The sequence below is a fragment of the Camelus bactrianus genome, chromosome 2, assembly GCF_048773025.1.
Source record: "Camelus bactrianus isolate YW-2024 breed Bactrian camel chromosome 2, ASM4877302v1, whole genome shotgun sequence".
In the NCBI taxonomy this organism is placed as follows: Eukaryota; Metazoa; Chordata; class Mammalia; order Artiodactyla; family Camelidae; genus Camelus; species Camelus bactrianus.
In genome coordinates this window covers 57,915,781-57,987,869 of record NC_133540.1, presented here as the reverse complement: position 1 = coordinate 57,987,869, position 72,089 = coordinate 57,915,781, and the positions used below count along the sequence as shown (strand labels likewise).

The following is a 72,089-nucleotide window of genomic DNA, read 5'->3' as shown; positions in this document are numbered from 1 at the left end:
TAGGATCTCCAGTTCTTGGCTAAGGTTGCCCCATCTCTCTTCTATAAATTCTCACCTATGTGGAGTCATAGTGACAGGCTGTCCATGCCCGTGTCAAGGTGGAAGATGAGCTGCACTGGCCTGCGAAGCTTATTATTGTTATTAATTACTATTATTATTTTGTTTCAGAGCCTTTTTTTTTTGACATGGTCTGAATTCCCAAGGGTAACATGTAGACATTTCAGGATTTCACTCTATTCTTTTTCTCTCCCTGTTCCCAGAACCTTCTTAGAAAAGTGAACTAAATACAATGCAGGGAACACAATACAGAAAATGTTTAGCATTTCAGTGATTGTGGAAATGATGCTAACTTTCCCATTTAAAATATGTTTGTTGAAGAGAGAATCTTGTTTCAGTGTGGCCCTGTCCACTTGGTGAGAGCATAGTCCTTTTTCCATGGCATGCTTGTGTGATACCGAAAAGTCACAACTTGCCCTAAGCTGCGTTTAGGCTTTCAAATTCTCTTTTAAAACTCTGTTTATTTTCATTAAGCCTCTTCTTTTTAACTCAGGTGACGTATTTGTGTTTAGAAATGTATAACTTTGGCTTCCTTGGCTATTTTCTTCTCATGCGGATTTTCTGCTGATAAATGTGCACTAAAGGGCATTTGTATAATTACTTGTTTAATCTGAAAGCGTCGTGCACTTTGTATGCTCCTCAGCACAGTTCCCAGCTCAGGTATTAATAGTGTTTTTTAATGAGTTGATGAGGTTGATATTGATGGCGATGAAAAGAAAATGAGAATAAAATTAGTACAGTGAGATTTAGGAACAGAGTAGAAGGATGTTTTTATCTTTACATAAAGTGCTTTGCAGGAAAAGATAAGTTTCAAGCTTTTACCAAAATAGAATATCTGTGGATTTATGGTGTAAATATACTCATGACTACTAGCTTGTTGACTTGAAACAGGCATAGACTTGATTATAGATGCTGGTTTTGTAGCTATTTGTTCTTATAAGACTTGAGAGAAAATCAGCTTGTCTGTATCATTTGGTAATCTAAGAATAAAATAATTATTTCTTATAATTCAGAGTTTATAGGGGACCCCTAGAGATTATTTAGTTCTGTTTTTAGATGGACTAGTCGATATATTCCAAACAGAAGAAAATATATTTTTGTCTTCTAAAAAGTGTAAATGTTACCAAATAAATTTCTTGATTTTACTCTTTTGGGTATTTGCATAGAAATTATATTTGTGGAGATCTTTGTCTCTATATGTTCCTTAAATATATCATAATATGTTTACATTATAATATTGTTCCTGTCCCCAAGCATGCAGTGAAAACTTTTGTTATTGCTATATATTGTAGGTTAGTTTTATTTTTTCTGAACCTGCCATGATTACTGGTCTATTGGCCTTGTTACTTGGGTCTGCAGTATCTACATTTTTTTCCCTTCTATTTTTCCATAAGGTGATCTAGAACCTAGCCTAGGACCTCAAAAGCTAAGCTGAATATCTGGATGAATTGATCTGGTTTTCTTGCCACATTTTTCTGTTCTTTGTTAGAAGATTTTGCTCAAAAGTGGGACATCTACACTTGAATCACATGGCATGACTGTGAAAAGTGAATGTATCAGGGCTCTGCCATAGGTTTGTTGGAATCAGAATGTGTGGTGGTGGGATCAGGGAATATGCATTTTAACAAACTCCCTAGGGGATTCGTGCATGTTCACGTGAAGGACGGCTGGATGACAGGTAATCCCTTGTCCTGCTTTTACAGTCTTTAATTCCGGCCACAAAAGTATAGTTGATTATTAATACAGCCTCTTAGACTCCAGCCAATCCATAGAGATGAAATCTTGAATAGAAATATTGCACTAGATTGAGCTGGGGTTTGCTCATCTGTCTTGAAGTTCATATTAAATGACATCTGAGGCCTCTGTAGGGTGAGCGGGGCTGGAGCTAGCGGGACAGCCTTTCCGTCACAGTTACTTTGTCCCAACCTCCAACTAGATGTACTTTGGCTTATTCCTAACTTATTCTTTCTAGCTCAGTTGGGAAGCCATCAGAACGTTCTGGGTCTGCTCACTATCAACCTTGGAATGGAATGTGGCACTTTCTCTGAGAAATGACTGTGAATACATTAGGGCAGTGGTACCATAGGGAACATATTAGTTCTTCAACTTCCTCCCAGCCAAGCTAGACATTTACATGTACATACATTTACTCTTTCCAAATTTTCCCCTTCCCTTAAAATGGAAAAAGTGATGTTACCCATGTCCTCTTAACTAGGGCTCTTCCCTCCCTCATGCCCTAAATCCCATTTTTCCCACTTCCTGGGTGAATTTGATTTATCGATTATCTCCATTTCTTCTTATGGGCTTCTCCTTCTCAGATTTTTTACCATGCCCAAATCTTCCTCATCTTCTCTGAAGCCCCCTATTTCTCCCTTCTGCTAATGGTCCAACTCAATGAAAACATTATCTATGCTCTCACCTCACTTCCACATTCTCCACTTTTCCCCTTGGTCCACTATAGTTTGATTTTAAGGCCATCATGAAAGCTGTTTTGCCAGTTACCAAAGGTCTTTTTATGCTAAACCGGATAGACACTGCTCAGTCTGCTTCTTATTTGTTATCTTGGCAGCACGTGATGCCACTGACTATTTCCTCTGTCCTGAAATACTGCCTTCTTACCAAAGGGGCACCATTAGCCCTCCCCTCCCTCATCTGCCACTCTGCTTCTCATCCTGGCCCCACCACACATTATTTCAGCTCTTTGAGTAACACAGACTCTCACCTGAACCTTCTCGTTTGCCCTTTCGTCTACCTAGAACTGTTTCTTTCCTCTTACTTTGATGTCTTCGACCTATCCTTGAATTCCCCTTCCATGTCATGTTCTCTATTTCTTCACATCTGGATAAGTTGCTCCTTCTATTTTCTCTCATGAGATTCCTTACATGGCAGTTTTTTCCACTGAAATTGAATTACTCATTTGTCTACATTCCTCATTAGGCATAAACAATCTTAGGCTAAAGATTGTCAAGTGTTTCAGTGGCTTTTCTCCAGTGCCTTGTAACCTATGATAGTGACAAGCATGGGGGTCAAACAGGGGCATAAACAATATACACTGGATAAATAGAAATACATATACACATGCACATACACTTGCGCGCGCGCGCACACACACACACACACACACACACATCTATGGTCCTATGGATATTGTGGGAAACCTAATTGAATATGTGACAACATTTCATCTCTAGGCTATAGTTCTTAATTGGGACGATATGTTCACAAAGATTGCAATAAGTGACAGTAAATGCCTGGAGAAAAATGGATGATAAAAATATACATTTTAAGAAAAGGGCAATTGCACAAGCAGCTGAGGTGAGCAGTGTACAGAGGAAAAAATTTGCTTTAAACTTAACCTTAAAGGGTCATATGATTTTTGATAGAGAAATATGGGAAGAAGGCATTTCCTTAGAAAGGAACCAGTGGGAGAGAAAAAGGAACAAAATTGAGAGAGAGTGACAAGCCAGGTATTCAGCTGGAGCCGACAGGTCTGGGCAAGAATAAAAGAAAATACTGGGAAAGTTGGCAGGTTATAGACATTTGTAAAAGGATAAAAAATAAAGGGTTTAAATTTTAGTAAGTGGGAAACCACTAAAAAATTGAACTTCATATTTTCCCCACACACTAACATAAAATATAAAATTATTGATCATATTTGCTTTTTCCCTTAAACATGTAGTCATTAATGCAACCGACTTCAGCTAGTATCTGAGCATCAACTCTAACAGAAATCACGTATCTCAGAGTTCTCTTTCTATGTAAATTATCACATGCTGCTTCTGTAAATGAAATGATTGTCCTGGACAATTTATTGTTTTGCTGTTTAAAAATTTCAATTAAAAATTTTTAAAAACTTACCATGATGTCTAACCACTGCAGGTATTCTTGCAATAGTGTCTCTGTTTTAACTGACAATTACATAGTATGATCAGAGAATTGAATTAACATGAAACACAGCATTTCAGATAATTAGGGAATTGTTGAATGAATAGAGATCTAATTTGGATTCCTGCAACACGTACATTCTCCTTTGGAACATTGCACTAAATCATAAATTTTTGCGGTCCCTCCACAGGTTTCATGTTTAAGCCTATTTGAATTCACTTTGTATTATTATTTATATGTCAGCTGGGTGGTTTACTAAACTTAGTTATACCCTTAAACACTAACTATCTTCTCATAATTGATTTAAATGTAATGTTAAAACACAAGTTTAGTTACTTTGCATATTTTTATTTTATATTTAGAGGTGTTGATAGTCTGTTGATAAGGAATAGCCTCAGATGCAGCTTGACTGAGTAATTTTATTCTTTTAATGTTGGTCTAGTCGAATTCCAAGAGTAGTTGATTCAAACCATTTCCTTAGTCTTTGTGCTCTCAACCCCACAATCACTTCTCTGCCCCCCTGAAAGATGCCCTTCTCTGTTCCTGAGAAATTCAGCACAAATATTTTCCTGGATCCTCCCAAGGAAACCCACTTATGGTGCTTCTTGAAAGACCAGCTTTTGGATGCCTGCTATGGTAGTGCTGTCCAATATTAGCCATGAAAGGCTACAAAATGCACCAACTCAATGAAAATGCATTTCCTCCCCTTTCTTAAAAACCCACCTCCCACCCCAAGCCCTGGAACACTCGGAGGTGGGAAGGAGAGAAGGCAAGGGAACGCAGAAGGGCAGCTACCATTATCTTTTCCCAGAGACGCTGCTCAGGCTGGAGCTGGGGTGAGGAGGGATGATTTGGAATGGAACTTAAAGTTTTAAATTAAATTCATTTAAAGCTTAAAAAGTCTAAAGTGAATCTTAATTGCCCAAATGATTATCGTTTTAGCTGAAAATGCCTGGATAGCTACTGGCATATACTAAAAACATGAGATTTGGAAGAGCATCTTCCAAATGTTTTCTGTTTGTATCCCATCCAGTTCAGTCCATTTAATTTGTCTATAATGATACAATGCTTGGTACATGAGAGTTATTTCGTAATTACATAACTGAAAAAAAAAATCAACTTCCAAATCACCTTAATTCTTCCCACTCTCTTCTAGTTCCTCCCTGTTTTCCTTCCTCTTCCCTTCCTTCTTCCCTCCCTTTTTTTCCTTCCTTCTTTACTTTTTCTTTCCATCCTTCCAAAAATATGGAGACCATGCTTTCTTTCAGGCACTGTACTGTCAGGAATACACAAAGGAAAAAGACAGAAACAATCTTTGCCCTCATTGAGTTTATATTCTAGTATCAAAAAATAAACAGTTACTAATGGCTTTGAGCTGACATTGAATGAATTGAGGGGGCATGCCATTAGAATATTTAGTAAAGAATACTTCATGCAGAGGGAAAAATAAATATAAAGACACTTCAGCAAGAGTGTGATCACCATCCTTGAGGAAGAGCAAAAGCCCAAAGAGATATGGGAAAAGTGATAGGAGAAAAAATTAGGAATGTGAGGCTAGAGGGGTAGATGTTGTAGAACCTTGGGTCTTTAGGTCTTATTCTAAGTGTGATAGAAAGCCATTGGATGGTTCCAATTAGTGATACAATTTGATTTGGGTTCTAAGTATAAATAGATCCTGGGGAGACAAAAGTGGAAGCCAGATGAAGAGATTGGAAGCTCTATTAGTAGTTCAGGCAAGAGATGCTAAATCTTGTTGAGATATGATGAGAATTTATTGGATTCTGGTTATGCTTTGAAGATGGAGCTGACAGAATTTGCTGATGGGCTAGATGCAAGATACGCAAAATAGAAGTCAAGGATAATTCTCAAGATTGTCTGTTTATGTACTCGTTTGTTTTCAAGAGTAATTGGCAGAATCTTGGTGTCACTTACTGTAATACAAAAGATCTCAGAAAGAGCAGATTTGGGGGAAAAATCAAGAGTTCAGTTTGTGTTATGTTAAATTTGAGATGCCTATTAAACATGCTACTTGAGGTATAGGGGTCTGGAGTTAAGAGGAGAGTTAGAATATAAGATATAAATATGGGAGTTGCTAGTTTATGGTTGGTATTTAAAGCCAAATGATTGCAGTTGACCACCTAGGGATCAAGGAGATAGAAAAGAGGGTAAAGAAGCATGCTTGGCTAATTTCAGCAGTTAGAGAAGGGAAAGGTGACACATCTATCAATGGAAGTTGAGAAAGTGTGCCCAGTGATTTCCTAAAAGCCAAGTAAAGGAAATGTCTCAAAAAAGGTGAATGTAATCAATTGTTAAAGTCCACTAAGAGATTGTTGGATGAAGATTAACTGAGTGCTATTGGATTTATAAACATGGACATCATTGGTGACTTTGATGAAAGGGGTTTCAGAGTTGGTAGAGTTGAAATCTTGACTAAGGTCAGTTCAGTGGGGAATGGGAAGATTGGAAGTAGGGAAGCCAATGGACAATCCTCACAGGTAGACTAAGGAGAGACTGGAATGAGTTGCAGAGAAGTGAAGTGGAAGCTGCAGCTGATGAGGGAATCAAAAAAAGACTTGTTTTTAAATGAGTAATATTACAAAATGTTTGCATGCTGGTGGGAATCATGATGTGGGAGAGGAAGGGACAATTACAGAAACAAAATAGGTAAAAGGGTAAAAGGGAGATGAAATACAATGAGTAGTATGGTCTTTGATGTGAACAATGACATCAGTTGTGTCCTGCATAAACCAGAATAATACAGATGCTGTATACATGCTGTTAAGAGTATCAGGTCATGCAGACCATGGGAAAGCCCTTTGCCAATGGAAAACTACTTATGAATGTAAAGGCTTGGATTTAGTTGAGTCATATTTATTGATCACATCATCATGTCACCTATCCCTGAAAGATTCATTGGAATATGGATCTGCTGGGAGAAAGTAGCAGAAGCCTATATTCTTACATTTTTATTTGAATACATAGCTTTTAGATAATTAGATCAGTAACATGTACTGGAGCATCTCTGATGTACCAGTGACTGATTCTGGACCTGGGGATACAGAGACAAAAAAGACAAAGTCACTGCCCAGAAGGATCTTCCATTCTACAACAGGGAGACCATGGATAGACATATGAATAAATAAATAAGTTATTTTCTGGTGACACTCGTTAAAAATGTAATAGGGAGACACCAACCTCATTCCTCTGAGATTAAAGTTGTTATATATGGGGCCCATGTACTCCAGAAAGACAGAAAATATTCTCATCACAGTGAGAGTAATTATCCCTCATTCTCACAAACTTGTGAGACAGGTGAATCGAGACAGAAATAATTCCCACTTTTCAGATGAGGAAGTGCCATTTCAGGGAATTAGGTACAAGCTGTAAAGGGAGGGCTCAAATACAGATATTTTGGCTTCAAGCTTATTGCTCTCTTAATGATGAATGTTTGTATAATAAATTAAATATGCTTATTATCCACTTCAAGATCATCATATATATTAAAAAACAAACAGAATTATAAGCATACAAGGATTAACATCTTTCAGATTTCAATAAGATCTAGGAAGTTTAGGTCTGTACTTCTCAAGAAAAATGCAAAACTTTGTACTATTGATCAATCTTCTGTAATGACACCCTTTTAGGTTGTGTGAAATTTGTTTTTTTACATCATGTTTTAAATGATTTCCTTTTACTACCTTTATTCTTTATTATGTAGCTTAAACATTAACATGTGCTGAGGGAAAAGTCATTTATAAAGTCTTTTTTTCCCCCCAGACTATAGAGAAAGATTTTCCTAAAAAAAGAGATAAATATTTTAAACTAATACCTTATAAAATTTCACTTTGGAAACATGAAACCATTTGGGGCATATAAATGTGCCTTACAAGCCTGTTGGCTAAGCAACTCCAAAGCCACAGATTCCTTGTTAACTAAATGCTAAAGCAATGGATAAAAAAAAGTATGATTGCTTTAATGCCTTCTTTTTCCTTGTACTTCAACTAGGCAACAATTTGGATCTGAAAGACAATTTTATCTTTTAAGCTCCTGAAAATTTTGAGTCATTGGTACTTGTGCCGCCAATTAGATGCAATAGAATTTTGAAATTTATTTTCCAAACCTGATTGTGGTAAAATTAAATAAAGCCTTAACTATTAAAAATGTGATTTTTCTAAAAAGGACTCTGTGTAACATTCTAGGCTGCCTTTCTTTCTCCCCGTTTTGCAGATGTAAGCTCCGGGTTTTTAAATGCTTTGACAGATGTGAAAATGTACAGTGTTTATGATGATGATGGAGAGGAATATAGTCACTTCAGGAATATGAAGCAACTGAGAATCAAATGGCTTAATACTGACTTTTTTTAGGGGATTCCAGACTTTTGGTAATCTTCTGCATAAACTTCAGGGACGTCAAGTATCACAAGGAGTGTCTAAAATCTTCGTCTGAAAGTCTTTTTGTTCTTAACTGTCAGAGAATATAAAAAATCAGCTGTGGTATTTTCAGAACGATCCAATTTCAAATGCCCTTTTATTCAGGGCTTTTATGACCAGTTGCTTGACAACATATAGTAGACATGGTTACTTAGAGTGAATATTCCTGTGCTATTGGTGTCGGCCTGTTCGTCTGGACTTACGCTGATACACGGTCGTTCCCAACCTACAGATCTTAAACTGACTGTACTCTTTTGCATTTTCACCAATATTAGAGATTTTTGTAACTGAAAAAAAAATTCTGTTACACACTCTTTGAAATGTATTTTGAGACAAGTGTTAGTTCCTAGAGGTGTACTGTGTGGGGTGTGCTTTAACAGAGATTTGCTATTTTTTAGCCATTAAACACTCTATATGCAAACTTAAGCTTAGAAAAAAAATCTCCTCTGTTCCTGTATTAATCTGAATATTTGATTATTTTTATTAACAACAATAATTTTTGTTGTTATAAATAAGCCGAAGTTTTCAAAATATAAGCATTATAAAATAGATCATTTAAAATATCATGAATAATTATTGCATAATTTCAAATTTATTCAATACTAACCATGATCTTTTACCTCCTTGTTTGGCTTTTATATCTGTTTTGTTAGCTCAGGCAGTGTTAGGGATATACATATATACATACACACATTTTGGCTTCTCTACATGTATAAATTTCTATAGGATATTTTGTACACATAGGTATATAAAATAACATATGCTTATAGTATGGTCACATAATATGTCTAATATCTGGAGCACATTGGAGAAAGTTACCCATATAAATATTTTTCACTAATTTTGCTTAGTATGCCATCTTAATCATTGTTCTAGGAGAGAATAGATTAATAATACAATAGATCAAGAGTAGAAGAAAAATGTAAGATTCTCTCAACATAAAAATTTATGCAAATAATTAAATATAAAACAACCACTTACTAGATCTTCTAGTTTAGCAAACACCTTAAAGCCAAATGTTTAGACTCTAAACTTGGCGGAGAGAGTGATTTAGAAGATGGTTCCAGGTTAAAACAGTTGTATGTTTGAACTAAAAATAATGTGCATGGGGGTCCTAAGCAATTGTAAAGGATTATTTTTTCCTTTTAAGAAAAACACCACCTTGTGGATCACCAAGTCTAGATTTGTACAAAGAAAAACTAGTTCAGGGCTGAGACCGAGAGCTGATACATTTCAAGGAGGACCGGCCGGCTGCACTTGTGAGCGGTGACAGATCTCTGTGAAATATAATCCTGATTAAAAATGCATGTGTGAAACCTCTTCGAATAAAGCGCTATGTCCAACAGCGTTTTCTGAGCTCCCGCATGTAAGAAGGGAAGACTAACGTAGCTCCTCTTGCTCTATTTACCCCATCATTTGCTGGCTACTTTACGTTTTTAAATTGTCTCTATCTATGATTTAGAACTAGGTAGAGCTGTATTTTTCTGTAAAAAAATATAATAATTGATGCTAGTGAATTTAGAAATTCAGAAATTCAAGGCACATGCATCCATACACAGACTTTTTATAAATACGTCCATATCAAAGTAATGCACTAAGTGATGGAAAATAGTGATTTGGATGAACATCAATGACTGTGATATTTCGGACTCCACTATTGCTAAGTCATGTCGAAGAAAAAGAAGCATATGTGTGCAACTACTTCACACAGATTAGCAACTCTATTGTTGCAAGTCTATTACTCTTGCAGAGCCAAAGCTTTAATCAACTACTGAACAATTTTGAGTGTGTGTATAAACCAATTTTCTTCATTTGGGTCCAGATTTGAGAGAATTCAGGTACAAAGCTTGAGAGGCTTCTAAAACAGAGATGAGGTACATCTGTCTAGTCAAAAATAAAAACAACTACTGCAACGGGGGAGGTGCCTAGTAAAATCTAAGCACGCCAAGTTGCCTCTGTGCCCATGTGCTCGTTACAACTCTGTGTGATTTTGATCCTGCGATTATGGCTTTGAATGCCTAATTATGGCCATGTCTTTTGTTGGGACCTAGAAGATGGGCATAAACCAGGCAGATCTTCCTTTCTTTAAAACCTCAGGAAATAAAGCATTGGGGAGAAAAATCTATAAAATGACCCAGTGGAGTAACATCGAGTGTGATCAATGTTTGGACTCACACTTCTCTAGCTAGTTGTGTAACTGTAACACACACAGACAGACATGCACACACACACAGACAAAAAATATATATATATATATATATATGAAACAAATATATCAGAAATAAATATTTATTGATCTTCTTTTATGGGCTCTGTAGCTTTATGATAGGAACAGCTTTCTAGACTCCCCTAAATATTTATTTTTAATGGCTATTTTAAAAGACAGAGGGTTTTATTTTATATCATTTATTTAAAAATGGTGATCTGAAGCTTCCTGTGTAATAGCTTCCCACTGAGAACATTTTAATGTAATTTCTCAAAAGAAAGGATCATCTTCTGAATCTGCATTTTGTGGAACGTGTGCAGAAGTCGTGGCCTGTGTGAGTGTCTTTGTCTTGCCTCCTCTTGCAGGCCTCAGCCTGGTACGCTGTTCCCATCGCGTAATCTACCGTTCTTCACAGGGGAAAATGAAAACTAACTCACAAAGGCAGTGCATTTAACATATTGGTACTGAGTTTCTTCTTAATCGTATAGTCATCAAACTATTCAAGACTTTAAGAGTCTTGATTTTAGAAAACCAAACGAATAAGTGAGAGGAACATATTTGCCTCTTCATAGGCCTCTGAGCTGAGAATATTAAGTCCCCAGCTACCTTTTCTTTTCTCACTCCCCAAATACATATTGAATACCTATTGGGAACACAATTGTGTTTGCAGATACTCAGTTTTAATTGGAATATTAAAATGAGTATAGTTTGAGGGATGAGTAACAGCACTTACACGCTTTAAATTTGAGATTTAAATGTATTATTTCTTAAACTTTACCTCTTTCCCAAATATTTGTTTATATTTTCAATAATGCCTATTGCTTACGGGACTAATCCTATCAAAAGACTTCCTTAAAGTGCATCTATTTAATTATGTATATTATATATTTACTATAGGTAGTCACCTTCCTAAAATAAATGTAGTTACTTTTGGAGGGGTGTAGAATATCCAGTTTCATGTCAATCTATACAACATGAAATAGTGGATGAAATTGTACAACAAAATATGTTGCAAGTACAAACCAATGAATAAAAATTACCGTCATTGAGAATGGCAACAACAACAAAAAGCTTTCTAAAACCTTTAAGACCTTGAATATTTGTTCTAATCCCCTGGTGCCTTTTAACAAGTGAAACTATTTTTTTTATAAAATTGTCAATGGCTTTTCTTTAGATTTATTGGAGGCTCTACTTAAATGGAATATCTGTCCTTTGTGTTTCAACAATATACGAAGCTTTCTCGTGTATTATTTTCCCGGTACACGTGCACACACATGAAAATGCTTACAGAGAAGTTCATCAGAGTGAAAGCCTGATCACCTTCAAGTAAAAACGTGATCCTCTACGTCTGGTGCAAATATAAAATGAGTAAAGCATACGTGCATTTTTTCCCTTTGCTGACATCCTCTGAGTAGTGAATGCTTAGATATTAGAAGTGAAATGTAATTCATCTTTATCACTCTGTATATTTTGCTTTATTTGCAATTAATTCTCCTGCTATATTACCTCTATGTTAATAAATGTTTTCTTAGAAATTCTAAGGAGAGTACTGCCTCTAATTTATTTCCCATCTTGCAGTTGATTTAAGCAGGATTTAATACCAATGAGCTCCTTTCTTAGTTACAAATATACACAGTGAGTGTTCTGAGATTTATGTGTGAACCTAGAATTCAGAAATGGGTTTTTATTACTCCTTTTGATTTAAAATGAATTACCAATTATTAATTAAAAATTCACAATGAGAATTAGTAGTCTCAGGTTGCTATTTATTTAGTTCATTCCTGTAATTTAAAAACTAAGTTGCTATTGATATTAATATCAATGTTTTTGAGCAACCATTTCTAGTATCAAAAGGTTATCTAATATTCATAGTTGGTCTGAAATCACTGTGTGTGCATAGGTATATGAATAATTTTTTAATTTCTTTTTTTGATGTAGAGAAAATAAAGAAAAAATTATAGTATAATGTTGATTAAAAAATTTGTTTTTCATGATTTCAATTCCAGAATTCTAGAAAGACAATTACATTAACTTTTATACATATTAAATTGCAGTGACTTTTAATTACAGTTTCAAAAATAAAAATTATTAGGCTAAAATCACTTAATGGAGTCACTGATAAAAATTGTCATTAAATGTTATTAAATGTCTGATATTTCAAATGTCACTTTTCATCCCCTTGAGAAAGACAATCTGTAAAACAGATGTGTTTAGGAAACAAAAAAACCATAACTTTTAAGCCAATTCTAGCTCAACAAAATAAAAATCTGTCATAATTACAAAATAGCTATGGGGGTGATAGGGAGATAGAAGCGATAAAAAGAAAAGAAAATGTTTCAAACATTGAAAAATGTTTTATTTCAGTGCTTATGCTCATATATGTTGACTATTTTATTTTGAAGAACAATTTAGAATCATGCTTGTTATGACAGTTAGGGGTGAAACCTCCCTCACTTCTGTGGCTCTGGACATAGAATGCATGGTCTGCCCTAACTACAGTTTTTCTACGATGTATGAAACTACAGAACTCTCCCAGAAAGATTCTGAGGTTTCCTTGTTAAATCCTTTCCCAGTGACATTTGACTTACCATACAGTACAGAAGCATGTAGTGTCTTCAGCAAGTGGAATGTGAAATATTCAAGAAGCCCTACATGTAAGAATGCGAATGCTGACCCTTGTTTCTGATTGACCTGGTTGATATATGTTCCAGATAAGCAGCTGTGAGCCTTGAAAGGTTTTTAGGGGCTGTTATTTGAATAGCAAATTCAGAATCGCCAAAATATGTCTCTTCTTAACATTAACACACAGGTATGGCAATGGTAACTCCCCTCCTGGCCCAGAGTCTTTAGTTAAATCATCAGTTTGTTAACTGCTGTTTGCAAGGTAAACCCTCCCTCTGGAATGAACTTCTTTAAAGCAAAATGAAATAAAATAAAGGTAAGTAAAAGTAAATAGATTTTCCTATTGAAAGTTATTACTTCAGGAATGAAGAAGATGGGTATTGATCGGCACCATCCTTTGCCATTACTGTCAGATCCACGTAGATGGCTAAGACACTTTATTCTAAGCAAACAGCCATTTTCTCTTCTGACATGGGATTCCAGTGAGAATTGAAAAAAGTAAAAGGTTTGTAAAAACATTTTTCTGTCCTTCTTACAGGGACAATTTATGTTGAAGTAACAGTTTCTGAGATACTTGCACCTGTTATTGATTTATTTCTTCTTTGTCGTGGACAATCTCCTGTTTTATAATACAGTTACCCTTGTATACTGCTCGGAGGCGGTAATTTAGAAATCATTTTCATTGTATCAAGGTCCCGAGGGGCTTGAAATATAGGAAGCACATGAATTAAAAAACTAAACATGTGTATACATTTTCTAGATGTTCTCTGGTACAAAGTGATAGTTGTGATATTTCTTTTTAGCACTAATCACTGCAGGATACCACGATGAGCTATTGTCATAACATTGCAAATAGAATTCTAAATCCATGAAGTCCCCATGGTTTCTGGACAAATAACCCTTCCACATGACCTTGTGAATCCATGGAGTGGAAAACAGAAGAGTGTGAATAACGTAAACGTAAGGTAATCGAGGTTATAATTTATTATCATCAGAGATGGGCTAAGTCTCTTTCTATAAGAAAGCAAATCTGAGTAAAAATCCAGTAAATCTGAAGAAAAAACTTTTGTTTAAATCACTGAGCACCTTTGATATGCAACTATAAATTTGCACACCAGTACATGTATAAGGCATCCACTTTATCCATGTGTCCACCAATGCAGTGCACAATTGTTTCCTCCTAAAAAATCAATATGGCTGTGATTTCTGTATGGTTCATTCACTGTTTATGGATAGGGATTAATGTTTGACCTTCCCTTGCCTTCTTGACTTGAACCAATTACTTTAGAATAATTTTTCTGGTTTAACTTTTTATCACATCTTCTGACATTTTAGTGAATAATATTTGACAGCTATGAACATCTGCAGAAGTTATTGTTATCATAACTTGAGCTCAATGGAGCTACCGTCACTGATGCTCTGAAGATCATATTGCACTATAGAGGAGGAACACACTTACATTAAAAAAAAAAAAAAAGGTTTGATTTCTTAGTAGGAAGCTTTGCTTAGTTTGCTTTAACAAATGCAGATTGTTTCCAAAATATATATATATATATATACACACACACATATATGACACCTGGAGGTAGAAAGCACATTTGCATTCTATACAAGGGAAGCCGCAAATATTTATTTTTCATTTTGGAATTTTATGCATTATTGTCATGTAGGAAACAGCTCTTAATCTTCTCTCTAAATATATATTTTTCTTAAATATATAAAACAAAAAAATCTTTGGAAATGCTTAGTACTGCAAAGCAGCTTTATGCCTCATAGGTTTGCAAGGAATTTCTGATAAAATTATTTCATTTCGGTGTCCTGATTTCTTATTCAGTATGCACCCAGGGAAACGGGTACATTGCATTCTCCTTGAAGAAAGCAATAGAGAGAGAAAAGGCAGTTAGTCATTTATGTGCATATAACAATATAAATCACAAAGATTAAGGGAAATCATTTTGGGAAGAGCCACAATTTCACAACCAAAGGCACTTAAATAATTACCTTTTTAAGCAACTTTTATTGACTATGCAGAAGGATAAAAAGTAATCTTACTTGTTTTAAATGGCATAAAGCAACCAAATGCCATTAACAGAGTGTTACATTTCTTATTTCGCTAAGATCGTTGAAGCTTACCAGAAAGAGATAAAAAATGTATAAATTCAGGAACACTGGCTAGTCATATCCCAAAACATTGTCAGTGGACTCCTACTTTCTCCTGCCAAAATATGTGGAAGCATGCATGGATTGTACTAGATTAGTAAGAGGGGCTCGTTTCCGTGGCATTAGCCAGGTATCTTAGCAACAAGACCATACCAGATTCTAGCAGTGCTCTGTGGTGGTGCATGTAATATCCTGGACATAATCTGTCTTTTAATTTTCTTTGGATTGTAGTGATATTACAGATACATGTGTTCAGTTATAGATCTTTATTTAATAAGAAGAATGCCTTAGCTGAAGATTTGTACTGTGCCAGGAGTGGGCAACTCACAATAATGTTGCTGGCGGTTTAGCCCAGGTACTGCCTTGTCTCACATTTCAGATTGACAGGAAAACTTACTCCCTTCATTAAGATGTGCCTCATAGTTCATATCTTTATGCTGTGGAGATGAGGATGCTGCTGGAATTCATAATACTAAGAACGTTATTTAATGTCAGATAGAATGCAAATTGCTCGTACAATTGAAATGTCATCTAAAACATGCCACCGTATGCAACACCACTTTATTATAAGTCACTGAGAGCAGTATCTTAAATTTGGAATTGCACTAATCCTTCATCTGCTTTGTTTACCTTTCATCTATAATAGAGATGTCGAATTTCCTCCAAACTGGATTTGCATGTTTTAACTGCTTGTTCACACAGCTCAAGATGTGTGGGAGAACTATATAGGGGTACTTCCTTTGATTTTCTTGTCTTTTTGTTGTTTGTTTAATGCAAATTAACAGCAAAAGATAGCTTTCAAATACAAGACAAAATGCCATGTCAACCCTTTGGGGGAAATAAGCTAAAGCTTATGAAAGAACATTTGATTATTTAAAGGACAAATTATAATACAAATATGCTGTCGGTTTATTGGTAATTGATTTTCTTGGTAATTTAGTTTCATGCACTATTTTCTTGCATTTAATTGAAACAATAATAATTTTGTAAGATTAATATTATTCACAGTAAAATTACACATAAACTATTTAAGACTTTTGTCATGCTTGCTTAGAGAAAGTGCCCTGAACAATTGTCTTCCAAAATAACGATACCTGACAAAATTATTGTTTGTATGTTAGAGTTCTTAAAAATTGCTTTCTAAATATTCATCCTTGACAGATGGCTTATCTGTTATACATCAGTTTTCAGCCCTAAAGAAGGCCCTGGACACCTCTTAGTACGTTGTAAAGTTTTCCATAAAGAATTACATTTTTTTTTAACAGAGTGATGGGAAGGAAAATGGGAAAAAAGAAGAGAGTTCTTAAAACCACACTCCTTGCTTCTTTCCTCTCCAACTCAATATCCCCTGTCCCCCAACACAGCTTTTCTCAAAGAATTTCAGCTCTGAAGTAGTGTTTAGTATCTTTGGATGGGCAGCTCTGGAGATTCTGTTTTGCTTGGTTTGATATTATACAGTATTTTTGTTGTTCATAACAGAGCACTGCTCAGCAAACACTACTAGAACTGAAGAACTCTACCACAAAAGGTTATTTCTTCATGGCTATTATTGATATGAAACCTAGGTAAGAGTGCAAGGAGTCTCAACGTTAGAGCACTCTGAGTTGGATCTGTATCTCTGTATTATTTGGTAGAAAAATCTGTATGAGACTTTTACAACATTTATTTGTATTTACAAAGATATGCTTTGGCTCCTTCTAAAGTAACCATTCATGTGAATAATGCCGTGTAGTTACATCACTCCCTCTGGTTTTTGCAGATCTCTAGAATCATTTAGGACAGCCTCTCAAACAGATGTCTGAAGATTGCATGCTTTAGAATTACTTGGTATATTTGTGGAAAATTCAGACTCCTGGGTGTTTGCCCAGACTCATTGTATAAGGCTTTTTAAGGATTTAGAAATATCTCTACTTTTTCTCTGGCACATTAGCGTTTGAGAACCACCGATTTAAAATAATGAAGGACAATGAAGAGAAAGTGTGATTTGCAAAATAAGAGTTAGTTTTAGCAAATGAGACTATAAATATTTATATTTACATACATTTTATATATATAAATAACCTGAGATTTTACTAAAAAATAACTTCAAACAAAGGGCTTGAAATTTTGTGAAGCTAATTGAAATTATGCAGTTTGTCATTGTTGGCCATTTTGCCGTGGTCTTTTAAATGAGCATATCAACCTGAAGTCCCAGCACTTCTTTTACAAGCATGTGGGAAGAGGACATATTTTTTCATAGCTGGAAAATTTATTTGAATATTTCTCTTAAAATAGGAAAACTCAAAATCTGTTTTTATAAATACATAATATAGAAATGTGATTTGCTGCATCCCTTGATATAAATATTGAGAATCAAGTCAAAATCAAGAGCTAATGCCTTTCAATTTAATGGTAGTTCCCTCCCACACCAGTTCTCTGAATTTTTCATTCTATCTTTGGTCTGAGTACTAGCTTTGAAGTCAAGTTACACCATTCTTGGTGACCAAAAATGATCTTGCATTTACCAGCATCTTTGGTTCAGAAGCTTCTCTGAGTTTTGTATAAACTAAATAGACATCATTTTAGCCAGTTGTGAAGTATGATCATTTCTTGGGTGTAAAATGACATCTGGTTAATGGCCAGCTGCATTAGATAGTGGCACTGAAGGGAAAGTGAGACATAGGAAGTCAAATTAAAGAGCAGTTCAGAGTCTGCATGGATGCAATGGACTTCCAAGGCTTATGATACATGACTGATTCCAACCCAGACTATCAGCAAATGGTTTGTAATAGATGTGCACGGTTCCAGACACTGACAAGTTTGAAGCTGGTCTCATGGCCAGAACCGTAGGAGAAATTATTCTACAATACCTCTTTGTGCCTCTTTGTACACGTGATGTAACAAAATAGACTCAAATAAGGAAATATTTCTAACCCTCATCTCAGAATGATAAACATCACTTAGAATGATGTATCTGACATATAATTTGGTAGTCTATCATGAAACCTCTTTTTTAGAATTACAGCAATTACTATTTCATGACTCCCAACTATTCGTTTACAACGTTGACTTTTTTTCTACACAATCATTGCATCGCTAACTTCCTATCATTAGATACTCTGCCATCATCTCAAATTCAGCCTTTCTAAAATCAAAATGAATATTTTCCTCTGAACACAATGTATTCTTGATTTCTCAGTTTCTGTTGGATGTACCACCATTTCCCATATTACTTGTATTCAAAGCCTTTCAGTAGTCCATCCCAGGTTCTGTGTCTACATTAAGATTTCTAGTCAGTTTTGCATCTTTCTAGTTGGTTTTGTTATCAATGTCCTCTTTGATAGCATTTTACCCACATAAAACTTCTTTCAAAATTGGAATCAGTCCTCTCAAGCTCTGCTGCTGCTTTATCAATTAAATTTATAAAATAGTCTAAATCCTTTGCAGTCATTACAATAATCTTCACAGCATCTTCACCAGGAGTAGAGTCCATCTCAAGAAAGCACTTTCTTTTCTCATCCGTAAGAAGCAACTCCTCATCTGTTATAGTTTTATCATGAGATGCAGCAATTCAGTCACATCTTTAGCCACTTCTAATTCTGGTTCTCCTACTATTTCCACCACACCTGCAGTGACTTCCTCTGCTTAAGTCTTGAAACTTAAAGTTATCCATGAAGGTAGGAATCAACTTCTTCCAAATCCTGTTAATGCAGATATTTTGACCTCTTCCTGTGAATCACAAATGTCCTTAATGGCATCTAGAATGATGAATCCTTTCCAGAAGCTTTCCAACTGACTTTCCCAGCTCCATCAGTGGAATCACTATCTATGACAGCTAGAGCCTTATGAAATGTATTTATTAAATAATAAGACTCGAAATTTGAACTTAATCCTGGCTCTATGGGCTGTAGAATGGATGTTGTATTAGCAGACATGAAAACAACATTAATCTAATTATACATCTCCGTCAGAGCTATTGGGTGACCAGGTGCACTGCCAATGAGTAGTCGTATTTTGAAAAGAATCTTTTTTTTTTTTTCCTGAGCAGTGGGTCTCAACAGTTGTCTTAAAATATTCAGTAAACCATGATGTAAACAGATGTACTGTCATCCAGGCTTTGTTGTTCCATTTATAGAGCACAGACAGAATAGATTTAGCATAACTGGAAAGGGCCCTCGGAGTGGTAAATGAGCATTGGCTTCAACTTATAGTCACCAGCTGCATTAGTCCCTAACAAGAGAATCAGCCTGTCCTTTCAAGCTTTGAAGCCAGATACTGACTTCTCCTCTCTAACTATGAAAGTCCTAGGTGACATCTTTTTTCAATAGAGGGCTGTTTCATCTATGTTGAAAAACCTATGGTTTAATGTGGCCACCTGCATAAACGATCTTAGCTAGATTTTTTTGGATAACTTGCTGCGGCTTCTACATCAGCACTTGGTGCATCATGTTGCACTTTTAGCTTCTTCCCATAAACCTCATGAACTAATCTTCAGACTGTTCTTCTGCAACTTTATCAGCTTTCTCAGCCTTCATAGAATTGAGGAGAGGTAAGTTCTTGCTCTGGATTAGGCTCTGGCTTAAGGAAAAGTTGTGGCTAGTTTTGTTTTCTAACCAGACTGCTAAAACTTTGTCCATATCAGCATTAAGTTTATTTGGCTTTCTTATCATTTCTGTGTTCACTGGAGTAGCACTTTAAATTTCCTTCAAGAACCTTTTCTTTGCATACACAACTTTGCTATTCATTTGGTGCAAGAGGGCCTACCTTTTGACCTATCTTGGCTTTCAATATGTCTTCTTCACTGGGCTGAGTCAGTCCTAGCTTTTGATTTAAAGTGAGTTGTGTGGTTCTTTCTTTCACTTGGACACTTAGAGGCCATCGTAGGGTTACTAATTGGCCTAATTTCAAAATTGTTGTGTCTCAGGGTAAAGGGAGGCCAGAGGAGAAGGAAAAAGATAGAGAATGGCTGACATTGGGGCAGCCAGTGGGACAGCCAAAGACAGTGGGGCAGTCAGAACACACAATTTATCAGCTAATTTTGCTGTCTTCTGTGGGTGCAGTCTGTGGCACCCTGAAACAATCATAATTATAACATCAAAGATCACTGATCACAGATCACCGTAACAGATATAACGTTTGAAATATTTCAAGAATTACCCCAGTGTGGCACAGAGATATGAAGTGAGCAAATGATGTTGGGGAAATGGTGCCAATAGACTTGCTCAACACAGGGTTGCTAGGAACCTTCAATTTGTAAAAACAACAACAACAACAACAACAACAACAACAACAAAACATTATCTGCAAAGTTCAATAAATCGAAGCACAATAAAATGAGATATGCCTGACTTTGCAGAGTAGTCAGTCCTTTCTAGCTTAATATCCCTCCTGTATGTGAGGGGAGAGGGAGAGGGAGAGTTAGAGATAGTTAGAAAATTAGTGAGAGTCCTGCTACAAGGGAATTCATCATAGTCCTTCTACTAGAGAAGTGAGAAACCCCCCAAACCAGCCCCTGCAAACTACCAGTGGATCCTGAGTACTGTCTGCTTGCCTTGGAGTTTGCCAGGGATTTGACACGAATTTTGTCTTTCAATCTTTGTCACAACCCTATTAGTTGTAGACGGTTATTATCTCATTTGTGGATGAAGAAATAGATTTGATGAGGTTAAACAACTTTGATGAAAGTCAGTCATCTATTAATAATCATGATAATAATAATACTTACAATGATAAAGCAAACAATTGCATAGCACTTATTGTAAGCCTGGTACTAAGTGCTTAACATATATCAACAAATTCAAACCCCAAACAATCCTATGAGGTAGGTACTGTAATTGTTCTCTCTCTTTTTAAAATAGATAATGAAATCATGATCCAGAAGTATTAAGTTACTCTCCCAAATTACGTATCTAGTTAAGTGACAGAACCAGGCTTTAAACCCAGGCATTCTGTTCTCAAAATCTGTGCTGGTGACTACTAAGCTAGTCTAAAACATTACAGAGCCAAGATTTGAACCCTGGCTTCCAAAATCTGAGCTTTTAATCAGTATCTAAGTGTCACCCTTGAAACATAGCTATTGATATGAATATATTACAGTTTTACCTTTTTGCAATTTTTACATATGAATTTAGAGACTGGATATATTCCATTGATGTGATAAATATTTTTTTCAACAGCAGAGGATTGTAATTAAAGCAACGGAAAATAAGAACAAAAATATCTGTTTATCTAAATAAACAATGTGAAATGTTCATCTCTTCATAATTTTGAACTTTCAGGTGAACTTTATTGAAATGTGTTTGCAGATCAGTAAATTAAGTGAACTATGGAAAATTACACTGTTGGCATCTTTTTCTGCTTGTGCCGCTTAACAAGTAAGTTATCTCAAAGAAAAGCAGCCCTGTATCAAAGCATAGATTATTAAGTGAATTCATGTATATTTACTACTAGTGGGCAGTAATGAATATTCTGCTAATCTTTAGAAATCACTTGTACCTTATTCCAATCAGTACTCAGCAAAATACCACAGACTTCCTTCGTAATTTAATCTTTACTTTTAATCAGAAATTAATTTGACATTTATAATCATTGGTCTACTATGTGGGTTTTTGGTTTTTGGTTTTTTTGCCTTTAGTAGCTACGCAAACAATAGCTGGAGATTAGAAGACATTTTAGTCTTATTATTTTGATGGTTATTGAATGGTAAAAATATGTCACTACTTTTATGATGTCATTTTTAACTCACATAAGTTTAGACCCCTCATTGAAAAACCCTGAGTAATTTTAAACTGATGTTGACATGAAAAAGGATTGCCTGTAATGATAGTGTCTTGTAGCTTTAAGTAGCAGTCTGAAGTAAACATCTTGATCACTTGCCTTTTCCTGTTTGTTAACCTCGAACAGAAACATATTGTTAGAGTCATCTTTAATTCATATGAAAAATTAATCCCCTTTCCCCTCCATTTCATCCCTGAAAACAAGGTTGGAGATGGTAAGCTCAATGCTTGAACTTTTTTTCCTGGCGGGATTCCTACATGGAAAAGTGAAACAACACTCTGAAGAGCTAAGCACCTTGATCACATATCACTTTAGTACCTTCTGTCACCGTCCCTGCAGGAAGGAGCCCCAACACGCAGGACCAGTGTTATCCCAGGACTGCTAGAACCAGCGAGGGGCTGAGACGTCAGGACCAGCCCATCTGAAAAGAAGATAACTAAAGACGAAAACTCCCCAGCTAACCTGAATTGCTGATTCCTGGAGGGTCCTCCAAGGCAGGGTGGAAAAGATTATGTGAAATAGCTCTCATATGTTAGGCAGGAAAAATTACTTCTTGCTTCTAAACAGGGAGATTGTAAACAAGGTCTCCCATTTTCACGGAAAAAGCAAGATGCGCTGTTTGAAATGCTGCCTTCAGATACAGCTTTCCCAAAGTGCCGTTGCATTTGCATTCCTCCACGTGGGTCTAAGAGGGAAGGCGAGAAATGGGACACATTTACCTCTTGTTTCTGAGCCGCTTCCCGTGTCGGGTGCAGCCTGAAGCCTCAATAGGTAGGATCTTTTATCTAAAACCCACACTGCTGCCGTTTCATCCTAAACCTGAAACGAAACAGTTTGGCAATGCCATAATCAAAGAAATAGTCACATATTTCATAAAGATTTGATACCGAGAATGTGACCGAATCAGTATTTATATACTGTCTGTCTTTCCTTATTCTTAAGAATATGCATGAGATGCATAAGATTAATTTGTGTTATTCATAACTTGACTTTTTGAACCTAGTAATAAGCTAATAAGGTTTACAGTTATGCCAATGTATTATTAATTCTAACTGGGTTACAGTTTGATGCTTTGAATCTATAAATGTGATAGGTAAACGTAAGAAAATTTCAAGTATATGTGGTGTCTGTGAGGTAATTATGTGTATTTTTATTACATTTTTAGAAAGTTGCTAAATAAGTGTGATGATTTGAGTTTCTATTTCATCCTTTTAAATCCTCCTTAGCCCAGGGGCATGTGTTTCTTATCTGGCCCTTTCCTGACCCCTCTAGTCCATAGAGTCCTCCTCTTTGTAATGAACTCAAGAAACAGTGGTTTCTAAACTTATTACTACATAGGAAGTTAGTTTCCATCCCTTTGGATCCTATGTTTTCAGATTTTATTTGTTATTTACCCAAAGTGTATTTGCTTAATAATTTGTTTCTTCACATTCTATTTATAGGTAGATGGCAGTAGACGATGGTGGCATTAATCTGCCCAATTTGAAGCGAGGCGCCAGGTCTGGGATTTGGACTGAGTGAATGTGGGCAGATGTGGTACAGGTGCTTGGAGGCTGCAGAGGCTGCAGTCCTGGGACTCCTTAAGCAGAGCAGAGTGGTGTGGATTAAAGGACTTGGACAGAATTGGTGAGAGAGCTGCTGGCTGGAAATGTGTGATTGCCAGAACGCTGTGCTAAGCCGGAAGTGGGTCAGGAGCTGGATCACCTAATGTCCACATAGGCTCTGATTGCAAGCGAGAGGCAAACAGCCCAGGAATAAGTAAATAGAGAAAAATGAAGGGCAATCACATACATCCTATCAATCCCGTGTGCTCCCAGCACGGTTCCTCTCAGCAGGTGAGTCGCAGCTGCCCTCCTTCCCTGCCTTACACCTGGAGTGGGAGTCCTCCTTGGGGCTTTCAGGGATCCTATAATCTCCTGAAATCATTGCAGCTAGGTATTTTGTGTCTGATAAGTGGACGTTAGCTTTTTTAATATTAAAAATACGGAACGTTTCTAAAAAATCACTGTGCTGTCTCTTCCTATAGGAAGACTCTACTTGTCAGCCCCCATGTCCCTCGGCCAAGGAAAACAGTAAGTGGAAATTACGTGACATTTCTAAACAAAGGTTTTAAGAGTCCTTCTGTGGTTCCTCCTCGCTATCTTTTCCATTTGCCCTAAGAAAAATCCCTTCAGGTAGGGAACAAAGAAACGTGGAGAGAGATGTCATTTTTGACCGCAAATGAACATGTAATGTGAGCGAAAAATAACCCATAAATCACTGAGTTTTTTTAGGTTTTTTGTTATCACAGTATTATTTAACCTGAGTTCACTGATACAGACGGTCATTGACATGATTGTCTGTCATGGAGTTCAGAAAATAATTGTATGCCCTTTGATATTTCTTATAGTGCTATTTTAAAACCTTCTTTACTGCAATCATTTGTCCCTTGAGAATAACCTCAGTCTTTTGTTTGTTTGATCCACCATATAAACTGCATGTCTCTAAAATAAAATATTTAAAAATAAGTTAACGATGAATCAATGAATAGATAATTATGTTCCATTATGGTAACTATGAGTGATACAAACATGTCAGAGAAAGTGAAATTAAGGTAAATACTTCCATATTCAGAGTCTATTTTAATTATCAACTGATATCAGTGTTTCTGGTAGTAAATCAAATAATCCTCTTTTTTTAATGTGGCATCTGAAAGTACAATGTGTAATAAAAAACACTTCATGACTAAACTGTCAAAATAAAGTACTGGCAATGCTGAAGACTGTATTATGCTTGTATTATGTGGTAATTACTGCACGTACTTCCATGAAAGAAAGAAAAAGCAAGAGCAGTTCCAAATGGGGAGTTGCTGGCAATCTCAGGATATTTACTACAAGTCTGAATCCGACTCTCATTTTTGATGTTAGAAAATTAGATTTCATTGCGTATTGGCTGATAGATTAAAAGGGGTTATAATCATGGCCAATAAAAACATGATTGAGAATGCTAATTCATTTATTTACAGAAGAAGAGGATAGCTATTTTCAGGGTCCTGATGGCTCATAGGACCCTTATTCAGGGCAAGCCAGGGACTTGAAAGTACCTAGATTTTAAACTTGTTGTCTGAATTTTACTTGGTGAGAAGCACCTAATCACAGGGCCATTTTACCCAGGCCTCAGTGGGAAGTGATAAAAGCACGTCCCCCATTATCAGAGAATATGTTTCTAATGCTAGAATGTGTGTCTAGAAATCAGCACCAGTCTTCTCTTTTCCATCATTAGTATCTGAAATTCATGTTGGAAGCAGACACACCTTCTCCTGGTTGTATGCACACATGTACTTTTTTTTCTTTAGATGTCCTCCTGTGTCTGATAAGTTTGAAAATATGTTCTTAACCATCGGAGGGTAGGGTTGCCAAACCATGTGTCTTGATTTAATAAATGGAGCTCTTGGAGGGCATCGTTTTTCATGTTTCCTGGTTTGTAGGAAGTACTGCCCAGCTGCTCATAGGTGCTGTTCCTGAATGCATGTTCTCAGGGCAACATTCAGCCATGAGTCAGGAAGAATTGGGCTCACCAGCCAGAAGACCTAGGTTCTAGATCAAGGATTGGATTTTATTACCTGTGTGACCTTGATCAAATCACTTAATTTCTTCTCATCTGTGAAATGGAAGTTATAGTATCTTCCTCACGGAACTGTCATGATGACTGTTGCTTCCTAGTATTGCTCCTGGAGGTGGGGGAGGGGTCTGCCTTGCTCTCATGCTGCCTCCAGACAGTAAAGCACCACCCTCCCCTTTGAAAGGTTATTTCTCGGAGATTTACGCCATTCTATTACACTGCTTCTACTCTTCCCTGCCCTGATCATCAACAGATCCCTGAGACCCTCATCTTAGCAACAATTTACAATTGTAAGTAGATCCTATCAACTAATTCACTATTTATATCTCCTTCCAACACAACTTTTATCATAAGTCTTGGCGATTTCAATATCTATGCAGACAAAATTCCAATAGCTTAATTGCCTGGGTCCTTGACCTCCTCATGTCTCAGGAGTTTGCCTTCCAGCCCACCCTCATTACTCTAGCTGTATCGTAGGCCTTGATATTTCAATTTTAATTTCAGTTTCAAGCACTCCAGTCTCAGGTCGCTGCCTGCTTTCTCCTGCCACCCCGTTCTCTCTCTCTTTAGTACCCGTACTCGAAAATTCCTTTCTCTCTTTTTCCACTTTGCCACTGTGCATCAAGCCCCTCACATCCCCACTTCCCTCCTTGCCCAGCTTAGAAGCTGCGCTCCTTGATCATGACGACTCCCTCCCTACCAGCTCTGCTCACTGGCTCCTCTCTTCTGCACCAATCTTGGCCTCACAAAACCCGAAGCCTGTAAGAATCAACTCTTCGCCCACCGTGCAGCTGCCCCCACAGCTGACTAGAGCTGAAGAAAGGCACACAGCCAGTTTCCAGTTTCTCATGTCTCTAAGTCCCTAACCACCAATCTCAAGGGTGCTCTTTGCGGGTTCTTGCAATCCTCCTTTACTTCCTCAGGTGTAACACTTCTCTCCTGCAAGCTTATTTAACATGTTTTTACCTTCACTTTAAACTCCCATGCTTTTTCTTCTGCTCTCTTTCAAAATATGCCTTTTCTTCTTATTTCACTGGAAAAACGGAAACGATTGAAAAGCAGCTTCTCTGTGCTTTTGTACAAATCTATCCACCCACACACATCTGGCCCCATACATTCTGCCTTCCTCTGATTGCAAAGGTGAATTGTCTTTACTCCATGTAAGGCTGGCTCCTCTTTTGTGCATTCTTTTTCCCTTCCTGTTTTAAGGACATTGTTTCTGTGGCTGCCCTCTCAATTCTGAATCAAACGATCCCTCTCTTCAGGAACATCCCCGATATTACACAAACATGCTATAATGTCAGACGTTATAAAAGGTCTTTGTTTGATCCCACTATACTTCCAAACATCTCACCAGTCCTGTGAACTTTTCTAGAAAAAGCTCCTCAAAGATTATGTATAATCTCCTTCTACTTCCTTCCCCGTCCTCCCTTAAACACACTTTATTCTGGTTTCACCCCTATCCCCGCACAGGAAGAGCTTTTGTCATGTCTCCAAAGAGCTCCATGCTGCAAAATCCAATGATCACTTTCAAGTCCTTATTTCACTTACTTTGAAGCAGGTTTTGACACAGTTGATGACTTCCTCCTTCTTGAAACACACTTGACTCCGGGCATACCACTCTTTTTGTAATCCTCCTGCCTCACTAGACGCTCCTTCTCAGCTTGTCACTCTGCATCTTCTCATCTCGACATGGGAGTGCTTCAGGGCCCCATCTATGGACCTTTCCTATCGTCTCTATATGCTCAGTCTTTGGTGAACTCATCCAGTGCCTTAGTTCTAAATGACATTGATTCACTGTTGTTGGAATCATGTCCCTAGAATTCCAGACTTGAATATCTCACTACTTATTCAGTATATCCAAATGGATGTCTGATATGAACTTCAGATCTAATATGTCCACTCCAAATTACATATTTCTCCCCAAATTCCACTTGCAAAACCCATTCCTTATGTAATCCTCTCCATCTTGGTAAACCAGAATTCCATTCCATCTTGGATAAAAAATTTTGAGCCTTTCTTGATATCTTCTTCTTTTCTCTTTCCTCACATCCCACATTTGACACAATTCTGTTGATTTTACTTTGAAGTTTTGTTTAGAATCTGATCACTTTTCACTTGCTCCACTGCTGGTACTTTAGTCCAAGTTATCACCATCTCCTACCTGGTTGCTTTCAGTTGCCTAATGGTTTCCTTGTTTCTACCTCATGTCTCTATAGTCTATTTGCGACTGAAGCTAGAAATATCCCATTAAAATGCAAGTCATAGATGATGCCCCATTAAGGGGGTGGTAAATTAGGAGTTTGGGATTAGCAGGTACTAACTACTATATATAAAATAGAGAAATGGCAAGGTCCTACTGTATAGCATATATAACTACATTTGATATCTTGTAATAACCTATAATGAAAAAAATGTGGATATATAATGGAATCACCATGTTGTACACCAGAAACTAACACGACATTGTAAATTAAACTACTTCAATAAAATAAAAACCACTGTTTTTATATTTCTATTATTTCTTTGAGAATTTCCTACCTTTTTTGTCTCTATTAGTATTGTGCTAGTAATCTTGAATTGGCCCTTTCATATTTTGTTTTTTCTTTCATATTTAGAATCTTATGTTTTTCTCTATAATCTTGCACATTTCCTTGACTGTTATTTCCTTGTCTTTTAATTGAAATTTTTCATTTCAGAGACCATATTTCACTCCCCACAAGCTTTCTCTTATAATTGTGTAATTTCCTTTATATAGCTTCCTATTCTTGTTTTGTGAGTGTAAAGTTTTCTTGAACCTCCATGAGTGTGTTAATTATAATTCATTAAATGGTCTCTTCTATCTTTGAATCACATGTTTAAGTTTTTTTTTTTATAAATTTATAGAGATCCTTCTCTTCTATGCTGTTCATTTTTCTTATTTGTATGAAAACACTTGGTTATCTGTTTATGTTTAAAAAAGAAGTATTGGTCAGTTGGCATGATTTCTTCTGCTAATAGGTAAATAATTCGGTGTGTGGCTACAAATTATTGACTGGCAGGCTTAGTTTTTAGTTCAGTGAGCAGAGAGCGGCTGTCAGGTCTCAGGGCTCTCAAAAGTCAAAACAAAGAAGGCTTTATTCACGGCAGTAGCTTTCACACTAGAAACCTTGCCTTAACCCGAGAGGTCCACTGAAACTTGTCAGAGAAGAATCCCCAGGGAATTTCACATAGAAGAGATACACTCTGAATTTTGGAAATTCTGCCATTTGGAGGTGCAGATTGGTGAACTGTTCCATGTACAGGTCTTCACTTAACATCCCTGTTTTCACCCTCCTTATTGTTTGCTCTGGACGTAACTTCTGGGCTTCCCAGTGGCACATGGCTCCCACCTCCCTTTCATTATAATCCTTCACAGCAGGTCTTGGGCTCAAATGTCCTCATATAGTTTCGGCCACTCATTAGCTTTCATAACTCTTTGAGTTTCAGAAATGAGTCACAATTTCTTGTCCCCTGGCGACTCAAAACTTTCTCCACTTTCAATCTCTTTCTGGTTACGAGATTTTTATTTGTATTTCTTACAGCTCTACAACATACAATGCATGGCTAGGTCTGTACATGGAAGAAATGGCTCTATCTGTTTATATGTGGCAAATTCTGTCACTGTTATAACTATTGAGATCATCATATTTTTCTTTGTAGCTTTCCATTTGGGTGAACATGATACGATCCTATTGGGTCTATACCAATTAAAAGAACAAGGTCCCTTGTGTCTAAATGGAAATCCATTTTCACAAAGAGAACCATATTTACTATAGTCAGTATTAAAATTCATATGAAGGTGAAATTGGATGAGCAGGACTTCAGTTCAACGGTGTTTGGTGAAAATATTCATTCTCTGTGGAACATAGTGAAATGTGTTAAGTAAATAAAAGGTCTTGTTTTCCTTTAGTGGCATTATGATGATTACTTACTATGGGGCATTTTCATCACTAACACATGTTTGTTGCTTTTTGATTTGTTAAGTGTATATGATTCAGCATCATTTTCTCTAACACAAGATGACGAGAAAACCCTCAGACCACAATGGTTTCTGCTGGGATATCTTCTCAAAGTATTTGCATTTGTCAACAAAGGGTGGCATATTAAAGAAAAAAAGTAGGAGAGACTTTTTCCTCATAATAAAGTGTAAGTAACTCATAAATATTCTCCAAAATAACTACCACAGTTCAGTTTTCCTTAGAAAAGTTTTGTGACGTTGAAGGAAATTTTCGTTTTTGTTCTTTTTCCATTTTTTAACATTTAGACTATCAGCATATACTTTCTTTGAGGAAATTGCATTTCGTTATTCACTACTAATTTGAATTGACAGCATATGTTTACTCTAATTACAAGTTACTTCTCTAAACATCGATGGTCAGCATATCTCAGCATCTTGAAATGTAGATAAACCCAAATGAATTGGAAAATTTTAGATACAGGTTAGCCTCCTCTCACATCTTTTCAATATTATTTAGGTGACTGAGACATTTAAATTATCTTAATTTAAAGTTTCCTTAATGTTCATTTCACCCAGTCAGGTACGTCTCAGACCCTTCTTAGACTCCTGAGTGTTCCTTGCCAGGTGGTCAGTTCTCTGGGTCCTACAGAAGAAGTCTTATTAACCTGGACGCCCAGACATTTGCCTCCCTGGGCTACTTTCTACTTCCCCAGGGCAGGAGATGGTCAGGCATGCATGGGGGACTTGAGACCTGTAGTCCTTTTGCTCTCCAAAATGTTACAGATTAAGTGAAATGATTTTAAAACTCTGGTGTGGGTTTTCAATACCATGGCCATATATAACTTTATTTTAGACATTGATACAACCAAAGTTCAGGAACAAGCTGAACTTCTGTGCTTCACTTTATATTATATCACATAATATATGTTACATATTAGACTTTCATAAGAAAACATTGACACTGAATGCAGTGTTATAATGTATATTTCTTATGTTGCCATTTTTCTGCATTCATATTTTAATGCAGAAAATCCCTTTCTAATCCCTTTCTTGGGAAGAAGAAAGCTTTGTTCTGATATTATGTTCTTAATTTGGGGAATTAAAATACCACATGCTCTTTTGTTTATAAAAGGGTGATCGGGGTAGATGGTAGTTTTTATTTCTGTTTATTGTAATGCTATTTTGTAATAACATTAAAAATGACAACTCAATATGAGACTATCTCTTTTCCTTTAATCTGTCATTTGCAAGCATGGCAAAGTATGCATATGTTGGTAGTCAAAGTCCAAGTGACTTGTCCAGCATTCTTAGGATTCTTTCCTTCCCTTAAATTTCCTCCTGCAGTTCCAAAAAGCAGACATGAAGCACTCTTCTATATTTCTTGAGTGCCTGTTTGGGGCCTGGTGTCTGTGCATCCTATCTGATGACATTTAGTCACTCTAATTTAAGGTGGCTAGGAGATCTGGGAAGCATTTTGTGCTGTAGGATGGGTTCATGGGTCTTATATATATGCATATAAAACCCATGAATCTATCTATCTATCTATCTATCTATCTATCTATCTATCTATCTAATCTTCCAATTCAATTCATTGTTCTTGCTATCTTTCTTATGTTGTCTTCCTACCTTTTTCTTCCTCATTACTTTGAAGAGCTCCAGAATATCAGGAAAGCAATTCTCACTCTTTTGTAACTAGATTCCCACCCTAGGTTTAATTTTTTTTTTTTTCCAGTTGAGTCACTACTGGATTTCTAGGAGTCAAAGTGGTATATTATGGTAAGTGTAAAATATTTCTAATTAAATTTTCATTTTGAACGATTCTATGAATATAAAAAGCAATTGTTTTTACATTCAGATTCAAAGTTATCAAATCTGACAGGGTAACAGATTACAAAAATCTACTCAACTTCATATTCAGTGGACAGTGATTGGACCCAATGTTGGCTCATTAGCTAGGACTCTGATCTCTAGTTCAAAACCTCATTTGAGAAGTCTTGTACTAATAGACCCACTCTGAGGTCTTTGCATCTAAGATTCTGTACTTGGATTGTGTCCTCTGCTTTCTCATCAGCCCCCATTCTTAAGTAGTTGAGCTTCTGCATTTTGTACCAGTGGAAGCTTCTGAGTGGTTCCCAAAAGAGACATAGGCAAATCTCCCTGCGATATCTATTCCAGAGATCACAGAGGCATGGGAAACTGAGACGAATGTCTACAGAAATGAGACAAGATCATAAAATGATTGTGAAACAGACATAGAAAGTATTTTCAGCCGTTGACCCCACTCAAAAATCCGGTAGCATCTGGTGACTGAAGTACATATCCAGTCTGCAAACCCCAGAGGGAAAGAGTAAATCCTCTCTTTCGGTTCAGATGCCTGAACCCTTGGACCCTACAATTGTCTGCTCAGCTGTCTTCGGCAGTTCCTCACCTTGGAAACTGAGTAAAGTTTGTACCAGGTGTATCAAGTTGGTCTTCCACACCATTAGCACAAAGGAAGTTATTAACTTGTATACATTGTTTATCCATTTGATTGTTCTATTTAACATTAATTATAAATAAATGAATTAAAATATAGTTTCCTTAAGAGTTTTTTTTTTTTTAAGACTTTAATAAAGACGTCTTCTCTACTGTTTCATAGCAGTGATAAAGCTCCCAGGGTAGATGGTGCCACATGGGACAGGTATTATTAAGCTTGCATGTGTGATGCTGCTATCTTTTTATCTATCGATCATTTTTCTCCTTTAAAGAGAACTGCTATATTAAGTAAGCTAATAAAAAAAGGCATAGCTCTATTTTCTAAAAAGCAAGAAAGGAGTCAGCAGCTCCCCACTATGCCTTAGATATTAGCAATAAAACAGCACCTTGCTCATGACACTCATCTCCATCTTTTAAGTGAGATACATCACCAAGTACAAGAAAGGGCTCTCAGCCCCTGAGACCACATGCTTAATGTTTTCAGAGATATAATATAATATAAATGCCGTTTGGTATTTGACATGTTTATTTAAAAAATGCACCAGATTTTAACAAGTGAGTTCCTGGACTAGATGATCTCTAATAATGCTTCCAGGCCTTCAGTTTTATGTGTTTATGTGACATTGCTAACACAGACTTTCATGTGTCTCTGATTCAAAATTATCTTGTTAGGACTCTGACTGTTTTTAAAAGTATGCAGTCGCCCCAGAGAGGTTGTATCAGCTTTTTAAATAAACTACCCAGCAACCAAAATTTACATTCTGTTGGTAAATTTGCCAGGAAGACCATTTCACTTGTTTATATTATGTCATAATCCCTGTTTTTCCTCATTCACAGTTTATTACAAAATATCACTTCAGGGCATTTGTATGTGGTGCTGGAATCAGTGGATATCACTGTGCAGGGCTAATACATCTAACCTCTCTGCCAGACTTTGGAAATCAATGTTCATTTCACGCTGCACCCCCGCCTCCCCGGTACTGCTCAACAAATACCAATGCCAAGAGAGATGACCCCTTTTAATTCCTTAATATAGGCTACAGTTCTCTTTGATTTATAGACGACTGGTAGTCTATTTATAAAATATGTATCTGCAAGACGCAGTTTATGAGAAACTTGGCTTTGGGGACACATTAATTCTAACTGCAGATGCAACTTTCATGTTTTATAATCTGACCCTGACAGCTGTAATTTCAGATTAAAGATTTTTCATTCACATTCCCATCCTGATTGCTCTGCACGGTCCTTATATTACCTTATTGTCAATAGCAAGTGTTCACTCTATTGGGAGTCATTTAATAACCAGCTGCCATTTAAAGTGTGGACCGAACATTTGTCTCAGCCAGGCCCTCTCTAGTAGAGTTCCTCAGCATACGGAGCTGGGACCTCTTCAAGAAAAACAACAGCTGGCCTTCACTATTGTCCTGTCTTTTCCTTCTTCGTGGTGGCTAGTTAAAATAAACATGGACACTCTTGGTGTATTTCTGAATGCATTTGCGAGTTTGTTGTTTTAGTAACCAAATCGTCCTCTCCATCAGTCCCTCATCCCCAATCCCTTATCCCACCCTGACCCCCATCGACTTTGGGTCGGGCTTTCGTTCTTTTCTGAGTTCCATAAATGTATATTCCTCTTCAAGTCACTTGCATTTGTTACTGAGAATCGATCAACCAAGACTGAAGGTTTAGTGGACATCGTAAAACATCTTCTTTTTGGCAGGCTAATATATCTGTTTTTACAGATTATGTTTGTCAGTGATGATATTGTAATTAAAATACTATTAATGATAAAAATAAGACAATTTTCTGGAAACATAATTATAAATCTTGGCTTGTCTATAAAATCTTTGAGATTCATGCTTGATATATGAAAATGCATTCATGATTGGTAATGTTTTTATTTAGTGTCTACCTTTAAATTTCCTTAACTTGACAGCTGGGGATTAGCTTCTTCAGCAGGCAGTGGAGAAGGAAATAAAAACGAAAAGCAAAGGAAAGCTTTAAAAAAAAACAGACCCTTTCATGGCTAATTAAGCCAGAATACAAATCAATCATTGGAAATAAGTGATGAATTTTTTATGCTTGTAAGCTTACTGTACCCTGTAGTGTTTGCTATACACTGAAATTACAATTCCCATCAGCTTATAGGGTAATCGTTTACCTTAAGCTTTACCTTTATCTATCATATTGATCTGAGACTCTCAGGGAAGGAAAGGAAGGCGGGTGGTCGTAGTAAGTACAAGGAGTAAAAATGTCCCAGCTGAGAAACATTGGGACCTCAGTCTTTATTTATGTACTTTTCTCATTTCATTTTAACTCTTAGGAAGTACCTCAGTCCTAAGTCCTCAGGCAAATGTAGTCATAGTAAGTAGGGGAGGGAGTGGTGGCCCTTGCAGGAGCCATATGGTGGTGGACTGAGTGGCCGACTCTCCAATGAGTTACGTCCCAGTTACCTGCTCCCTAGCTTAACACCAACTATGCGTTAGGTTTTGGACTGTACCATCAACGGTTATGGGGAAACGGTTGCAATGTAAGAGTCATACTACAATATTAAAGTGTTAAATTAAGGTTGATATTCTTTTTTTCTGATTATTTTCTAATAGTTGAGTTCTCAGCCACATCTAGGTGTAATTTATTTTCTGGGTAGGCTATAATAACACATTTTTTTCCTGGAGCATCAGGCTGACTTTTCACATAATGACAGGGTTTTTCTTTCTACAAATGTCACATGCGTATCACAAGGGGTCATTTAGACCTCTAAACTGGCTCTTGATTTTTGCACTGAGAAAATATGACAGCACACTAAGTTTCTAATATAAAAATATGTTGACTTTAGGAATATATATATACACGTAGAAATGTCTAAAAATTTTGTCAAAGAAAGAACATGAACTGTTTCATAGACATGAGGTAAGATGTAAGGAAGTGACTGACTAAAACTAAATGAATGACAACAAAACTCAAAATACGATCACATCCACTTAGTAAAAGAGAACCGCAGACCTAAACGTTCCCTCTTGCCCAAGTGACTCACAGACTGGCTCTTACAAGTAAATGTGACTTCTCTAGAGCCAAAGTAAGTGCTGTAACCAAGCTCTTGAACTCTCCACCCTTGGAGATGCTCACGTCTCTGACCCACCCTCAGCCTGGTGGTGCTGCCCTGGGGTTTCCAGGCCTTCTCCTGGCTGTCTTCGTGCACTTCATGTGTTAGCCACTCCCAGAGTGAAAGAGCATCATCCAAAACTCGGCCCAGCTCTCCGACTGTCATGACTGTCATTATCCGAGGGCAGCAGTAAAGGATTAGGCCAGCTGCATCCCCCAGGAGAGCCTGGGGCCTGAAACATCTGCATTTCAAATACAGCTCGAGATGAATAATAAATCGAGATGTCTCTGCCTTAAATTGGAAAAGAGGTCCCATGACTAATCATGCCTAGAAGAGCACTAGTCTTAGAGTTTAGGAAAAAAAATTAAGGCATCTTCATTGTCCGCCTCTGCCCTTTAGCGCATACCTGCAGATGGCTGAATACAATTGAGAAAGCAGTTGTTTTAAGAAAGGCCACGGATACTTACCTTCAGTTTCCCCCCTTGTTTCATTAAAAAGAAAAAAACCAAAACAAGTTATTATTCAAAAAAATAAAGCAGGGAGAGTGCAGCACAGAAAAATCCTAGAAACAGGCAGACAAACAACACAGAAGTGGAATAAAAAATTAAGAAGGACCAGGCCTCAGGGTGCTGGCTGTCGCCCTGTTTACTATAAACAAAGTAGGGAGGCCTCTGGAAGCTAATGGGCCTGTTGATTGGTATTTACTCATCCCAACAGGATCTGGTTTCTGATAATCTAGGACTCCTGCGTTTTGATGAGTGTAGGCTGCTGGAGAACTAGTAAAGCCCACTGAAAGGATGGGGAGAGAGGCTTGTAAGCGCTTCGTGGCTAGGTTGAGCTGAAAGACTGTTTATTTAGAATTCCTCCCAAGTCCTCTAGGACCCTAGCAAGGGCTGCAGAAGTCAAATTCCCCAAAGCCCTGTGTATCTTTGTCGAAGTATCTGGTTGATGAAAGACTAACTAAGAAATCTACAACATTCTTTAAAGGAGAACAGGGCATATTATCTCACATTTGTTTTTTCCTTTAATACAGTGAGCTTTGATTGAGCATCATTTAAACACAAGCCATTTCAAGTCGAACCTGGATAAGTACAATTCTTCACATTTTCTCTAATAGTACATTTTTTCAGGAAAAAAATCAAATGTAATTCATGCTTTTTGACATGTTAGTATTCTTTGCTTTCATGAGGCTTCTAGGTTTAAGATTTTATTTTTCCTGAAGTTTTATTCAGATATAATTGATATAAAGCATTGTATTAGTTTAAAGTGTACAACATAATGAATTGATACTTGCAAATATTGCAAAATGATCACCACAAAAACTTTAGTCAATATCCATCACTTCATGTAGTTACAATTTTTTTCTTCTCATGAGCTCTTTTAAGATCTACTCTTTTGGGATGAGGGTATTGCTCAGTATAGAGCGCGTGCTTAGCATGCACGAGGTCCTGGGTTTAATCCCTAGTGCCTCTGTTAAATAAATAAGTAAAAAACTTAATTACCTCTCCCCCAAAATTTAAAAACAAAAACAAACAAACAAAAGAGGTCTACACTTAGCAACTTTCAAATGTACAATACAGTATTGTTAACTATAGTCATGCTGTACATTATATCCCCAGAACATTTATTTTATAACTAGAAGTTATAAGGACCTCCTTCACTCATTTCCTCTACCCCGGTCCCCCACCTCTGGCAACCACTGATCTGTTCTCTGTTCTATGAATTCAGTTTAGATTCCACATATAAATCCCTTAGAGTTTCAGGTTTAAGCAGATAACAAGAATATTTTGACATGTTCTGCCACATCAGATAGGGGTGCTTTAGTTATGAGTAAGCGCCCATGAAAAATTGTATTCCCCTGATTTCTACTCAGGGTGGTTGTTCTGGATAAGAAATATGACTCTGGATGCTTAATCTGATGATTTCAACCATTTGTGGTCTGACAACCATTGATTATGTGATTGCGAACTTAGGACCATGAAGATGGTATATGCAGTAACGGCACTGTACAAACTCAGAGATGCTGCCGTTACACCAGCGAGCGATGATACCTAGTAGCTATTTGATCTTGTCATAATTGTTTCTTTTCTGTCTCCAGCTGAATTACCGTCATTCTGCTCCTCTACCAAAAGAAATAAGACTCTGACTTTCTGTTTATTAAATTAGGCTTTGCTGAGGATAACATTTTTGGTTAAAATGCAAAATTTGAAAACACATTGATTTGTTATAATGTCAGTAGCTTGCTGTATTTTGAGAAAAATGTCTCACATTCCTTATCATTTTGTTATTATATTTTTATCATTCATCATCAAACTCTTTAGTCAAGTTTAGCATATTATTTCTATTCCAGAATATGTTTTTTTAAATGTTATAGATTATAAAATGATGATATGTAAGCAGTGTGAGATATAATAACTCTCATTCTGTTTCTCACTTTTTAGCCCAGATTGATGTTTTATGAAGATCAAATACATATATCAACATCTCTTCTTAGTCACTATTAGCTTTTGAGAACTGATAGAAATGGACAATGGCAAACCAGCCATTCAAAATATAAATTGTTTACTGATGGTATAAGAATGTATTAATCTTATCTATTAATCTATCAAATGTTTATTGAGTGCCTGCCATGTATCAAATATAGTGAAAGTTATTGCAAAAATTATAGAAAAAATAGAATATTTTCAGGGCTTTCTAGGAAATTATACTCACATGAGACAGACTTGATACAGGAAACAGTTGGATAAAACAGAAAGCACATACATGTGTGCTGGGATATGTTGTCTAGCTGACTCACAAGATGGGAATTCAGTGATGAGCTTGAGCTAGGAAGGACAAGTTGTCTGTAAGAAGTAGAGCTTGAAATGAACCTTAAAGAAAAGCCTGAAATTAAATATAAAAGAGGGAGAGAAAAAGTAGAAAGTCATGCATGATGTGTGTTCAGAAGCCAGCAATTATTCTGAAGAAAGGAGCTAGTTTTAAGGAAGAGCATTTGGATGGCTAGAAGGATTGAAATCCAGGAACAGAATTTTGATTCCAATGTGGTAAGTGAGAGGGAGCCACTGGTGGCTTTTGAGCAGAGAGGGAAAATTCCATAAAATCCGCAAAATAATTGAATAAAGGAAAATCTAGGGCCAGTGAATAGGAGGGTTTAAGCAAGGATGGACAATGGAGATGGAGAAAAAACGACTGGGACTGGCATTTTTTGTCTATTTGAGTCTTAGTTACACTTTTGAATGTTCATTTTAAACAACTGAAATTTGTTATGTTTTGTTTTTTTATTTAGCTTTCTTCTGGGAAGATTTTCTAATAGTATTCCAAAACGACAATATTATTTTTCTTTTTAAGGGTTTTTATATTTATGTTACAAGAATGGTATATGTTCCCAGAAGAACTTTTTTTTTAATGCTGGATCAGCAAAAAAAAGAAAATGAAAACCATGTAAAATTCCAGTTTACTTTTAAATCATACCATTAATATTGTAGCACACAATTTTTTAGTTACCTCTATACATCCATTTTTGTTGTTGTTGCAAAAATAGCATTATACAATGCCCTTATTCTGTAATCTTTTTCATCACTTGAGTTGATAATGAACATTTTCCCCATGACATTTAGCTGGTCTTTAATAATAATAATAATCTAAATGGTTAAGCTGTACTGTGTGGTTGGAATAGACCATGTTCATTTCCCTAGTGGCCTACTATTGGACAGTAGGTGGTTCCTAAGTTTTTCTATGATAAAATGGTTACGTAAACATCCTTGTAGCTAGATCTTTGTGTGCATGCAAATTAATCAGTTAAATGATAGTGGAATCAAACCTATTTACAACATTTTGGCCTTGAATATAAACATACCAGTAACTTAGTTGTTTACAGGTGAACAGAGTCCTTCTCTCCACTGGAATTTTTCATCTTGTGACCAAAACTACTCATTTTCCACCCACATTTATTTTTTTTTCTCATCTTATAACGTAAAAGTTCATTGTTACTGGTTATTCATTATGTGCTAGGCAGGTGCAAAGTATTTTATGGATGATATCTCATTTACATTTAATGTCATGGAACTTTTCTTTGAGGAACGCTTTGTCGTTCTTGTCATTGTTATTAGCAATAGAGTATGAAAATGAGTGATGGTTTAGATAGTTCTGAAACCTTATCTTGATGTGGATATGGACTGACGTCTATTTAGCCTCTCTAAATCTGGATATAATGGTTATGATCATTTCTACAAAAATCTTAGTGAGGCTATCTCATGAGATGTAAAACTTCACTATGGGCACTTTGTACTTACCATGTACTTACAATAATAGAATGTCTATAACGTTACCATGGTTTTTATCTTAGCAATGAAGAAGTTGGAAATATGTGATTCCTTTGCAAATAGAAACGGACAGCATAAAGCAAATTACATAATGCATTTGGCTCTTGGAAGCAAGGTTTTACAGAGACTTAAATAATTGCCTTTGTGTCTGAGCAGTGAAGTGACCAAACTGTCTTTCTCCACCTCCTCTCAGCTGAGTTTCCTTTTCCATGGATGTTTCCCTCTGCCCCACAGAAAATTTGGCTGTAAAAGATGTGCATGCAAACGTCCACAGGTGCTGAGCCAGTAGCATAACGTCAGAGATGCAAATGAGCAACACAGGAGCTTGGTAAACTTTACCTGCGCCTGCAAATAATTGCCACGGTTTCTGAAATTGGGCCAGCAGGTTTGTGTTTGTGTGTGTGTTTTTTTTTAAGGCCCTATGTATATGCTGCTCTTACTTTGTTCCAGGTTTAGTTTCTAAGCTGCACTCCCAATTTCTAAAGGTATAGACATTAGTAAGGCCACCCTGTCGCTGTAGAATGTCATGTAACCCAGCCCCTGAAAATCATAATGTCAACCCTCTGTAGAAGAACATTTTAGTATGTATTTTAAACTTCACACATAAGAAAAAAAATAAAACCTGAAAAAGAATGCCTGCATCTCCTGCAAAATAAGCCTTTATGACGCTATTTATTCTGTAGTTCAACTCCCCCTGAGCACAGAACTACATGATAAATTTCTGCTGGAATTTAGGAGCTGCAGAAAAACAAAGTTTGGCATAAAAAACCCTCCAGCTAACAGCTATGCTTCATTTTATTGGCCAGTAGGAAGTAGATAATTCATTTTCTCTGGTCCTTTGGCCTGAGCCAACAATAAGCTCAGTGTAGTGTAGACAGGTTGTATGTGATATATAATTTCTTTTAAATTTCATTTAATCCTTTGGTTCAAGTCAGTACGAAATGATACAGCTACATAATTGGATAACATGTCCATTAGGAAGAATGATAGCAGCATCCTATCCTGGGACCTGCGGTGCTCATATTTCTACACGAGAGCTCCCTCAGTTACTACAGGTGATGTGCTCATTGCCCACACCCCCGTTTCCAGTGTCGCCTTCTTCGTTCAGGTCTCCATTTTCTTCTTATATTCCAGCTAGACTCCTTCATTCCAGGCTTGTTCCCTTTAAAGCCATCCAAAATAGTCCCGGAGTTTTTTGCAATAATGAACATCTTAGCATCTCTCTCACTTGCTTTTGAGCCATAAATGGTTCCCTAAAGATGTTTCGTAAAATAAAGGGTTGGAGGAATGATTTGTGACTGTTGTATCAAAAAAGCATTCTCTATTCAAATATATTGGAAAGTTTCTTGGAGTTAAATGGATTTCTTTATTGCAAAACTACTGAGAGCCCCCAGTATTTGAAGATTCATTAGGAGCTAATAAGAGAACTATAGGAAAACATGTATAATTTCCCAGGCAGATGCATCCACAGGATCCTTTTTTGTGGAGGTCCCCATCGGTGCTGTCAGCCTCATCTTGGCCAAATGTGCACTGTAATTATGTCGGAGTACTTGGCATTTCTGGGCCCCATCGCGTGCTTCCTCATCTCAGTGTGAGCTTACCCTGTTCCTTCTGCTTATGAATACATTTCCCGTTCTCTCTCTGTAAAATGCATAGTCATTCTTCAAAATTCAGGTCAGATTTTGTCATTCCTATACAGACTTTCTCTGATTCTCTAAGGCAGAACTATTCCCTTCTTCCTTCATGTGGCCACTGAGCATTTGCTTAAATGTCTATTACTGAACTTCTCACTGTAGGTTATTTATTCATTTATTTCCTCACACAAATCTTATTTTAATCAAGAAAGCATACCCATGATTTAGACTTCCAGTTAAATGTGTAGGTGAATATGGTGGCTGGTCTTCACAGATGCTCCCCTCCTCAATGAACCGTCACTGCCAGATTCCATGCCAACGAGCAGTTTCTTCCCCTTGAATCTGAGCTGGCCCTGTCACTTGCTTTTGATCACTAGACTTTTGCACAAAAAAGACTGCATGGCTTCCAAGGCTAGGTCATAAAGAATCTTGTAATTTTCAAGTGGCTCACATAGATACTCATTCTGAGGGCAGCTAGCCACCAAGTTAGGTCGATCACACTGAGACCACTGTGCTCTGAGAAAGCCCACACTAGCTATGTGAAGAGAGGGGAGAGGGGGAGAGAGAGAGAGAGTGAGAGATGGAGAGGGGGAGACATGGAGAAGTGGAGAGAGAGGGAGACGCCCAGCCAGCACCCTGCTCTTCCAACATTCCAGATAAGGTACCAGACATGTGAGAGAAGTTATCTTGTGTGTCTAGCCCAACCACTACCTGACTTCAACTGCAAACCCACATGATAATTGTCTACCTGGATCCAGTCAAGCTGGAAGTGCGGTGATGTTCTCACACACACACACACACACACACACGCACACAGTATTACAGTATTTATTTGGGACCAGTTGGGAGCAGGGAAGCTGAAATGGCCGTAAGGAAACGATTCATAAAGTCTGTTAAAAAAGTCAGCTGACTTCTTTTAGTTGTGTATTTTAAGATTTAGAAACAAGAAATACGAACAAAAGAAAAACTGTTCAGTTTTCAAGCAAAATCTAGAGGAAGCATTTCTGAGACAGTTATATGCTAAATTAAAATTTTAATTTTTTTTTATAATTCAAGTACAGTCAGTTATGATGTGCCAATTTCTGGTGTACATAATGTCCCAGCCATGTATATATATACACATATATTCATTTTCATATTTTTTTCATTAAAGTTTATTACAAGATATTGACTATAGTTCCCTGTGCTATACAGAAGAAATTTGTTTTAATCTATTTTATATATAGTGGGTAATTGCAAATCTCAAATTCCCAAATTTATCCCTTCCTACCCCCTCATTTCCAGCTTTTCAACCATCCAGCAAAAGACTCTCAAAAGAAGAAAATTAAGGTGGTACCAGTAATAAATTGTCTTAGGGTAAACAGTTCAAGATTATTTGCTAAGACCTCAAAAATAATTACAACATGAGTGGTAGACCCGCTCAAGTAGACCATGGATTGGAAATTTTTTTTCTGGAAAGGGCCAAATAGCAAATGTTATAAGTTTTTCAGACTCCATAAGATCCATGTCTCATATTCTTTGTTTGTTTGTTTTCTGTAACATAAGATACAGAACAGGAAATTTACTGTTAGTGACATTTAGCACACTGCGTTGTGTGACCATCACCACTATCTAGCTTCAGAATATTTTATCACCCCGAAAGGAAAACTCACACTCACTAAGCAGTCACTCCCAAGTCCCTCCTCCTCCCTGCCTCTGACAACCACTGTCTGAGTCTATGGATTTTCCTTTGTGAATATTTTATGTAAATGGAGCCATAAATTATGTGGTATTTTGGATCTCTTTTCTTTTGCTTAACATAATGCTTCCAAGGATCATCCCAGTGTGTATCAGTATTTCATTCCTTTTTATAGTTGAACAATAAATATTTCATTGTACAGTTATACCACATTCTGTTTATCCATCCATCTGTTCATTGATACTTGAGCTGTCTCACCTTTTGGCTGTTGTGAATAATGCTGCTATGAGCATCCATATACACATTTTCCTTTAAATTCTTGTTTTCAGTTCCTTTGGGTATGAACCCAGGAGTGGAATCACTGGGTCATATGGCAATTCTGTTTAATTTTTGCCAGGCTGCTTAATTGTTTTCCACTGTTTACATTCTCACCACCAATATACAAGTTTTCTGCTTTCTCCATGTCCTCACCAGCATTTGTTATTTTTTGGTTTTATTTATTTATTTAAATTAAAACCATCATAGAGAGCATAGAATGGTATCCTATTGTGGTTTTGATTTGTGGTTCCCTAATGACTAAGGATGCTGAACTTAATTTTAATGTGCTTGTTGCCATTCATAAACTTTTTTAGTAAAATATGTCTTTAAGTCCTTTCCCCATTTTTAAATTAGGTTGCTTGTCTCTTTGTTGTGGAGTCATAGTAGTTCTTTACAGATTCTGAATATTAAACTCTTATTAAATTTATAATTTGTAAATTTTTCCCCATTCTGTATGTCGTAATTTTGCCTATTGATAGTATGCTTTGATGCACAAATGTTTTAAATTTTGAAGAAGCCCAGCTTAAGTATTTTTCTTTTGTTACTTGTCTTTCTGATGTCAAATCTAAGAAACCCCTGCCAAACCCAATGTCAGTAAGATTTAGCCCTGTTTTCTTGTAAGAGTTTTATATTTTTAGTTCTTATTTACATTTGGTCTATTTTGAGTTAGTTTTTATAGACAGCATGGAACAGGACTCTAACTTCATTGTTTTGTATGTGGTTATCTAGTTGTCTCAGCACCATTAGTTGAAGAGGTCTTTTTCCTTTTTGCCATCTGATGATAGTGGAACCCTTGTTGAAAGTCAACTGACCATAGATGTATGGGTTTATTTCTAGACTCTCAATTCATTTCCACTGAGTTTTATGTCTATCATTATTCCCGTACACACTGCTTCGATTACTGTAGGTTTGTGGTAAGTTTGAAATAGGAAAGTGTGAGTGTGATAGTGAATTTTATATGTTAACCTGGCTGGGGCAAGCGATGCCCAGATATCTGGTTAACATTATTTCTGGGTGTGTCTATGAAGTGTTTTCAGAAGAGATTAGCATTTGAATTGGTAGACCAAGTAAAGCAGATTGCTCTCTCCAGTGTGGGTGGGCATCATGCAATCCGCTGAGGAGCTGAAAAGAAAAATGCAGAGGAAGGGAGAAGTCTCTCTCTCACCCTGACAGTATGAGCTGGGGCATTTGTCTTCTTAGACTCTCAGATATTGGCAATCCTTGTCCTCAGGCCAAGACTTGGACTGGAACTAGATTTCATGGGTCTTCAGCTTGAGCTACCAGGTCACACACATATATATATACACATATATATACACATACACACACATATATACATATACATATATATACACATACACACACATATATACATATACATATATATATACACATATACATATACATATACATATACATATACATATACATATACATATACATATATATACTATTTGGGAGCCCTTACAATTTTAGGATGAGCTTTCCCATTCGTGCCAAAAAGGCTGTTTGGGGTTTTTTATTGGAATTGAACTGAATGTGTAGATCACTTTGGGTAGAATTACCTCCGCAACAATATTAAGTCTTCCAACCAATGAACACAAGATGCCATGACATTTATTTAGGACTTCTTTAATTTAGTCCAACAATGGTTGCTAGTTTTCAGTGTACTGTTTTTATTTATTTATTTATTTATTTATTTATTTATTTATTTATTTATTTATTTATTTATTTCACAATCCTTTAAAAATTTAAAAGCTGGTATTAGCTTGCTTGCAGGCCTAATAAAAAACAGGCTGTGGGTTGGATTTGGTTCATGGGTCATATCTTGCTGCACAGAGCTAGACAGAAAGGCTTCAAAGAATCTTAATGCATGCCTCTTAAACCTCTATGGTAGAGAAAGAAAATCAGGTTTTTAAGAATCTTGAGTACGTTTCCTCATAGTACTGTGACTCTCAGCCTGAGGGAAAGAAGAACCTCTGCGAGAGATTTTTGGTTTTTACATTTGTCTGACAGATTATAGTACAATTTGATACACAGGAAGCCCATAGTGTTTTACAAGATATTATAACTGTTTGGACTAAAAGGAATGAATGTAGTTCCAAACAAAGGAGGCTTTGTGGTCCCAATTCTTACAAAGAGAAAGCAAGCATGGAAAGGGACTGCGTTGCAAACATAGGCCATTGCTTGTCAAAATGAAGGCTGACTGAGAGCATAGAAGCAACAGCCCAGAGAGTGGCAGTGAAAACCAGTGCGAACCATCACAGGGCTTAGAGGGTGGGTTCTGATCAGAGAGCTGGCAACATTTGCTCAATTGTGTTTCAGAATTTCTACAGACCAGATACTCTTATTTGCCTGCATTACCCTCCCACCCCTTTTTTAATGAGCATGTCCACTGCAGCTCCACTAGACCATGTACCTCCATTGCATCTTTAGTATGTCAGGAGGTGACACAGATAAATTGTCTCTTTAGTTTACAGGTCTTCAGCTTGAGAGAGGTACACATGAGGACTCTAAATGACATGTGAGTCTGATTTAGATAAAGTGATTTTCGACTTTAAGACTGATTCTGTAAAGGGGTGAAACTTTTGATGGCCTTGTGAAGAGGTGTATATATTTTGCTGGAATGTAAATGATTATCAGGAGGGGTGGGAGGGATGTAAATAATTTGTTGCCAGTGAGATGAAAGATAGCCACAAATTCTTTGTCACACTCCCCATCAAGAGTCACTCTTCCCACCCATTAAACTTGGGTTGGCATTGGACTTGGGTAGAGTTTCAGTCCCAAGTCTTAAGGGGGCCTAGGAGTTTCAGCTTTTGTACTTGGGGTAACAAGGGACCTTCATGTGAGAAGAACATATACATGGAGATGAGGGCTTGACAGTGTGGCCAGGAGAGAGGCTTAGTCATCCTAGTGTCCAGCACCTCAGCTGAGCGCCACCAATGACTAACCCAGACTGCAACTGCATGAGAGATTCCAGAGAATCCAACAGAAAAACTGCCCCGTTGAGTTCCAGTTAATCTACAGAACCATGAGAGATTATAAACTAATTTTTGTTTTAAATCACTAAATTTGGGGGTAGATTGTTATGCTGCAATAGACAACCAAAACAACTGAGGAAACTTCTAGGCATGAGTAGATAGGCAAAATGAATGCAGCTGCAAAGGTAACACGAATGAAGCTACTAATTCTGGAAGGATGGCTGCATGCACAATGTGGATATTAAAACAAAGACACGAAGGAATAACTTTATACACATCTCAATCTGTACCAGATAATTAGAAGCAGAGGAAGTGCAGATGTCTTAGTGAGGTTTATGTAACAACAGCTGTTTCCCTCACCCATATATCTCAGAACCAATCAGAAGCTGGATTATTTCTGGATGAACCAAAGGAAGGCTCCTGACCATTAAAGTTAAACATTTCTCCTGAAGTTGACAATGACCCTGAGAATGGTTATTCCGTTGGAGAATACAGAGCAGCTCAGGTGTCAAGGGGGAGAAGGGGATATTTATAATGTTTCCTTAACACCTACTACTTCTGTGTCTTAGAAGCCCAGCAGTAGAGTGGATTCAATCACTCATAGACTTAGTCCAAAGTCTTCCCACTGGCACTAGTCAAAGTGCAATGAGAAATACGATTCTCCCAGTAGTTCTGGCATTATCTGCCGGGTTGTGTATTAGATGGCTTTCTAGGGTAGTAGAAGTCAGCATTTCCTTAGGCATATCTCTGAATCATTCTAAAGACTCTCATATCTTTTTTTTTTTTTTTTTTTGGTTGTGGTGGTGGTTTTATACTTATGAATTTTTTTTTCCCCCACTGGTTCTTCAGTCAGACAGAGGCCTTATTTAATGTGGCAGGCAGTCTTTATCTGGGGACTCCAACAATTGGAGGAAACTCTGAAGGACGAGCCCAATCCGCAAAGTCTGTACCTGAATGCATCTTTTATGGTAATGCTGAGTCTCTGATTATTTGCTTTGGTAGGTCTGTGGTAGTGCCATCCTTGGCTCAGAAGAACCTCTTGTTAGTTTTGTGATCAGTGAATCCACCAAGTGCTTAATCTGTTTTTGCATGTAGGCATTGCTGAGGGATATGACAAAAGTAATGCCAGCCCAGTGGATGGCAGATCTGAGCAGTGGAAGGAAAGAGAAAGAGAAGAGTGATCCAAGACTTGCCTTCATTGGCATTTTGATATAATTATGAATAGATGCCTGTTTTTCTTGCTATACTGTGAACTACTCAAAAATAACTCCATCTTAGTCAATTTTGTGTCCTTAGTATATATCATAAGGAAGTGGCAAATTAAATTATTTTAAAAGGGAGGCAGTCAATTGTAGTGCCTAAAAACATGGCTAAAATCTCTACAGTCACCCTGCCTGGGTCAAATGCCTACTCTACCAAGTGCCAGCTAGTGAACTTGGATCAGCTACTTAACATTTGGGGGGCCTTTGTTTCTTCTCCTGTAAAATGGGGATTATAAATTGTTGTGAGAATTAAATGAATTGATATATGCAAAATGCTTAGAAAAATGGCTGGCTTTGAATAAACACTATTAAAGTGTTACCTATTACTGTTGTTGTGACTAACAACAGTCAGCAGAGAAGCTTAAAATCAGAACTACAAACACAGTGCTGAAAGATCAAAGCAATATCAACCATTGAACCGAAGATTTTTGCCCAAATTGTTTTATTTATTTATTTATTTATTTATTTATTTAAGAGGTGGGCATTATTATATTTATCTTCTTTCTAAGGAAATAGTGCCTTAAAGCAGGTGAATAACCTGTTCAAGACCACACAGCCAGTAAGTGACACATCTGGGATTTGTTACTAGGCTGTCTAACTTTAACACTCGTCCTCTTAATCTATATACCTTCTCACTGGCTGTGACAAGGAATATGGAAATACAGAGAGGATATGACCCACTCTGCTGGATGGTCAGCAAAGCTTTGCAGAGAAGGTAAGTTTAAAAATTCCCAGGTGAATCTGAAGAATGATTTTCTAGTTAACATTTTCCAACATTTAGGAGGGTTTTCTCTGTGTCCCAAGGTGTGTTTGTGAGTAGAAGAAGAAAAAAAAAACAAACCTATACTACCTACCTAATGATACATATTTAAAAATTCAGTTTTACTTAAGCATCGATGTTCAATTTTACAAACCTTATTCTATTTTTAAAAATACATATTTTTATGTAAAAATAGATCAGTTATCTTTCAAGGGGTTCTTGATTAAAATTTCATTAGCTCAAGTTAAAAGCACAAAATTCCTGTTTTAAAAATCAGTCTCATTTTCAAACTTAGTTACTTAAATTATCTTAAACGTTTCAAATGCTTATATAAATTTAAAACATCTTTTTTTTAAGGTTTCAGGTGTACTACGTAATGATTTGACATTTGCATACATTATAGGACAATCACCATAAGCCTAGTAGCCATCTGTTCCCACACAAAGTTATTACAATGTTATTGACCATGTTCCTTATGCTGTATATTACATCCCTATGACTTATTGTTATTCAACTGGAAGTTTGCCTTTTAATCCCCTTCACCTCTTTCACAAACTCATTTCCTCCTTTAAAAAAAAACATTTAAATATTTGACCAATTAATTCGTTGTCCTAAAAAGGAAAAGTTTCCCAAATGCTTAAATGGCTCTGGAATTCTAATAAATAAATCTTAAAAATCAATACTTTTGAGAACAGGATTTTTTACCTTTGTTTTGTAAAATGTAGACCCTGTTGACTGGGAAATTGATCCTTTTAATTACTGATTTTTTTTCTGGTCTATATTAAATTAGCATGAGTTCCAAAGACAGACTACTAATTATTAAAGTATTGAAATGTAATTAAACATGTAAAAGCTAATCTGTATTGTACTTTTAGTTTTGGGTGATGCAGAACATACTTTGGTATTGTTGGGAAGTTATCATTATGACTGAGTTGATTATTACCACTGAGTTGATTCAGCTCTTTGAAAAAGTGTTGATAATACACTTTTAGATAAATAACTTACATTTTGGGATAAAATGTCTTAAATAATTTATAGTTTAGATTTTCTGGACTGTCATGAAATTCACATGTCTTCTTAGATTTTTTTTACAGTATCATCTTAATTGTTCCTCCCTACTCTTTCTGGCAGTTGAGCATAAAAATGTTTCAAAATGAGATTCAAGGGTTGCACCTCCATTTTTATTTATACCATATTAGAATATTTTTCTGTGTTTTTATGTGCACAGAACTTCTTTAGGTAGCTGTGGGAAATCAAAAGTAGCAGTGCAGGATAAATGGAATTGCGATTATTTTTACTATCTATAGAACAAAAGACTGAGAATGAATCATGCGTTTAAGCAATTTTGGATGGCTAAATTGCAAATAATTAAAAATTAATTCATTAAGCCTAAGAAGTGAACAGCAAAAACAAAACACAGAGGGAACAATAGGCCTTTTATGGTAGAAGCAAGATACACAAATAGATTTCTAGGATGATTTTGCTAATGGAACTGTTCTGAACCAGGACAGTGGAAAACGATCAAATCCCTTGATTGTCTGCAACTTCATTTCTTTAAAGAAAGCAGGTAGATCTTTGGCATTGAGAAAAGAGGGAAGGAGTTATTTTTATAATACCAGATAATAGCTTGAAATCCAAGAGTTACTAAATGAATTCAGGGGACTAAGCTATCTTACTTTAATGCGGGAATCTGTGCGTCTTTACATCTTTGGCAGAAAATACTCTTGGGGTTGATTTATGTCTTTTATCCTCTTATTGTTCACTCAGTGAAACACTGTATTATCTGTTCACTGTTTTGTTTCTCACAGCAATATTATATTCATGTTTACCAGTATTTTGTAACATTCTTTCCTTCCCCCAAGTAAGGGAAGATGCCAGAGAAGGCTTACTTTGGGCGAGAATTGGCTGTGGGTACCCACCACGGGCTAGAGCAGCCCTGCTCAGGACCTACTAGTCCTGGGCTACACTGGGTACCTGACTCCTCCTGCGAACTTCCTCTGTGAGTGTAGGATATTGAATCATTTTTTTTCTCCTGAGCTTATTTCACAGATTCTGAAACCCTGATCTAGTTCTTGTCTAGAGAAGGTCTGATCTCACCCAAGCTGAAGGAAAACAAAATCTTTTCTGTATTTTGAGCTCAGAGAACATGAATATGTTAAGTTAGATTGTCTCAGCCCATACTTCATAAAAAGCCTGCACTTAGGGCATGAAGACGGAAAATGCACCACGAGCCTGTGAGGGCAAGTGCTCTGCTTATTCATCAGTATTTCCCAAAGTCACTTACCTAGTATCACCTTCAGGAAGTTTCAATACCTATTTGTTGAATGGGCTAAGAAATGAAATGGAAAAATCGTATTATAGCTTGTCCACCTTTGCTGTTTCTTGTTTTGGTTCATCCTCTAGAAAGCTTAAGTCTTCATATATGAGACAAATGGGTAAATGTATTGTTTGTAAATATAGAATTATGGATATGGAAATATAAGATAGTATGTGTTGTTTTGTTTGTATTTTACTCTAAATTGTGTCTATTTATTTGCATGTTAATAAGAAAATCTTGGAAATAGGAAAATAATGCCATTACAAATACTGAGAACCAGAAATTCCCAGAGCCACACATTTTACAAATCATCTTTAACTGTTTTGAATATTTATTAATTCTAAATTTAAGTTCAGATCATTAAGCCTGAGCATTTCAATTTCTGTTAATTAATTTGTCTTTTTAGAAAAGATTTTAAAGTACAGATCAGATGTCTAATCACTTTCAAGTTTCACCATCGCTCACACTGCCAAAGTGATTTCCTTAAAACATATAAGAGAGAGCATTTGAGGAGAGAAACAAAAGAGAAACAACCACTGTTAAATGAGAGGGCGGAAATGCTTCCTGTGCTTCTTCAGTTCACTTCCCACTCACTTTCTCTACCGGTCTGTAATTTAACTTGTCTCAAAAGTTTTTTACGATGCTTGAGCAGTTGTGAAGGGTGGACGCTCACATACATATTCAAGCCTATGCGATTTATTTATAATTTGGCACCTTTAGAAAAAAAGAGAAAGGATTAAAATGAGTTGTAGTGTGACATAATCTGAAACTTATTATGAGAGGTAGCTACAATCAACAGACAAAATTTTTCTTTTTACTGAAAATCTCCCTCTCAATTAGGCAGGAGGGGTGCCTGACTTCCGTGTAGTGTAGCATTGTTTGTTATTGTTTCTTTCCCTTTCATAGTTCTTTCAGAAAATGAATGGCCAAAAAATAGGTAAGAAGAGAACAATACTGAGTTTTCTTTTCCTGTGATCTTTTAACGGCTCTAAAGCAGTATGACGGCAGGTGAAGGAATAGTCCCCCAAATTTTAAATTTGTAAAAACTTAATCCCGGATCATACGTTACTTTTCATGAGTATTACTGTCATTGCACATATAAAGTAGCCAAGAGATACAGTGATCAGTGAGTTTCCTACACCCGAACGGGAGAACAGAATTCTGTCTCCCCGTCGTCCTCTTTTTCTCAATGACACAACAATCATGGTTAGATATTGACAGTAATCTCAATGTACATAAATGGTTTTGTACTTAGCCTATCACAGTGTTCCTGAGAAGGCACATTTTACATGGACATGTATTATTTAGTATTTATAATTCCATGGAAGAGACTCACCTCTTTCAGACGGAAGGAGTTCAGAGAAGAGGTCACACAGAAATGGTTTATGCATTAATGATGGTCCTTTACCATCTTCATTAAATTGTGAAGTTACTTGGGGAGGTGGCGTTAATTAATAGAACTATCTAACTTCTTCATGGCTGCTATGAGGTGTAGGAGAAAATGATTCAACTTTGTGAAGTACTGAAGTTTTCAGACTCTGGTATATGTAGTATCAAATCCTACTGGAACCTGAAATTCAAGTTACTAGCATTAGTTTGCTTCATTCGCTCTAACTTTCTATTGTAATAGGCAAGGGCACACTGTGTGCATAAAGTCTCTGGGTCACCTGGAGACAGGAGCATAATTTGATCCATAGAGCACCCTCTTGACTTTGAAATTATAGCGACCCGATGGAACATACAAAAATAGAAACTTCTACTTTTTCTAACTATATAAATAGGGCAAACGGATTTGCCTGGAATTCATGATTCTACCATGTTTCTTGTTCAAAAGCTTATGGCTACATCTGCCTCATTTTGTTGTTGATGCTAATTTGGAGTAATGAAATATGCTCACAGGTGTTAATACTACAGACAAAGATATGGAAATGAAAAGTGATAACAGGAAAAATAAAATCAGCCTGGACTTTACTAGAAGTTATTGGAAAAGAGTTTAGAAATGATACTCTAATGTTCCCCAAACTCCATTAGCCTAATGGAAGAGGACTGCACGTGTGTGTGTGTGTGTGTGTGCGCGCGCGTGTGTGTGATCCTGATGCACTCACAGTTGGTTGAAGCTAGATTGGCAGTAACAGCTGCCCCCAGTGTCAACAATCAAGTACAATGAAGTGTGGCAACCCCCCAACTGTTTTCCATTCAAATGAGTTATGAGTTCTCACCGTTCAGAATCACTCTTATTTTAAAAAAAAGTCGAGTTTTGAGAATTGGGGAATATCCACCTGGCAGGGAAATTTTCATGCTTTGAAAAAAAGTGGAAAAAAGAGATTACATTAGATCAATCAAAGTCCCTGGAAAATGTTAAAGTGAGAAGAAAAAAAAAATCAGAGCACAGAGAAATAACAAAAAAAGCAATCCAGGGGAACCCATTAATAAGAATGAGTGTCAGTGTTACTGGGTCCAAGGACTCTGCTCCAACGGATTAGAACATGGAGCACTGGATCACAAATGCACGGAGGCAACTGTGACCGGCTAGGGGCCTGCTCCGGCCTCGACATCAAAGCCTCGCTGGAGAAAAAAATGCTTGGTTTCTTGTAGCTTAATCCAACATTACACACTTCTTTCAAACATCAAAAATGCTGCTCAGTCTTCGGATTGCTGGGCATTCTTACTACTAATCCAGCCTTAATTATAAAAATTTTATACTCAGTTTCCTTCCCCTGCACCACCAAATGCCTGCTTGAAGGGAGAGGCATGGGAAGTAGGTGACGGGAAATTAGGGAACACTCCATGGTGAAAGAGAAATTGTTTCTTACCTAGTGTCAGAGCTAGCCAGTATGTTCTAGAAATATCTCTACGTAAAGATATTCTTCATAAAAACATTCATTCATGTGGTCCCTTTGCTTGATAGAAAAATTAGTTTGTTTTTTTTTCTTTCTAAACTCTCTCTAGTAGACAGAAACTTCCTCTCACTCTGAGATATCTTAAGTGGCACTGGGGTCCCCCAGATCACTTTAGGCTACTCATCTTAAAAGGTAAAGGCCACATATTTCTTTTCAACCACATTTTACCCAGGGACATTGATTTGTAGTCTTTTTGTGCCCTTAGGCCTTAAAGTACATGCCATTGGTGCCTATGTACTTGAACTTGAATGATGTCAAGTCACCAAGTTGCATAAATTACCTCGAGAGCAAAATAAATAAGTTATTCCAGGCAATTCCCACGAAGAGCCTACATTTATGGCTTCCTACTCTTTTCCTAATGATTAACATGAGCTTATCCTTTTTCTCCCCATAACATCTCTCTAAATGCTTGTAGGCAATTAACATGTCTCTCTTTCAATTGTCTCTCCTCTAGTCTGAACATGCCCATTGCTCACAGGTCTGTCTTATTTCCAAACCTTTTATCAGTTCAGTTGCTTTCCTTTGAACTCACTCCAGTTTGTCTTTCTTTTCAAACATGGGATATCCAAAACAGAACACAACTCAAGGAGGCCTACGTGGAGGAACTCAAAGCAGTAAAAGTGGCGTCTTTCTTTTTGCATTCCGCTTCAAATCTAGTTGCATTAAAGTCTTTGCCTTTATTGGAAATAGATTTTTTTTAATCCCTCTATGTTTATTGCGCACAGTCTGTAACACCAGAGCCTTGGGTATGATTAAACTTCCTCTTGTGTTAATGTGAACAGATGATTCCTTCAAGTGACTATTTTATATCTGATTTCAAGCAATTTTTCCAATGCAATAGAAGTCATTCTGTATTCATAGCTCTCTTCAATGGCCTTTATGATCACTTATCATTTTATTGCTCATGAACATGTTTAATAATTGGTTATCTTTTGGATTGTGTTTCTCATTTACAACACATCACTGAATTATATGGTGGAGAAAACAGTGTCTAGTGTACATTTTTTTTCAAACATGGCATTGGTCTATTAGCAATTATTCTGCCACCCAAAAGATCAGACACAATAAGCTATCCATCTTTTAGTAGTTTCCTCTAATCCAGATTTCTCTGGTTTCTCTATAAGAATGCCACCCCCTGCTTTTGAAAAGAGGACAGGTGTTAAAAGACAGCTGCACTAGGTCTCTTCTGGCAAACTCCCAGCAGTGAGGATCCTCCCACCCTCTCCCAGAGCTCAATCCCCAATTCGCCTCACCTCCTTCACAGACCGTAGACATGTTACAGTTGGAATGGTAAAGGCTACACTCCAAACAGGGATATATAATGGTTAATTATTAATCAAGTCTTTTTACTTGCAAATTTACTGAGATGGATGATGACTTTAACAGATGTATTCTTCCAGAAAATATTGCTATAGGAAATGGTTTGAGGAAACGAACATTGGAGTTTTTTGGGAGGAAAAAAATACATATTTATGATATAAGAAATTCTCATAAATTATATCTATGAGACATCTAAAAGCTATTTATTCTTTACCAATCCCTGACAGTCCATCCAAACAGTGGCAAAATAAATCCATTAAATCTTAGCAGCATTACGCTAACTTTTCCAACAAGATAGTCCTCATAGCAAAAGAGAGAACTTATTTAGCAGTATTCTGAGGTATAGTCCTGAGTGGTCAGTTATAAGAACAAAATTACTTTGAAATCTTGTATTTTATCCAAAACATAAATTTTGAAATCTACTCCATTATCTGCCTGTGGTTGATTTCATATAAAAGTAGTACTTTGGATTCAATACCAGTTAAATTCTACCTTGATTTTTCTTTTTTGCTAAAAGTGTGAATATAAGATGAATCACATTTTTTCCGACATTGTAACATGTAATATACTCATTGATTGATTGTTTATCATCAGATTCCTGCCCCAGCTTCTAAGTACAGAAAGGCAGGAAAGACCCACAGGGCCTGGAGCAGTGATTGGCATAATATAGTTGGGTCTACACAAATATTCGTTGAGAGAAAAACTTAACCTCATGTGGCTCCCTATGCCCCTGGTATAAGAATTTTCAGAAACCTTGCCATTCCTTGTGAGATGCAGGGATTTAAAGCAACTTGGTGATCAAGATTCACCACGTAATCTTGAAATGACTGTATCATCTAACCAATTTGAACAAACAAGCCAGATCACTTGACTCCATAAACTTCTTGCATAGCCTTAACCACATTGCGCTTAATGTCATTTGCTTGTTTGTTTTCCTCATTGAGTAGGGAAGAATAAAGGGAGAGCCTGAGGGCAGATACAGTACAATATTCATCTTTCTCTTTCAAAGGAACACATGACTGAAGGAATGAATGAATCCATGGACGATGTCTACATGATTTCACCTCAGAGGACAGGTAAGAGAAACTCATTTTTATGCGATCCATGATATGGCCCCAAATATTTTAAAGTCCTCCATAATCTGATTATTTTTCAACCTTATTTCCCACTTTCTATCACACTGATCAATAATGTAGTAGGCGCTTGGCACGTAGAAGGAGCACAGTCAATGCCAGGTTCCATTCACAGGAGTATGTGTGTGGCAGCCAACAGTGTCAATAAAGGCTATTTTCAACATTCCTGGCCGTATCTTTAACTAAGCCAATGATGTTTAATAACCCTCCTCCCCAAACACACAGGTTCATATCCCAGCTCATATTCACTTTAGTTATTATTTAGTTATATACATATAATATTTAGTTATAAATTTAGTTATATCTTGTGACTTCCCTACTCATAGAGGGCTGTGTGCTTCTTCTTTAGCCATTCTCACTCAAATGTGGTCGAATTTTCACCTCTTTTCTTCTGAGCTCTCCAGCCTCTTTTATCTTTCTCGTCCAAGAATAACAATAGTTGAAACGCACATGAGTAAATTTAGTAATGTGTTATTTTGCATTGTTCGCAAATCACTGCTTTTGCATTGTTCGCAAATCACTGCAGAGGTTCTTAGTCTTCTCTCACCAACTTGTCACATTCCCCAGGACTGAGGACAGAAAGTATTCAAATATATTTTTGACAGATTCATAAATGTGTCTTTCATGATTCTTGACTTTATTTCCTTCTTTTAAATTATCACAGTTCAAGGGGGTGAGTGTAGCTCAGTGGTAGAGTATGTGCCTAGCATGCACAAGGCCCTGGGTTCAATCCCCAGCACCTCCATTAAAATAAATAAATAAATAAACCTAATTACCCCCCAAATAAATTTTAAAAATATGTTAAATAAGTAAATAATTTAAAAAAGAAACAAATAAGTGATCACAGTTCAAATGCTCATGAAAACATGGTAGGAGAAAGAAGATTATTAAAACATGCTCCCGTGAAAAATTATTTAAAGTTCCTCTAGTTTGCAAACATCCATTTGGATGCTTATTGGAATGAAAGGCCAACGGGGTTTAGTTAAAGATTGAAATGTTCTCATATTTATTTGATCTGTGGGATCAGTTTGGCAGTTCTGGATGACTTTAAACTTCATGGGAGTCATTTTGCAGGAAATTGCAAATTATTCTGCATCAATTTTCTTTGTCTCTTATTCAATGCTGCCCTCACTTAAAAGGCAGCAAGGCTTCTTTTTTTTTTTTTTTTTTTTTTTTCCACTTTGTCCTGAGGGCTGTTGTAAATTGATTTGGGAGTGGAAGAGTTGGGAGTAAAGGAAACTGCTTCTCACCATCACGTTTAACTGCCTCTTTACTTTTTGAATGCCTCATCTATTCTAATGATAAATGCTTTGAATTCAAGAGATTGAGTTGATCTTACTTTAGGGTATATTTTCTTTATTTAGAGTATATCTAGACACATTTAAGTTTTCAAACATGTTCTTTTTAATACAGTCAGAATATTATCATGGATGTATTGGTTATATTGCCCTGATACTTTCCAAAAGTTATAGCAATATCCTCTTAATGTTTACTTAGTACTTGTTTCAAAAGAAGATTGAATTAATCTAGTAAAAAGAACCTCAAGTACCTGTGTTTCTTGTCTGTTATTTTAGTCATAGCAGATTGCCAAGGTCCTAGAAAGACAAAAAGTCCAAACTCCAAAGGGAGAATGCAGTGTGCTATTTCCACATCTTGACCGGCAATAATAGCTAAAGGGTATAGGAGCATGTGAAGATACAATTTTATTTTTCCCAGAGCTTTGTTGGAGGTATAGAAGAAACAGTCTAGACATGATACTGGATTAAGAACTAACAACAAGAAGTTAGTGGATTATAAGAGCAGGAAAGAATAATCTCCTGAATACTTTGTTGGGCTTACCTTGAATGTCAAACATCGGCTCTTTTTCTGCACATGTTCTAAAGACAATAGCATTGTTGATAGTTTTCCCTGTGCATTTGCGAGGATGCTTTGTTGGAACCAGTCTGCCTTTGGCACATGGAGGCAGGACTGTAGTTGAAACAGCAGAAAGGAAATGCCAGAGAAGTTTCTCCAAAACTATAATATCTGTTTACATTTTTGTGTGGCTGAGAAAAACGAAGCCACTTGCTGAGTTGAGACAAAGGACTGAAAACAGAACGTTATAAGATGTTGCCGTCACAAAACCTTTAAATGCACACTATTCTGTGGAACTTGGCACAAGGTGCTTAGTCAGGAATGACCCTTTTGGTTAGTCATCCTAGTGGGTCGGCCTCTTCTTTGGAGGCTTATCAGAAGATTGTGTGGTAATGTGAAGAGAAAGAAAGAAAGGAGCCCGAGGCTGAGTTCTCCAGGGTTGTGTCTTACAAACACTTCAGACAGGTCGTTCAGATCTTTAAAGCATTGAACCATTCCTATGTACTCTCTTTCGACATTTTAAAAGTATTTTTATGCTCTTCTTTTGCCATTTCTACAGTGGAGTCTCAGAGAAGACAGAGGGTATGGGTTTCTTTTGAAAATCTTGGCAAGATGGGTACGCTGTTCAGGGCAAAATATGCCTTGGGGGGTTTTGAATGTGTGATATCAACAGCTTACCTGTAGCCTTTCCAAAATCTCTCCCTTGCCTTTCAGTAACTAACAGCATATCGGTGATAAAAATTCGCCCACTATGGGAATGTGACTCGCAACTTTTATTCCTTATTTTCTGCCCTAGGCTGAAATGGTTATTTAAAAATAGGATTTAACTACAGGTAGTTCTTTTTTTTTTTTTTAACATTTTTTATTGATTTATAATCATTTTACAATGTTGTGTCAAATTCCAGTGTAGAGCATAATTTTTCAGTTATACATGAACATAAATATATATATATTCATTGTCACATTTTTTTCTCTGTGAGCTACCATAAGATCTTGTATATATTTCCCTGTGCTATACAGTATAATCTTGTTTATCTATTCTACAATTTTGAAATCCCAGTCTATCTCTTCCCACCCCCCGCCGCCTTGGCAACCACAAGTTTGTATTCTATGTCTGTGAGTCTATTCTGTTTTGTATTTATGCTTTGTTTGTTTGTTTTTGTTTTTGTTTTTTAGATTCCACATATGAGCGATCTCATATGGTATCTTTCTTTCTCTTTCTGGCTTACTTCACTTAGAATGACATTCTCCAGGGACACCCATGTTGCTGCAAATGGTGTTATGTTGTTGTTTTTTATGGCTGAATAGTATTCCATTGTATAAACATATCACCTCTTCTTTATCCAGTCATCTGTTGATGGACATTTAGGCTGTTTCCATGTCTTGGCTGTTGTAAATAATGCTGCTATGAACATTGGGGTGCAGGTGTCATCCTGAAGTAGGGTTCCTTCTAGATATATGCCCAGGAGCGGGATTCCTGGGTCATATAGTAAATCTATTCCTAGTCTTTTGAGGAATCTCCATACTGTTTTCCACAGTGGCTGCACCAAACTGCATCCCCAACAGCAATTTAGGAGGGTTCCTCTTTCTCCACAGCCTCTCCAGCATTTGTCATTTGTGGATTTTTGAATGATGGCCATTCTGACTGGTGTGAGGTGATACCTCGCACTTTTGATTTGCATTTCTACAAGTATTTCTTAAATATTACATGATCTTTTAAAACAAAGAATAAAGGCAGTATCCTGGGTAATTATCTTGGTAGTTCGATTGTCCCTTCTTTGCAAATTATCTCCAAAAGACAAGGAAATTTAGTGTGAGTGTGTGCTTTATTTGACCTGTGTTCCTCTCTGATTGTGATCATTTTACTTACCCATCTACTTGTAGAATTTCACCATTTAAAGGTTATTCTTTTTTTCTGTCCAAATGATGTATAGACTTGTTGTGATTTATTAAAAAGTTGCCGCTTTTCACTGCAAAGCTCTTTGCATTCCTATGGTTGTTGAAATGATTAGAATATCCTTATGTATTTATAGCTGTAGAGGTAATACCATAAATAGAAGACATGCTGATTACAGTTTTTCTCTTTCATATTTCAGTAGATCATAATTTCCTCAAAAACTTTTTTCCTGGGCAAAAAAGTCATACTAGACACTTTTTGCCCCACTTTGATATGGTTGAGCTATATAACTTAAGTCATTTGGCATTACTCAAATATAAGACAAATGCAATTATTCTCCTTCTAAGAAAATGATTTTGAACTTTATGTCACTCCTTTAACTCAAAGCCAATAGAAGCTATAAACTTCAATCTCCACATGATTATAGTCCTCACCAGGGAAGGAGAACAGGGCCAAGTCTAAAGAATAACAATTAAATATTTTTTACATTGTAAAGATTTTAAAATGTTGGAAATTATAGTTTTGTGTGTTAGCGCTACAGTTAGACCATCTTACTGACTTCATAAGTCATTTCATTTTTTTAAAGACATAAAGAGACTAGAATAAGACCTGTCCAATTAAATGTACCTTAAATACAGAAAAATACCTAACTCACTTCCTGATTTAAAAATAATTTGTTGGGGGCCACTGAAGCCAACAGTGTGACGCTATTATACATATTATACGTGTGTTTTAGGCTGATAATGTTGTCTTCAGTACTTCAGATGGATCAGGAAGAAAGAGAACAGTCAGCAGGAAATCCAGTCAGCTGCTCTTGAGTAGTTGGGGTGAATTAGTCAGCAGCCCTGGTATTGGAAATGAAGGAACTGAAGAAAAATTTCTCACAATCTAAATGGATAGGGATTAGGAACTGAATTTAGGAAACAGAGAGGAAAGAGGAATTGAAGCCTCAATATTCAAAACCCCAACAACTTGGCATTACAGTGACACTGGTCTCTATGGAATGCAGAGGGGAGAGTGGGATTTGAGAGGATGATGCATTTTGTTTGAACATGAAAAGTCTGAGGTACATTTCATATATCATTGTGGTCATGGTAGACAAATAGAAATCTAGATCAGGAATCTAGATCTGGGGTTTAAAAACCAAGGGAAGTATTAAGAAAAAAAAAAAAGCAAGGGTAGAATCATAGGTTAGAATCTGTAAGTAAAGGAGAAAGAGGAAGCCTTCAAGGCAGGAAGCTCACGTGAATGAAAGCATTCAACAGCTCCTGCCATCCTGCCTCTCTACCGTTAGATTCCCAAAGAAATTAGAAATTAAGTAAACAAAAAGATGTTTTGTTGGAAGGGGGGAGTAAATCAGCACGACATTCAGAGAGAGTGTTTCACTTGCCTCTTCCTCCTTTCTTGACCTTGCCTGTCATCTAATATCTCTATCGGTCATAATATACATTTACATATTTATTTGTTTATTATCTGACTCCTCCCCAGTAGGATATATGATTTTCAGAGTTCAAGATTTATCTGCTTCAATCATGACTGTATCTTCAACTCTCAAAATAATGATTTTTGAATGAATGAAAGTTTGACATGCTAAAAATTCTGAGGGATGTCAGTTCGATTAGGATAGGTACAGAGATACTGAAAAGGGCATTGAGAATAATCTGAAAATCCTCATTTCTGTAGAAGCACAGCATTCACTGGCATTAATGGCTGACATATTGGCAAAGGTTAATTTATCTTCTAACTCACAGTGATGAGGTCAGATTAGAGAACAAGCAGAGGTAACAGCCATGAGGTTGGCCCAGTGGTGAAGTCTCCATCTGTAGCAGACATCTGCAGGCTGGTACATTAGCGGGGTTTCCACCTGAAGGAGAAGTCAGAGGAACAGAAAACTTTGACATGGGCTTCCTCTCAAAGTGGACTACTGCTTCTAGCAGAAACCTGTCCAGCTTTCTCTCAAGGGGGCAGCAAACAATATCAGAAACTGTATCCCGGGGCTTCCTCCTCTGGAGGAACAGAAATAAACAGGCAGAACACTTTTACAATGACACAGAAAAAGTACTTGACCTATCAAAAGATATAGGAGTTAGAAATTGTACACCAAAGTATTTAAGGCAGCATCACATTTATGAAACTAAATCTGATATCTGATGAAAGAATAACATGCAATTGCTAAAGATGTTACAGTGATCAAAATGCACATTTGTAAAATTAAAAACCGTACTGGAGGCTATCATGAGGACACTGAAAACTTGTAAAAATAGAATTAACAAGATAGAAATAAATTCTCCCACTAGACGGAAAAAAAAAATGAGTGAGATAGAGAGAGAGAGAGAGGAAAAAGAGATTCAGGAAGTACAAATGCATACATACTAGGAATCCCCAAAAGATAATAAAATAATTCTGTAAAAAGAACAAAAAAATTTTTAAAAAGAAAAAAAGAACAAAAAAACCCTAATAATGAGTATTCCAACAACAACAACAAAAAGAAAAAGAAAAAAGAAAAAGAATTAAAAAGTAGAGAGAACATAAGCACTATTTAAATAAATCATGAATCTTCCTAATTTAAAGTCAAGCTTGTCTACAGATTCAAAGTGTAGAAACCTTATTTTTACTGTTCCTGTGCAAACAAAATAGAAATATTCTTGATATTACAAATCACAAATATACCCTTGAAGAAATAATATATAGAGAGAGATATAAATTAAAAATTAAGAAGTCCAATATGGATGATGGGTGTTACAAGACTATACAAGCAGCAATGAAGTCAGCAAAAACAATTTTCAGGAAAACTGTTGCTAGTGAGGTTATAAATATTTTAAGAAGAAATAACTTTCAAAAGAAAACTATATAAGGTCAAAATTACAATTTACTTATGATAAGCAAGTGATAAATTTTAAATTATATGGATGCTATTGGGAAATATGTGAGAAGGGTAGTGTGGAAAGGTGAAGTATGCTAAATCTTTAATCCTTTCAGAGGCTTAAGAGATGCTATTTTCTTCTTGACATTTATATTAAAGAAAAAAGTTAACCTATTGGAAAATATTAGTAGAAGAAAAATAAGCTTTTAACTTACAAATCACTAGAACAAAGGAACATATGTCAGGAGAATGAAGGAAATTCAAAACAAAAACAAAAACAAGAATTAACCAGAAAAAAATAATAGAAATAATAGCACAGAGATTGCCTAATGGTAGTATATAGCTTTTGAAAGTTGTGAGGGCAATGGTAATCAGAAAGCCTGTGGAGTGGGTTTTGTCAACCACTACAAATGAATCTACATATAAAACAGAAACAGACTCACAGACATAGAAAACAAACTTATGGTTACCAAAGTGGGAAGGGAGAGGAGGGATAAATAAGGAGCATGGGATTAACTGATACAAACTACTATATAAAATAGATAAGCAACAAGCATTTACTGTATAGCATTTGTATTATTTTTCAGATTCCATATATAAGTAATATCATATAGTATTTATCTTTTTCTGACTTACTTCACTTGATATAATATTCTCTAGGTCCATCCATATTGCTGCAAATGGCAACGTTTCATTCTTTTTTATGGCTGAGTAATATTTCACTGTATATCTACCACACCTTCTTAAGCCAATCGTCTGTTCATGGCTCTTGCATTGTTACCATGTCTTGGCTATGGTAATCAGTAGTATTTCTTGAACATCTCTCAGATGTGTGGTCCTTCACCCAGACTCCCTCATTTTCCATCTTCAGCTATCTTGTTAGTTCCTACCTCGCTCAGGTTCTCATTATTCTCAGTTTATCCACATAACTGATGCCCCTCTACTCTTCATTATACACTTTCCAGATTAATTTCCCATTCCCCATATGCAATGGTGCTCAAGCCAAAATGAACAACAAATTACTCTAATGCTCCCTGCATTAGAAATGTAACTAGTTAATGACTTTTATTTCTTGTTCTCTTCCTTCTCTCTAGAAGTAATCTTTATTTTTTTTCCCCTGGCTGATTCTTTCTTCCATGTTTTTTAACCTTCAGTTCAAGAGATACTTTCTTTCCTGAATCCACCAGTTCTGGGTTATGTATTTGTTCTACATGCCCTCAAAATCAGCACATAGGTCATCACATGGTAATTAACTCTTACATAACTCAGCAATCTCTTTAAGCTAATACAGATAGAGAATTTTTAAGTGTGGGGTAGACCGGACAGGTGAGGGACTGCAGAGGAGGGGAGGGGAGGGCAGAGAGAACACTCAGGTCCTGATCACCTCACTCAAGCAGCTGTAGGAATCTCTGGACTTTAAAGTCCCATGAGCAAATTGTCTTTATAATTTTCTTTATTTTCTAGCTTCTTTGATACTGGGTTTTCTCATGTTTTCGGTGTGAAAAGTCCAAGTTGAATCAAAGAGGTAACATGAATTTCTCAGTAAAATGTATCCTCTAGAGCATTTGATGGGGAAAATAAGACCTGTTGGTAATCATGAGTTTGGGGATTTGTTAAGGTCTCGGTTCATATCCATTCTGAACGTCAACTGCATATGGTAATTGACTCAATGTCATCTTTGACATGTATCATCTTTACTGTCTTTGTTTATGCTTTCTCAAAGTTACAAATGATGGAAGAGATCATGAGTGGTTTATGACTGAGGTTTAATACTTTATGGGGATACTAGCTTGGAATTTGCAATCTAAAAGCTGTCTTGACATTTTCCTGATGTCTTTATTGTCTCCTTGGTCAGCCTCAAGTTGAATTCTACCTTCATTTCCCCCCTTCCTTTCTCCCTTTTCTCACTACTGGGAAAATAGGACCAATAATTCAATAAAAGAAACACTTAGCTAACAAGAGACCTTTCAAGTAGTTGTCATCTTCTAATGGAGAATTATTGCTCTATATATATTATCATAGCTAGAGCAGAACCACTTTGAGGATAAAAATGACTTGCAAGTTATTTCTTATATATATATATTTGCTCCAGAAATAGAAAATATCGAGTCTGCTGGGCTCCTATCCTGTAGTGAAAAGACAAAAATATGGAGGAACGTAGGTAATATAGTTAGAAAAAAATCCTATTGAGATAATATTCTACATGTCATTACTAAAATATTAGTCTGATAAGAGTCCATAAAAGATATTATTTCTCTAAAATTATGAAAAAAGTTAAAAATTCCATCAAATGTTTTAAAATATTATTTTCTGATTAAATAATAATACTTGCTCTTACAGTGAATTTTGAAAATTTAGGAAGAACTACAATCAATATATTAGTCTTGAAGTTGGCATTCAAGTGTTTAAATGAACAAGATAAAGGTCAAATGACAAAATATAACTACTTAATGACTGTCTCAATTTTGTAGACAAAGGTATTCTAGGACCCCTAGATTTGTAGCTCCTCAGTGGCAAATATCCTCTGGCATGTAGAAGTTTCTTTCACGTAAACTCAGAGTTCAATTGCTGTGTGCTATAAATCTGTGGAAAGTTGCCCTAGCACAGAGACAGGGCTAGTATAGATTTTTTTCTCTTTTCCTCCTCTGTTTCTAATGAATAATTAACTTTGTGAAGGTGGACAAGATGGATCAGTGACTCAAAAGACCCTGACAGAATCAGGAACCGAATAGAAGCAAGTGGAGACTGCCAGGAAAAACAGTCACCATCGCACTGCTAGTCTGAAATTCCACCTGACCCAAGAGTGGGTATTCCACCTTCTCAGACTTCCATAAATGTGATTTCCATGGTATATGGTTAACAGAATGTGCTCTACCTGCCACCTGCCTGGGTTGGATGCTGATTCCTCAGCTGATTTTGTGACCTTTGAACAAGTAAGTTACTTATTTTGTCAATTCCTCAGTTTCTCTGTCTGCAAAATGTAGAAAATGTGACATCATTAACTCACAGGGTGATTTTATATGAATTTCATGATGAAATCTGTGCCATATGTTTAGCCCACCACATTGTAAGGAGTAAATACACTCTAAACATTAATGATGATTAAGTCTAAATATTTGCACATCACCAATTATTTATAGACCTAAGGACCATGCACACAACCTCTATTCAACTTGGTAGTTTAATGACTGATAGTCTTAGTGGATACACACTCAGTTATACTGCAGAATGTGAAACAGATTTTCTTCTAATAGCTTAAGTATTTGTTACACGGGCATTTCCAGAGTTGTGTTAACGATTTTGAAGAGTCATAAACACTGAATAAGCCCATCACTCACCCAGCTGCGTGAGCATTCCTTCACCTCGCTTCAAGCTCTGATCTGCAGCACTAAGTGAAAATATTCTCCTCTCCCTTCAACCTTCAAGCAAACTGCCTGCACTAAAGGGAGACTGGAGTTCTGCTATTTTGAACTTAAAAAATGAGAAGGGGATATTTCTATTTTTTTTTTATTCAGTGGACCATAATTTTTAGTAGCCTCTGATGTATATATCATTTCATCACATAAGACTCACATTAACTTCAAAGGGAACGACACACAATGGCACACAAAGTGGTCAGAAACATTTCCAGGACATAATGAAGTATTATCTGAAGCAGTGCTGAAGCAGATGTCTTGGGAGAGGAAACAGTAGCAGCACACCAACTTAAGGAGCTGCCGCAGTCAGGCTGGGGTCACTCAGCCTTAACGAGATCATGCTGACGGCCAACCAGAAAGGCAGAGCTGGACGGGGGGGAAATGAAAGGGAAAAAAAAAAAAAAAAGAGAGAGAGAGAGAGAGAAAGAAAAAAGAAGCATTGGAGCCACCACTTTTGTTAAGGCCAGCTTGTACCTGTGACTTATTGGCAGAAAGCGCTGGTCATTCATAAATCTTCCCAGTTTCAGGGCTCTGGGGACATTGGAGAATGACGAAAACCCACGTGGGCACGCACTGTAACAGTAACCTATTAAACAACTCGGGACCCGGAAGAGAGGCCCCCAACTACTTCCGGTTTGCAGGGGCGTTAGAATCCACTTCCTGTTAGAGCAGGGAGGTCCTCGGACCTTCCACCCACATCACAGCAAGATTAGGGCCAAAGACTCCTGCTTCGATGAGCATGATGAAGGGGGGTTTTTACCACTAAGGCGATTGCCTTGGCAGCAGTGACGTTCTAATTCTTCCCTGTTCCCTTTTAGAAAACTCCAGGTCTCCGTATTCTGGGGATGGACTAAAGGGAAAAAAGGGTAGTTAAGATAGGCTCAGAATTGAGTTGAGGGTCTGATATCCCAAATATTATTCTATGGAAATCTCTTCAGTTATAAGATTCCTCAGGGCTGCAGCTCCTATGCTTGGGGCTTTGGATGGGAAATGCAGAAGGCTGTCAACTTAGCTGAGTACAAAGAGCAGTGATTCTGCAGGGAGAAGCATGGCAGGGGTAGAAGGATCAATGCCCATTATTTTTAAATCTCCCTGGACCTCTTCCATGACTGTAATACTTAACTGTTAGTAGAGTACAAAACAAGATGTAGTAGGAAAATACAACTTTGGGAGAGAAAACACTTTTTATTGCCCACTACCCAGTGCTGTTTGGAGTGGTTAACATGGATTGCTCACGAGGATTATCCTCTGCCCACTGCCTTTGCTGATGAGTTGTTAAGGGATCTGATTAATGGAGCAAATATGGTTTCGGCATAACAGTCAAGATGGGCCCTTTAGACAAAGCAGGATTTGTCTCCTTTACCCAATGCCCATTCAAGATGGACAAGTCGACATTTAAAAAATGGAAAACAGATGTTTCATACAAAGCTTTAAAAGTGTCAGGTATAGATGAAGGACCCCAGCTACTCAGATGGATTGGATCCAAGAACGGAATGTGGAGAAATCTGGCATTTCATCCGGCAGGCATACGTGCATTATAAAATAATCATAGTTTCCCTCTGAATAAAGGGAAGTTATCCAGAATTAGTAAATCAGGATAGAATGGTTTCTGAATATCCGATAGTCATCACACTAATTTTTTCCAGTTTTATTGAGGTATAACTGACAAACAGAATAGTATATATTTAAGGCATACAGTGTGATGACTTGATATACACATACATGTGAAATGATTTCAACAATATGTTAAATTAACATATCCATCACTGTCATCATACTAGTTAATTGTTATTCTAAACAACTGGCTTGTCAGATCATTATCACCAAGTGCCTTTTAATAAAGAGGCTAATACAACTTGGAATAAAGTTATAACTCTGAATATATTGCTAACTGAGTATCACTGAAATTCAGTCCACTGCACAACACTCTACAAACTTTATGTGGAATATTTGGTAAGCTTACTTTCATTCTCTTAAAGCAAAGCAAAAGGAGACCATCTACAAAGACATGTGTATGTTTTTAAATTTTAAGTAAATACATGTTTTTTTAACTCTCCAATGCAGTGATGTCACGTTGCAATTACCTGGGGATACTTTTTAAAAACACTTGTGCTGGGCTTCACCTTTAGATATTTTGATTTTATTTGTTCATGGTGGAGCTGGGACACTAGAAAATTTTAAAAGCTCCTAAGGTTATTGTAATATGTGACCAAGTTGAAAACTCCTGCTTTGATGTAGTTAGGTATCTAAAATATATGGCTATATTGTACCTTTTGTACTCTCCTGTTTGCTGGGGTATACTATAGAACATGCCAAGGGCTACTCCCAGCATTTTTTTCTAGGACCCAGCATACCTCCTTATGTTCTCAATCGTAGTGAAAATATGGATGCTAGTGTAGAAATGCCTGGTTTGGATTTCCAGCTCTCCACCTACTACCTATGTGACCTTGGACAAGTTATGAATGCTCTCTGTTCCCCAGTTTTTTGTGTGTTAATGGTGATAATAATGGTATCTACTCGGAGTTGTCAAGATGCAATAGAGATTATATATAAATGAGTTATTATATATAAAGCCCTTAGAACAATTTTTTGGAAATATCTTTTCTTACTACTAAAAAGAATTCTAGCTCTAAGTCTTACTCTCTCTCTGCCAGTCACAAAGAGTCCAATAAATACAAAGTAAAAACAATCATTAAATTTTTATATTCAACAACACCCCCAGAATTTCACATCATTTTTCTGCTTTGTCAAAAAAAATTCTTTATATCAAAAAAGGTGAGAATGCTTATGAGTTGTCTCCAATTCTGTAGTTTCTCAAGCTTTGGTCCCTGGAAACCATCTTAAGTGTTTCTCAGATATTGAGTTGCCTGGACCCCATTACCAGATATTCTGAGGATGATTCTTATGAGCAGTAAAGTCTGAAAACAGCTGCTCCAGGCCACGCCTGTGAGCTGACAGTGGTAGGAGAACTGTTGTGTTCTTTCACCTTGTAGCCTTGGTGTGTCCTCAGGAAGAATCTTGAAAATAATCAATACAAGGTGTCTACTAGAGGACACGGTGATACTGTTGCCAGTGTGTTTATGCAGGAACTGCTTCAAGGTTGTAGATTTTGACTTTGCATGACGAAGCAGTTTAACTTTGTCTCCAAAGGAGCACTTGCTACTTTCTAGAACTTTTAAGTGGGTTTCTCTTCCTGGATAATTATCTTCTCAAGACACAGACATATCTTATGGATCTTGTGGACTCACAGGGGTATGTTGAATACTTCCTCAGAATGCTCTAAGTACCCTCTTGGTGCCTGGGACTGGCCAGAACTGACAGCCTGTCTAGGGAAGGGAGGGGGCACTCTGAGCCAGACCAGGACCCATGTTCCGAACCCTGTTCCTGTTTCTTGTTTTGCCCCATGAAGCTGATCTCTAAGTCTGACACTCTCCTATGCACCATATCAGATGCCCAGAGGAGCTCTAAGACCCCTGCGTGAGGAGTCTTCAGGAGTCCCAAGGCCAGGCTCATTTCCAGGAGGGCAGCCTGGTGAGTGGATTGCTCCCCAGGACTGGCATGGAATTTTCATAGGATTGTGTAAGAAGACACTGCCAGATGGTGCTGATTCTGACTGGGGGAGACCCACTCATTTCCATAGGGAATAAAGAATTTTCAAATGCAGTGATTGGAAAATTGTATAGATATACCTCTTCTTTATTTATTATTCTAAATCTTCACCCATAAATCACCATGTCTCACCTCACATTATTTTTTTTCTAAATATAAGGATGCCACAACAATTATTTGCACATCCTAGAGGTGCTCCTGACTCCAACTTGTACTCTCTATTTGTCACCAAGCTTAAAACCATCAGCAATAACTACCTCTTTTCTTCTGGGATGCCCATGACACAAATTCAGTTGTAGTTACTCTAAGATCTTTACAAGAAAGTTAGCTGCATTCTGAGGATTAGTTATGAATGAGAAGAGTCAAACTCTAATAAACTAGGAATTGGTGCAATAAAAATTAGAAACATAGATGTTAAGTACTTAAGGATAGGCTAGGATATGCAGCTGTAATCACTCCACAGACCTTTGTGAATTACAGAAACCAAACTTTTGTTTCTCACCCACACAACAGGTCCATCGTGCAGTGATTATGGGCTTTTTCCCAAGTGTCTTCTTGGGACTCAGACAGGCAGAACGGTCATATCAGAAACATTGCCAGTTCCAACAGCAGAGGAAAAGAAACTCTGGAAGTCTTCACATAAGCAATTTAATAACTTGATCTAGAAAGGATGCGTATCACTTCTGCTCACAACTTAACAGTTAGTCCTAGTCGCGCGATGCTCACTTAATGACAAGGGGTCCAAGAAGTGCAATCCAACTATTTTTCCAAAAGTCGAACAGCCAGAAATGTTTGGGGAACAACACTAATGACTACCACAGATGTATTCAAGGTAGGACACTTATTCAGTATTTTGTGAATTTCTAAAGGAAATGTCTAGAATTGTTGTATGTCTTGTAAGAAATATCTTCTAAAAAAACTGTAACAGAAAATGAGAAAATAAGAAAAGGTATAAACAAAAGACTTCTTATAAATAATAAATATTAGACAATTTAAAGCTAATTTCTATATTTATAATTTATAAAGAACAAGTCAATAAAATTAATTTTATTTCCTTCTAAGAGTCATGTAGCATGGAATTCATGCTAGAATCCAAAAGCAGAAGACTGAGCAAAGGAAAGGTCATATACCCAAATACTAAGATTGTTGTTTCTAGGTCAGGAGTAGATGAGAAACAACTTTTCCTTTCTTTTCATTTTTTTTTCTTTTTACTTTCTGCTCCAAGTATCCCAAAATGAATGTAGATTGGTTTTATAATGGAAAATTATATGAAATAATCCCTATATTACTAGAGTCATGTCTTAAAGAAGGGGAAACTGATGGATTTTTAGTAATAAATATAAAACCAAGTTATTAACCAGTAGGTTAGTTAGCTGGGGAAATCTTTTCCTTCCTTAGAAGTTTAAAAGTAATATTTGTACTGATTAATTTGGAGGTTGAAACCTAGTAAAGGGTTGGAGATGATCCGTCCCAGCCCTGGATTGGTACCAAAAGATTTTCACTCTACTTTAGACAACTCTGTGAGAAGCACAGCTGCTTGTCAAAGAGAAGACCTCTGTTTATATTTCAGCTTTTAGCATTTTGTATTTATTTAGCTATCTTTTAGGTATTTGGTTTTGATGAGACCTGGAATGTGACTTAGGAACATTACAACATATCTTAGGCTTTTATTGAATTTTGAAACAAAATAATGGATGATCAAAGTTTTTGAAAGGGCATTTTTTTTCATAATTAAAAAAATACAATGTCATAGTGACAGACTGCAGAGCAGTGGTTGCTTTAGAAGGAGGACAGGGAGATGTGGGGGGATTAGAAACGGCATAAGGAAATATTGGGGGATCAATGGATATCCTCTTCATTTTAGGTATGATTTCATATATACATATATTATAACTTACCAAATTATTTAAGTATGTGCAATTATACCGAAATGAGGATGGTTACAAATATAATTCAGTGTATCCTATCAGTGGTGGTTATTTGAGGGTCTTTATCTTACATTAAGCTACTAAGCTATAAAGGTCAGACCTAAATTCCCTAATATTTAATATTTTTATCAAACTTGGAGGTTGGAATGTGAAATTTTCAGATGATACCAAGCTGGAGAGAATGAAAAGAACTGTGAGAGTCAGTGTCTGTATGAAGTAAGGACATGAAATTAACAAACTGGAAGTAACCAGTAACCATTAATTATGCTTTTAAGTTGTAAATGTACTCAGGTTAACTAGACAGAATCTTTATTTGAAGCTGTTTTGTTGGTTGCTGTTAAACACTATGGTAATCTACCAATATGTATTATGGGTGGTATTTACCCAGAGAGTTTTGTCATTAATTGGGACTGACATGGTATAGTTGTGACTAAGGAACAATTTATATAAACCCACTTTGGTTTGGTGAGTCTGAGAATAGCATTGAATGTGTGAGTCTGCAGATAACATTCAATGGATGATCATAAATGAAATTCTGAATTCCAAGATAAACATCAATATTGAATGTTAGCATATGCAATGGGAACAAACTGGGTAACTATTATAAAATTTAGAAATATTGTGCTT

General features: G+C 36.7%; 1 long non-coding RNA gene across 2 annotated transcripts; it reads left to right on the top strand.

Annotated features, from left to right (window-relative positions):
* Positions 1–29,732: 29,732 nt before the first annotated feature.
* LOC123616472 (uncharacterized) lies at positions 29,733–69,734 on the top strand. 2 transcript variants are annotated; one of them, XR_006724468.2, is made up of 5 exons: positions 29,733–29,883; positions 31,428–31,471; positions 55,772–55,838; positions 65,186–65,442; positions 69,375–69,734. It is a non-coding gene; the product is annotated as an uncharacterized LOC123616472 (long non-coding RNA). The 2 variants fall into 2 exon arrangements; XR_012510584.1 differs by lacking the exons at positions 29,733–29,883; positions 31,428–31,471 and adding an exon at positions 38,892–39,977.
* The last annotated feature ends 2,355 nt before the right edge of the window (positions 69,735–72,089 follow it).